This window comes from Artemia sp. Qi Xiang Cuo, chromosome 21 (assembly GCF_049724085.1).
Source record: "Artemia sp. Qi Xiang Cuo chromosome 21, ASM4972408v1, whole genome shotgun sequence".
Taxonomy (NCBI): Eukaryota; Metazoa; Arthropoda; class Branchiopoda; order Anostraca; family Artemiidae; genus Artemia; species Artemia sp. Qi Xiang Cuo.
Genome location: NC_142814.1, coordinates 26,388,546 through 26,449,493, shown reverse-complemented (window position 1 = coordinate 26,449,493; position 60,948 = coordinate 26,388,546). Strand labels below are relative to the sequence as shown.

The 60,948-nt window shown below is 36.4% G+C and overlaps 2 protein-coding genes across 2 annotated transcripts in view; both read right to left on the bottom strand.

The window, feature by feature from the left end:
• Window positions 1–883: 883 nt before the first annotated feature.
• Pdhb (Pyruvate dehydrogenase E1 beta subunit) lies at window positions 884–30,901 on the bottom strand. The gene is made up of 6 exons (XM_089107254.1): window positions 30,801–30,901; window positions 15,822–16,088; window positions 5,845–6,060; window positions 4,726–4,906; window positions 4,240–4,473; window positions 884–1,078 (listed from the first exon to the last, which is right to left on the bottom strand). Exons 1-6 carry the CDS (start codon window positions 30,834–30,836, stop codon window positions 930–932), a joined length of 1,083 nt encoding a protein of 360 aa, XP_088963380.1. The 5' UTR covers window positions 30,837–30,901; the 3' UTR covers window positions 884–929.
• A 10,262-nt stretch (window positions 30,902–41,163) lies between these two features.
• LOC148939383 (uncharacterized) overlaps window positions 41,164–60,948 on the bottom strand; it is a 20,898-nt gene continuing 1,113 nt past the window's right edge. The window contains exons 2-4 of the mRNA XM_089106623.1: window positions 52,372–52,517; window positions 46,005–46,161; window positions 41,164–41,403 (exon numbers count right to left, since the gene is read on the bottom strand). Of these exons, the coding sequence (XP_088962749.1) occupies window positions 41,277–41,403; window positions 46,005–46,161; window positions 52,372–52,517 (430 nt within the window). The 3' untranslated portion in view covers window positions 41,164–41,276. The remainder of the gene's footprint in view (window positions 41,404–46,004; window positions 46,162–52,371; window positions 52,518–60,948) is intronic.

Below are 60,948 nucleotides of genomic sequence, written 5' to 3'. Positions count from 1 at the left end.
CCCAATAGACAAATTTCTTCGCCCCCTCCCCTGCCTATCCTATCTTTTATTTTCTTTTTAGCACAACGCATCTATGCAAACGAACTTGACAAACCACAGTGACTTTGGTACTGACAGTGCTTGGAGAACTGAACACAACATTCCTCTCGCTCTTTCCTGCATTTATACTTTTAGTTCTTAGACTACAGAGGCGGATCAAGAGGGGCCAGAATCCACCCCCCCCCAGATTTGTTCTGGCCCTCTCATTTGTTTTTTCCTCTTTAAAAAAACTTTAAAAAAAAACTTTGTCAATTTTAAAAAAACTTTGTTAATTATTTGGCGCCCTTGTCACATTGCCCCCCCCTCCCTCCAATATTTTGCTCTAGATCCGCCTTTGGTAGACTACGTTGTGGATTTTCTGAAACATGACAGCAAATCCCTTGCAATTTTGAATTTTTAATTGAGAGAGAAGACAGCAAACTGGACTTTTGAGATCCTTACTTACTGCAAATACAGATCCTGTCATACAAAAGAAATGTATTTCCTTCTTGGACATGGCTTTTGTGACTATGATTTCAATCAAATGCCTCGGCTGGCTTTTCAAGAATCTATTTCTGGATACAGTAAAAATTCTTTAAAACAACTTAAAAATAAAAAATGAAATTATTCACAGTTAGAGCTTTTATTTTTCACAAATCTGTTACAATGCTCAACAAAATGATACAATCACATATTTCGTCAAGTTTGATTCCGTACTACACCGGAAATAACTTTTATTTTTGCATGCTATAGAAATTAAATACCGACGTTCAATTTCAATTAAAATGGACAAAATCCTAATTGTATTTGATCCAGAATAATAAATAAAACATGTGACATAACCATTTCCTTTGCTTAGAATAAAGTCTTTTGAACAACAATTAAATATACAACGATTTAACAAAAACCTTTTACTGAACGTTCATTAATTTTTTAGCAACTCTAACAAAGTCTTGTGCACGGGGTAATGCAACCTCTTCTAAGCTTTTAGTATATGGCATGGGGATATCTGCACCTGTGATGCGGACAGGAGGAGCATCCAGGAAGAAAAACGCCTGACCTAAAAGAAGAATAAATTATAAGCGATAGTTCACACAGCGTTGTTAAGCTTAAAAGACATGTCTCAATTTCTATGCCCAAAAGATGTTGAAAATACAATCCATTTTGATCCTAAATCAGAAAAGCTGCAACACTTCTGATCAAAACACAATCAAACTTGTGATGTGCTAGTTTATAAAGCATAAATGTTAGCTGTAAATGTCAAGGAGAAAAGAGGAAAAGAAACAATCTGGAAATTTGAGGTTTTGTCCATATTAGAAGTTGGAGGGGTTTTCTTCTCCAGGTTCAAGTTCCACTCGGTTATGCCTACCTCCACCCCCCCTCCTTTCCAATAGAGTGTCTAGTGGGGCACCTTAGTTCCAACAGCAAGAAAAAGCAAATAAGACTTTTGAACATTAAACAACTGCAACCAGTTCGGCCTTGAATTTGTAATAGTGAATGTCGAGTTCACACCACTTCAATGGGATCCTGTGGGGCACCTTCACTCGCCTATTTTTGATCGCTACGATCCGCAGCTCGGGACTTTCACTTGCAGTGCTTCCATGATAGTTGCATTTTTGGGGATTTTCCCGGCAGAAAATCGGTCTCCCCGAAAATCAAATTTGCAAAAATCAGAAATTTTCATGAAATTTCATCAGAACTTGATAGGTTGGTTACGACAATTGCGTCTATTGGCACAATTTCGACCAATTGCACTGTAAATATTTGACAATAATAGATAATCACTGTTCGTTTGATGTTAATTTTCGCCATTTTCGGAATTGGACTAAAAAAAATATTAAAAGCCAGCGCTTGACCCAAGTCATAACATATAAAGACTTGATAGGGGGAGTGACTCCCGTTCAAGGCCGTATCCACGGGGGGGAGGGGTAGGGGGCCCTCTCCGAAATGTTTGTCTGATTCGTAAAAACGTAACAAAAACGGAAGCGTTTTTGTTACGCGTTTGTTATGGATACGGCCCTGCTCCCGTTAATGCAAAATTAACAGACAAAGATTGGAATATTGTTTTCCTTGGCTCACTCTTGTTTGGGTTACAGAATAAAACTTCCTCTTCTAAAAACCAATACATGTAGTCCAGATCAGATTTATTTCAGGGGTAAATTCTTTGCTGTTCAACTTCTTTTTGCCCGACACAATCAACCAGGGTGAAGCGGCCTAAGGATTGGGTTAACCAAATTAAGCCGTATTATTATACCCCAGTAAGTGAATAATCTCCTAGAATAGCATTAATATATTTTTTTATATCCGGGCAGCTTGATATTTGGTGAAAAAAAAAAAAGAAACAGTAACAAACTGGATTGGTTTCTGTTCCGATAATACAAAATCAATGAGGGAGTGCAGCAACTCCCCGATAAAACTTTACTTAATTCTCCGGCCGACTTGGGACCAGTGTCAAGAAAGCAGACGTCATCCTCCTTCAGGACGCCCGGCATCAGTTAAGAACTGATGTAGGCTATCAGACCATCTCATCCTTGGACGGCCACGCCGTCGTTTCCACCACTCAACCACAGGGTTAAAATCAGAGACGATGTGACAGGGGATTTCTTCTGGAATTAGAAGATGGCCGAACCATCTCAGCGTATGCTGCACTGCTTGCAGGGAAAATAGAATCTTCACTGTACGGGTCTTAAGGCTGTTGTTGATAAATTCGTACCAGCTGATCAGAGTACTTTAGTTTGAGTCACATCATGTTTCCTCAGAACCGTGGTGGTTGTTGTCCAAGTTTCTGCGCCAAATGTAGCACTACCTACATGTATTGATTGCATTTTATTGAATTAAACTAGATGCATTAAATGTTTTTGTGAGGCTGCTGACAACAGGACTGCGCCAGACTTGTGAAGCAGTTAGATAATTCGAGAGCTTCGGCACATCCATGCTAAACTTCTGCACAAATATCGAATGGCTGGCTAGGCTTCCCGGTGACTTGGACAAAACTTGTCGTTTGTTCACACAGTTTCTCGAAGAAAGAGTAGAACTTCTGGGGCAGACCAGTTGTTCTGAGTATGAGCCACAGCAAGTTCCTTACGACAGATCGAACCGAAGAAGGCAATGAACACCTTCTGCCGAAGCTCCTGAAACTTTACTATTATCCGCCGCAAGGTGAATATTTGCTCGCTTTGAGGACAACCAGGCATGAATCCTGTTTGCTCAATTCTTCGATTTCTTCGAAGTATGCTAGAGCATCTGCTGAAGAGGGTCAATGCAAAGAGTTAACAGGTACGGAGAGTAACGATATTCCTCTTTGGTTGGAATATTGGCTACTGAGTGCTTTCCGTTTCCACAGTGGCAGGATTATTCTAGCCCATCAATCCTTCGGAATGATCTCCGTGGGCCACAATATACCGAACAATGTTTGTAGCCACAAAAATAGAACCAGGCCCCCATACTCTAGGAGCTCGGTGGTAAAACTGATCAGCAAAAAATTATCCATGGATGGTAGTTTTCCCAAGTAGTTACCACGCCATTTATCTTGGTACCTGGTAGGCTAGTGAAAAGCTGACAAAAACTCTAGAGGACTTGTATCACTGGCGAAAAGAATCAGCTTAGTAGCAGTAGTTTACATCTTCAATTTTAACATAAAAATCCTGTCTCATTTACCAGAAGCTGAAACTATTTACTGAAAATAAAATTTAGATTTTTTATGACACATGCTCAGCTTTTATCGGGATATAAAAGAAAAGATTTATTTTTTTACAAGTTGCCAAGAGAAAAATCTGCTCTCTTCGCGTATCCCTAACCGCATCTTCTAATTATTGAAAAATTTCGTCAGAAACCACTCAAGATATTACGTATGATTATTTTTTACAGTTTCTAAGACGATACTGATTAGATAATAAAATGAAAAACAAAAATGAAGCACAAAAGTATTTTTATATAATATTAAATCAGTCAATCAGGCTAAAATGGACATCTGGAAATCTACACAGGAGCTATGGGGTGTTGCAGTGAATTTTTCCTTTTTTCCATTGCTTAGCACTCAAGATTTTCAGATCTCAACTATTCGCTCTAATCAAAGCGCTTTTGATATCATTGGCTAAGATTATCTCTATTTCTCACCCCTGATTTTATTTTAGTTCCACCAGAATTCCAATTTAATGTTCCCAAAAAGCACTGGTACTAACGAGTAATGAAAACATTTAAAAATGACAGAAAGATTCTTACTTTCAGCTATTTGGGACAAAACTTCTGCACCAATTCCAGAGTGCGGCCAACCACCCTCGACAGTTATCAGTCTATTCGTTTTCATGACAGACTTAACAACAGTTTCTATATCTAAAGGTCGTAGTGATCTAAGATTGATAACTTCAACATCAATTCCTGCAGCACTTAATTCTTGTGCAGCCTCTAAACAGGTTCCTACAGATCTTGAAAATGATACAGCGGTTATGTGCTTGCCTAGAAAGAAATTAGACTAGATATTAGTTCATTAGATGGGTAATAATAAGACTAGAAGAAGAAATTAGGTGACAGCAGAACTAGAAAGTACAGTATGATGATTTAGATATTCGATTATTGGTTTTAAGAACAGAAAGGAAATGAATTTCTGAATTCTAACAGAAATCAAAATTAAATAAAGTATGGGATGATAAAGGTAAGACTTTCTGCTTGAATCCATGTAGAAAAAAAAGATAAGAAAAAACAAAATACCATGTCTTTCAATTTTGGCCTTTCCAATAGGGATTAGAAAATCTTTTGACATCGTTTCTTCAGATACATCGAATGGTGTGCCATATACAATTTCATTTTCTAGAAAGACAACTGGGTCAGGATCTCGGATCGCTGATTTGAGGAGTCCTCTAGCATCTTCGGAGTTGTAAGGAGTCAAAACCTGAAAAATTATCCCATTTTTAAATGTAATAAATTTATTATATTCCAACAGAGATACTTTAAACTGAAACAGGTTTAAGGAAAGGATGGTAAGTAAGACCATATATGAAGATTAATGACCCTTCTGCGGGCCCCTCTTTCATCAGTAGTTTTAATGTTACTGTGATTGAAGATTTTTTTGGCAAATAGGCACACAGAATAGAAAAAAACTATACAGAAAGAAAAAGAATCAAACAATGTAAAATGGGACAGAAAACGCAATTCTTTTTTTAGTACTATAAATAATAATGATTGGAATTGAATGAAGCCGACCATGCAGCAACTTTTAGACGCATATTACCTGCTTAGAAGATTTGAGTAGAACAATATTAAATGTCTCATCTTAAGGCAAACTTAATTAGAACTTTATAAATAACATAATAACATGTTATTCTTACAAACTTTGACACCGAAGTAACTTTGCTTCAAAATATCTATTTCACCGAGCAAATTTCCAATCAAATTTCCATTGGAAAAAATCTACGAATCCATTACAGGAAAACTTCAATTTTGTAAATTTCAAGAAGTTTTTCAAAGAAAAGTGAAGATCGATCTTAAATCTTAATAGGGGCAGAAATATAAAAAGCAAAACTAACAAGTCAAAAGCATAAAAAGTAAAACTGAAATATTAGGAAATCCACGCCTAAATTGAACATTTAGAACGCCAATTGGTATTTTTTTTTTAATAATCTGTTTAGTTTGCAAAAGCAGTCTTTTAGAATGACCAACAACTAAATAGCCTGCCATTTGAACAGAATGGCTTAAAAAGGAAGAATATATTGATCAAAATTGGATGGAAAATCAAACTACAAGTTACTAGATGGCGGTGGTGGCTTTCCGGTCATGAACGAGTTTCCGTCTGAAGTCTTATTAGAATACTGTAATTTTTAACTATCTTACTTTTAAACCGGGACAATGACTATACCAAGCACCAAAGCACTGAGAATGCTGCGCAGCAACACCAGCAGCAGCTCCATTTGGACCTCTGAACACAATGGGAACATTGACAAAGCCAGCTGACATGTAGAACGTTTTTGCTGCTGAGTTGATAATTTGATCTATAGCTTGCATGGAGAAGTTAAACGTCATAAACTCACAAATTGGTCGTAGTCCTGCCTACAAATAGGAAAAAAAATGAGCTACTTTATCGCCTCATTTAAAATCAGATTTTGAACAACCTAAAAACTTTATGTTACAAGAAGACGTTTAAAAAAGTCGAATTATACGACCTTTACTACCTTTCTGCATTATAAAAGGCACTCTTTATAATCTGAACTCATACTGTCAAGTATAAATCGTGTTTAAATCAAGTATAAATCTGAAGTATAAATCGAGCATTAGTTGAACAAAACATTTTTCGTTTATGAACATGACCGATAGGATCTATGAATTATATTTGGCTTAAGAATCTAAAAGAAAAGTATTTCAAGGCATTATATTATTCCTTGCCACTAGAGTTACATTACTCTGAAGTGTAGACTCAAAATGAATGATTGCATTATTTGCTGGCTCCTTAGTAGTTGGTCAGTGAATAAGGGGTTTTTTAAAATGGGCGTCAACTTCCATAGATCAATACTTCATAGCTAAACTTCGCCAATGATATTCCACGTGCATCCGGATTGATATTAATATTTCAACATAATTATGAGCAACTAGTAGAAGCCTGCAATGCCACTAAACTTTGATTTAACAAATCAAAGACTGAAATCCTTGCCAATGGTCCCGAAAATAAGTTACCAAGTAACATCACTATTAAAATCGGCGATACCAAGATGAAGTCACGTGAGTCACTCTTATTGGTGGTGTAAAGGGCAGTTCCTCACCTCTCATTCGCCCCTTCTGTTTCCGCGTTCAGGCATCATATGGATTACTTGTTGCTAGAAACAATCGTTTCTTGCTCGCGCGGTTTTATAAGCTACTGTAGCTCCTCATCGATTAGCTCTACATCCCTTCTGGGAAATTTTCACGACAATGGAAGGTCATACAAAGCGCGTTACACACAAATGCCTAAGTTCTTTTAGCAGTTCTCCTTGCGGTACAAAAATAGCACAAGAACTCCATATTACAGCCCCTTCCCAGATGTCAAAAGAAGAACTATATGCTTCAGAGCTAACGTGATTAGATCTGACCATTTCTGAACTAATACATTTGTTTCGAATGCATTTGATCTTTCGCTTTTTATCCTATTTTCTTTCTTTTATATATTTTTTTCTTGACATGTAATAAATCAACAGTAATAACAATAACATACTAAAATCCAGCAGAAGGCTTGCACGAGCCTGTTCCATTGACATATAAGGTTTTTATTTAAAGTGTTATCGTAGAAGCTTCAAAAAGAGCCCATTCAATAGGGAATTGAGAGGGCTGGTGCCCTTATTAACAATCCAAAGTGAACAGAGGACAAATGCCCCCACCATGCCCATCATTTCCCCAAACACTTCCGATCAGCATTTTGATATAGCCATTTTGTTGAACGTAGTTGAAGGGTCTTTGAGTAAGACAACCCCCCCCCCCCCAGCCCTCAGGGCTAAAGTTATAAGTTATACCCTGGGGGTATATAAGGTTTTATAGAAAGCATTGTCGTAAAAACTTCAAAAAGGGCTCATTAGATTGGAAATTGAGGACTAGTGCCTTTTTTATTAGTCGAAAGTGATTAGAGGGCAAATGACACCCCCCCCTCTGCGCCCATCATTTCCCCAAACACTTCCAATCAAAATTTTGAGATAGCCATTTTGTTCAAGGTATTTGAAAGGTCCGGAAATTATGTCTGAGGACAACAAATCCCCCCTGCCCATAAGGAAAGGGTTGCAAGTTATGCCCTGGGGGCAAATAAGGTTCTTTATAGAAAGCATGGCCATATAAACTTCGGGGGAGGGCTCATTGGATTGATAATCAGAGGCTCTAGTGCTCTTTTTAAGAGTCGAAGTGACCGGAGGGCAGCCGTCCCCCCCCCCCACACACACACAGGTAGTATTGTCCCGTAATGCATCTAATTGAAATTTTGAGATAGCTATTCTGTCCAAAATAGTCTAAATATCATATAACAAGGCCTTTGGACTTGAAAATTATGCCCAGGTGCTATTTAATGTTTTTATGGAAGGGATGGTTGTTTAACTTTAAAAGAGGCGCATTTAATTGAAAATCGGAAAATTCTAGTTTCTTTTTAAGCGTCAAAAGTGACCCCCCTTCCCTAAAGCTCCTCCTTTCACCAAACGCATCTGATTGAAATTATGAGATAGCAAATTTTTTCAAAATAGTCCAAAGAACATATAATAATGTCTCTAGGGATCACAGAACCCCTTAGTGCCGTGGGGACATAGTTTTAAGTTATTTTATGAGGGTATATAAGGTTTTTATTGAATGGACGGTCGTATAAACATTTGACAGGGAATTAAATGCAATCAATTTTATTTTAATCAACTCCTCAACTGAAACAGTCAACCAGAGAATCAAAAGAGAACTTCTGGATTTTAAAACTAATCTATAATAAATTCCTTTTATTGCTTTTGTAAATAACCAGAGTTCACATTGGGCCAAGTAATCGTGGCCACCTCATCGGTGTATCTGACACAACATCGGGGCATATATTCTGAACTTAACCTGATCACCACAAATCTAAAGCTTAAACTAATGGATTCTATAGAACATTTCTGTGGAAATTGACATCTAAGCTACTACGTTCTCCTACTACTCATACTTTAATAGCGAATAGCGAGTACGTTCAACCTGCAAAAAAAGAAAAAGGAATTGTGTTATCATAACATGAAAACTTCATCCCACATCAGGTAAAAATCCAGAAACATCATCAACTTTTCATTCACTTGTTATCAACATATTTAACTAAATAAGAACAAAAACAAACTCGCTCATAAAAAGCAAACTTAGAAGTTGAAACGTGCACAATCTAGTTTGCATAAGATGCCAAACGTAACGAGCAGAAATGACTATGAATGAATAACCGATACGCAAAAACAGCAGAAATTAAAGTAAACGCAAAGCCAAATACAAAAGAAATAAAAATTAACAGAAATAAGTGTAATGCCGTAACCCCTCAATCTCCGAAGATACTAGTCTCATTTTGCTCAAATGAACAGTAAGATAATATAATGAATTCAAAGTTTTGTTCTGTCATACTTGAATCAAATTTATAGGCTATAAAAGGAATGAAACTGTAGCGAAAATAAGGCCTTTCAAAACAATATAACCACAATCGAGTGCGGGTACTGCCGCCCCTTAAACTACAACATAGGTCATATGAAGACCCCTTAAGGTAAATGTTCCCTCTGAAGCTAACAATCTCGAGACAAGCCTGCATCTGTAACTTGCACCAAAAGGACACGATACTCATACCACCAAATTCCATATTTTTAGACCATCAATTCACCAAGCCAGAATTACGGTATCACATAGATATTATCCTAGAGAAGGATTTAAACTTGCTTAGAAAATAGGAAAAATATACTTTTTTCGGCAATTTTCTACAGACTTTAAACTTATTTTTACTCTAAAAGATCCTGTACACCAAACTTCAAAATAGGATTCTGTAGGTGTATAGACCCGAATCTCATATGGTTTGATAGCAAAATTTCATGTTTCGTTGAGACATTAAAACGGCAGGAGAGCAGAAAAATCATACACAAAATCTTTCAAAGATAACATAACCTTAAACCCAAAGAAAGGTCATTTGAAAGTTTAACTAAACCAATTGAGTGTTTATATATGTTTAAAGGAATCGACTTAAAACAAAGAAACTATTGCTGGAAATTTATTAAATACTAGTATAATGAATAAACTGATCAATTTTCATGGGAAAAAAATAACTTTTTATTCAATTTAATTTCTGTTCGTTAATTACTAAGAACAGTACAGTGATAGGATAAGTCGTGATACGAGTAGCCCCGATGCCATTTCATGCTCCTTTTTTTGCAATATTAGTCGGCAATTGTAATTAATAATCCAAAAAATCTTTAAATACCAACTTTGGTGAAAATCAAACACCTACTACTACTACCAACAACTCACTACAGCACCAAGCCAGCTGAAGCCAACACAGCTACGCACGATCCTTCTCTTTACGCCCTCCCAGGAAGTTCACATTTCCCTTAAATCATTCTTTATGACATCCTCCCACCCCAACCTCGGACGACCTGCTTTCCGTTTAGACCTTGACGGTTGGCCCAAAAGCACAATCTTTGGCAATATGTCATCTTTCATTTGCAGAATGTGCCCTACCCATCTCAACCTTTCTCTCATTATAGCCCTGGAAAGCGGGATTGAACCGCACTTTTCTTACAGCCTACTGTTTGAAATACGGTCACTCAGCCGGGTGCCCAGAACAATCCGTGAACAATTTCTCTGAAAACATCTAGCAAATCTTCATCCGCTTTTCGGAGCGACCATGCTTCAGAGATATATTTGGCCACTGTCATCACTGTAGCTTCCAATATTCTAATCTTGGTTCGTAGACTTATCTTCCTATTCTTCCAAACTTTCTTCAACTGTGAAAAATACACCCGGAGCCTTGGCTCTTCTACTTTTAACATCTTCAGTGCAGCCACCATCTTTACTAATAATACTACCAAGGTAAGTAAAGCTGTTCATCTGATCAATCTTTTCGTTACCCAACCTTACCTTCTTATCTTCACTTATTCCTAGCCTTGGAATTCTATGTTGCAATATGAGTCTCAGATTTAAAATGAACAAGCTCAGAAATCCTAAATACCGATTTTGATACATTTTAATTTGGAATATTCATACAACATTCTTAAAAACACTTAATGATTGATATCTAATCATTTAGGACCTCTCCCTGAATGATCCCTTGTTGATAAGGAGTCAAAAGCAGGGGCTCCAATTGGGGCATTTCGATTTTTTTTTTTTTGGAAGACAATAGAAAATACAAAAATACCCCCTCCCCCATAAATTTAGAAAAATACCCTTTTTCCATCTTCTATAAAAAAAAAATCCTTGTCCCCTATACATTCGTGAATTAGCGCTTCTGGTCAAAATTGCTACAACATGTCTATTATAAGCAAATTTATGAATGATGGGAGTTGGTTCTGGAGTGGATACAGTGTTAAAGGTCCTATTTTGGTTCCTCAAATCATACATATTCAAATTCCTTGCAGAACTCTGATTTTCAAAACGGCAGAATTTGTAACTATTTGCAAAATATGTACTTAATGTGTTTTGTATCTGGATGTCGCAATCTTAGGCTCAGATTTGTGATCAGCAAGTTCATAAATCCTTGAATACCAAATTTGTTAGAAATAAAAACAAACTTTTTTGAAAGGTTTTGATTCAGAATGTTCATTCATGAATCTTAACTAATTTTTAATGATTAATATCTAACAATTTAGGGTCTTTCCATAAAAAAAAATTCTGGTTCCTCAAGAGTCAAAAAAGTACATTTTTGAGATAAGGAGGAATTTTGTTTAAGCAGACACTTGTATTGGACTCGCGTTGTTCTAATGGTTCTAACGTTGTTCTAATTGTTCTAATGGGTCTGATCACAGGCTTCTTCTTGCAAAACTCCTGCTGCGTTTGCAGCTCGGAGGAAGAACAGACCAAATGCCGGAATTGACATTGGCAAGCTGCAAGATAGTGAAGTTCAGCAAACTTTAATCATGGAGCTGACGAAGCGTTTTGAAGCCCTTAACAAGAATAAGGAGAAAAACCGCGACCCCGAACAAAGAGATACTAGGCCGAACGAAAGTAAAACGACAGAATTGGCTTACCACCAGAACTTTGTCAATAGTCGGAGAGCAAAGAAAAAAGATGAGCGGCCCTAAGAATTCTACGAAAGAGTTGCGTAGACAGGTGAAGCGCCCTGATCGTCTGGGCCGCCACGAAATTTGGGAAGAGATTGCTTTGTCGTTAGAAAAAGCAGCATGCGCTCATGACACCTGCAAGCTTTACCAGATTCTCAAAGAATCAACTGGTAAAAAAGTCGCAGTGTCCGAACTTGTCAAAGACGGATCAGGCAAAAGTCATTCCTGTGATTTATTTTGACCTAAGAAAAAGAGGCACAAGAACCCAGATGAGGACCTTGGGTTTTAGGGTCCTTAGAAGTAGGTATCTGGGGCCCTTACTTCTATGGCCAGATTTATTGTGTCGCCTCCAAAGGCAAAATTATGGATAATTCAAAATTTTGACTAAAACGGTCATCTTGAAAATTTGTTCTGGTGCCATGTGAGGCTCAAAGGACACACGGGACATTGAAGGGGTGTTGGCTGTCCTTTGATAAGTTTTGGCACTTAAAAAGGACATATGTACTTAATGAGGATTGAGTTTGGACTCATATTACAATATTAGTCTCATAACATTAGTTTCAGGGTGAAACATTTACTTAAAAGGTCATACTGAGATAAGAGAACCATCCAAGCCTATACTGAAAGTCTTACTTGACGTTGGTTTAAACAAGGTGGGGCATGTCTGCCTTTAGTGAAATACTCATTTTAAGTGTTTTGATTTTAGACATCTGTCTTGCAATACTACCCTCAGATATGTAATAAGCAGTAGCAGGCTAAGAAATCCACGTACGCCAATTTTGGAAGAAATCAGTCTCCTTTTGTAAAGTATAAATTTAGTGTGGTTTGATTAAAAGAGATAGATAACACATGTCTTTACAAGCAAATTTGGAGCGGGAGGTGGTTTATGATGGGATGGATCCCTGAAATGTGTACTTAAAGTGCTTGATTCTGGACACATATGTCACAAAACTAGCCTGGAATTTGTAATCAGCAAGGTTAGGAAACCTTAAATAGCATTTTTTTGGGGGGGAGGGGGGAGGAGGGGTTGTATTAGTTTGCCCTCCAATTGGTCTTTGCCCCTAAACAGGGGAACTATAACTCATCGTTTACAATCGAGATAGGTCCAAACAATAATTTTTTTTAAATCAACCATTCTATATGACATGTGGGCGAAAACAGAATGAAAACTTAAATACAAGCGACACATTTCTCTTTACTGTCAACACTTCTGCATTGACTATGTAAGATTTTATTAGACAGTTCTTTATAATATGACGTATTTGTTGGGATTCCCCAGTTTTTTTCATAAAAAAAGAGAGAAATATATGCCATTAAACGCAAGAAAACAGATTAATAGCTTAAGCAGGGGCGTCATTTGGGAGGGGCTGGGGCTATAGCCCCCCTCTGATTTTAGGAGGGGCCCCAAATCAGCAGTCACAATTATATTGATTTGATATTGAGTGTGAAAAAACTGTGTTTTCGATTAAAACAAATCCGTTTCTGATACAGCTGCATGTCACAATAATTTATTGCGATCTTATTCCAAAGACATATTCATTTGGCAGTCTTATTCATATTTCATGACACATTTTTATTGTCTTGTTGTAAAAGCCACGGTGCCTGACTTTCATTACAATAAGACAAGGCGACCCAGAATCTGTAACAAAATAATACATCTCGGTTACGCGATTCTGGGGCAGTGATCCCCTCTATATATACGTATTATGTACTCTTTATTTCTTTGGGTATGTTCTTATCAATGGGGGAGGGGGAGGGGAGGGGGTATTGGATTAAACCAACTTATAAAAAGACGAGAAAAACATGAAAAAACAAAACAAATAAGAGACCTACCAATTGGTGTTAATTCAAGAAAATCTTGGATAGGGGAGGGGGGTTGAATTTTCTGTTTGATATCCAAAAAGGAGAGGGGCAAATTTGGTGTTTTTTTTTCGATTTTTCTATGAAAATATAAAGCCAGTGTCATGAGCAGCCACATTCAGGGATGCAAGCTGGTATTAAAGTAGTTGCACCGCATGCAATTTATATTCACTGCCGTGCTCATAGACCCAACCTTGTATTGGGTGATCGTATTTAGAACTTGAGACGAATGGCATCTGTCTCCTCCATTCTTCAAAAGCTGTATTGTTTTATCGCAAATAGGAATATACACTACCAACTGCTTGTTAATGCTCAGAAAGCCGCTGGCATAACTGTTCCTCAGTTGGAGAAATCATCTACTACAAGATTGGTATATTGATATATATTGGTGAACAGAGTACTGAATAGATACAACTGTATCTTGTTTGTTCCATCAATTACAAAACCATTCTTCAGACGTAGGATCAGGCCCACGGACTCGCAGCCAGTCTTCAGACATTTGAATTTTCACTCCATCTAGCGGAATTTGTTTTGCCACAATATCTCTGTTTGAGCAGTTGCATATGGTAGACCTAGTTTTCTCTAGAGCTACTGGTCTTACTGCAGCTTCACGTAATAAAATTATTATACATACAAACTGAAAAAACTTTTGTTGTAATGTGTCATAAAGCAAAAGGATTTTCCGGTGAGTATGGCCTCACTGAAGACCTTTTGCAAAATTTTTAAAATTCGGGGTCCTCATGAAAAAGACAAAAGCGTGTACAGTAAGTAGTTGCCAGATTACCTGATTTTGTAACCGTGTCGACTTTGGGAAAAAGTGACCATGCTGAAGTGAAATAATCAACTAAAGATACTTTCAGAAGGGATTATTATTTTTGGGATAGACAGATTGTACTGTGAGTTTGAAAGGCACTTCACGAATACTCTTTCACTGTTAGAGTCAATCTCTGCATTAGATCTTGATCCACCGCACTTTCTCAATATGAGCTGACTAGCTAGCATGTCAGCGCATTGCAAAGAATTTTGCATTGACACAACCCTGTTTGCCTTGCAAACAGACCTTGTGAGGAGAAATATCAAATCTTTAGGCAATAGGCCAAAAGATCTCTTAGAACTTCACAATTTAGTAAAGCATATTCCGAAATTTTGAAATTATACAAATCTTCATTACTGTGCCTATATCAACGGCTTCTAATGAGATTCTTTCGTAAATTAAGCCTGATTAAAACCTATTTAAGATGAACAATGGGTGACGAAAGACTCAGTGATTTGATGTTGGTGTTTAGTGAAAAAAAAATTGTGTGAAATCATTGGATTTCGAGGCTATGGTTGGTATTTTTGGAAAAACGAGACCTCGTTGGTTCCCAATTTTGCAATAAAACTGTGAATTACTTTCCAACTTAAGTTTTCTGTGTTTATTAAAAACTTTTGAATTGCTTCTTACTATTATTAGTTGATCTTGGGAGAGGCCTCTGCTAAAGGAACGTTGCTCTTAAACAACTGTGAGCTGGCCACTTTGGGGGGCCCACAGAGGTTGCTTAGTCCCCCTTTAGTTCAGAATGAAATGACGCCACTGAGCTTAAGCTCCAGACCTGACAGCCTAATTAGGGCAGATTCATTGTTTTTGAATATTGAAATATCCTCTCCAGTCTAAATCTCCATAACTTACCAGGAAACCTTTTAAATAAATTAAAAGTGGTAGGAATTGACACTGAATACTTCTCCCATGAAAACAATCCACTTTTTCGAACTTTTATTTAGATTCTGCAAGGGATAGCATTGTCAGTTTGTGAAAGTGACTGACCATTTTGGTTAAGTGAAATATATTTATTTATGTGTCAAATCTAGTAATCTTTGAATCAAAAGAATTGAACTATTCTACAAAATAAATTTTTTATTAATACACAATAGTGTTAAGTCGCAAAATGTAAGGGGGAGGGGGGTGGGGGCAAAACGTGTTTCTAAAAATCTATGGGGGGTGGCATTTTTTTTTTGAAAAAAAATTCTTTCACAAAAGATAAGGCATTTTCAACAAAAATACCTAAAAAATAATGCGTTCCAAAATCTAGGGGGAGGGGCAAAAAAAATCCTGGGAACATTTAATTGACACCACTGTTAATATGCTTAAGGCTTATGACTCTTTATTACAGGCAATGGTGGAGCGTTACCTCTGACACTTATACAATAATTGTTGGTTTACATAACTATCAATACAGCACCCTAGTTGTAAAGGTAAAGTCAACTTACAAAAGCTGCACCAACAGCAATTCCAGCAAATCCCATTTCAGTGATGGGTGTGTCAATTACTCTCTGGTCACCATATTTCTTCCAGAGTCCTCTAGAAACCTTGTATGCACCATCATACTGAGCCACTTCTTCACCCATCAGAAATACTCTCTCATCTCTTTCCATTTCTTCGTCCATGGCAGAATTGAGAGCATCTCTCACATTCAACTGAAGAAAGACTGGAGACGACGTTGATAATTGACGAGGGATTACACATTTTGTAAGAGCCTGCATAAAAATCATTGAGTAAGCATGACATAATTATAGATAGCTTCCATAAATTTGACAAAAAAAACTCTTAAGGACAGACAAAGCTGTGCAAGCCAACTAAAAAAAATGTGTTGGGTTGTTTAGTATGAGTAGCCTAGTTTGGTAGAACATAAGATGTCGAAACAATCCCTGAGGAACAGAAACAACACTAAACACAAATATAAAAGGTATATCTATGGGGGAGAGGGGTCTTCAATTTGTATTGAAAGATTTATCATTGAAAAAAAGTGTTTGTCATACAAAAAAGAGTAATAGTCTAAAAAAAAGCATTAAATAGGTGCACTGTTATAGAATGATGAGAAAATAATACAAGACAAGTTCACTTTCATACCCACGAATGATCCTATAGACAAATATTACTTTCTAGTAATCCTTTAATAATGAAAAATTGTATGTCCAGGACACTGTAGAGAAATTTAATCAGTACAATCATCCTCAAAAATATTTTTATACTGCAGTCTCAGCACGTAATGCCACAAAACGTTTTATCACAAGGGGGCAACCTAATAGTTTTAGCACAGATTCACTATTAGGTTTCACAATAACCTGTGGTTTTAGATAGTAATATTGCGCCAAGGAGCGTCAAAACCTTTTTCTGCTTGGTAAGAAAAAATATTTCCTTGATTTTTTCGTCTTTTATACTCTTTTTGAGCCATAAAAATGTCCTTCAAAATTTGATGTAGGAGCTCTGTTTTTCTTCTAATAGCTGGTGGAATAGCCCTATCCAAGAAAATACCAAGCATCTGTTAAGAACTGTTTCTTATAAAATTCTTAGTGAGTTTTCAGAAAATTGAAGGACATCAAAAGAATTGTATCATAGGCAGCGCAATAGCGCTGCCTAAGTAAAGAATCAATGTTGGCACAATGTATTATTTATATTTTTTTTTCATACCCGGGCACTTTGTATCAAAGGAGTTGTCGTAGAAACTTATAAAAGGGCTCATTCGATTGGAAATTGGAGTGGCTAGTTTCGTTTCTAACAGTCGAAAGGGAATGGAGGTTAACTAGCCCCCCCCCACGCCCATCATTCCTCCAAACACATCCAATCAAAATTTTGAGATAGCCATTTTGTTCAGCATAGTTGATTTCCAGATGGAAAATATGTTTTTGAGGACACTCCCCCAAAACCCTCAGGGCAAGGGTTTCAAGTTATGCCCTGGGGACATACAATAACGATGTTGACAGAATATATTATTTTTTTCCCTTTAGAGCTGGGCACTTCGTATCAAAGAAGTTGTCGTAGAAACTTCGAAAAGAACTCATTCAATTGGAAATTGGAGTGGCTTGTGCCCTTTTTAATAGTCAAAAGTGATTGGAGGGCAACCAGGCCCCCAACGCCCATCATTTCCCCAAACAAATTCGATCAAAACATTTGAGATAGCCATTTTGTTCAGCATAGTTGATTTCCAGATATAGATAAAATTATGTTTTTGAGGAGGACACTCCCCCACAGCCTTCAGGGCAAGGGTTGAGAGTTATGCCCTGGGGGGCACATAAGGTTTTTATAGAAGGCGTTGTTGTAGAAACTTCAAAAAAGGCTCATCCGATTGGAAATTCAAAGGGATAGTGCCCTTTTTAATAGTCAAAAGTGGTTGGAGGGCAATTAGCCCTCTCCCCACGCCCATCATTCCATCATCACAGCCCTCAGGGCAAGGGTTATGCCTTGCCCTGAGGCCTAAGGCAAGGGTTATGCCTTGCCCTGAGGCCTAAGGCAAGGTTCTTATAGACCGTGTTGTCGTAGAAACTTCAAAAAGCACTCAATTGATTGGAAATTGAAATGGCTAGTGCTCTTTTTTAAAGTCGAAAGTGATTGGAAAGCAACTAACACCCCTTCCATACCCACCATTTCCCCAAACATATCCAATCAAAATTTGGAGATAGCCATTTTGTTCCAATCAAAGTTCAGGAAATTGCACCTTTGAGCAAGACAAATGCCGCCCAGTTGCCAGGACAGGGATTATGAACCATGTTTAGGTGCTGCTCTAGGTTTTTTCTGAAATCTTCTTCGTAGAAGATGGAAAAAGCGCTATTTCGATTGGACGTTGAAAGAAGCTCTTCCTCGTTTAATAGTCGAAAGTGATTTGAGGGCAACTAACCCCCTCTCACGCCCATCTTTTTCCCAAACACATCCGATAAAAATTTTAGATAGCTATTTTGTTTCACACAGTTTAAGGTTCTTGAAATTATACCTTTGAGCAGGAGACTCCCCCCACAGTCTTCAGGGCAAGGGTTAAAAGTTATGCCCTAAGGGGGCATACAAGTTTTTATTGAAATCTTTGTTGTAGAAACTTGAAAAAGAGATCTTTCGATTGGAAATTCAAAGGGCTAGTGCCCTTTTTAATAGTCGAAAGTGATTTGAGGGCAACTAACCCCCCTCTCACGCAGTGGCGTACATTCAGAAAAATTCTGGGGGGGGGGGGGCAAACTTCAAAAATTTTTGCCACCTCACGGAAGAAAATTTGCAAATTTCCAATTTTACTTTGTGAGGAAAGTAAAAAACTATTCTGATTATATTATGTTAAAAAAAAAAAAAAGAAAAAAAGTTTGAATTGGTGAAAGTTTCTAATTCAGAGCGAGTGAATGGCTTGGAAAGAGCATTTCCTGCCGCTAAGTAGCGGATATTTTTGAAATATTATCAAAAACTGTATTATCCCTTATATTGGACCTCTTAGACTCCTTTTTAGGGAAGCAAATTACTTAAAAACATATATTGTGATGTGAAGGATCTAAGCCAAAAAAGAAAATTTATAATTAGGAAATGTCATTTTGTTTTGTTAAGAATTGAATTGAGTGAAGGCCTAGAACAGGGTTTTCTGGCGCGAAGCGCACTGGCGGAAATGAAAAAAAAAAATAAAACCTGGGGAGGGGCAAATTCCATGTCTCAATAGGCAGCCTCAAGTGGGTTGAATTAGCAAAAATCCAAGGGAGGAATCAAGCCAAATTAAGCAGTAGCCAACTTAAAATTCTTTGGATAACAAAGTTTAGAACACAATTAGATATACAAAAATTCAAGTACATAAACACAATTAAGCAAATGAATCATAAATTTGTTTGCATCACGACTGAAGTATCCAGAGAGAGCCACTATTCTAATGGGAAACGTCGTTGCTTCAGGGAAGCAAACTTGTCGATGGCAATGTTATAATCTATCTTTTTCGCTTTTCCGGCTGAGTTGCTATAACTAACAAATCACTAAGTCGCTCATCAGTCACTGTTGTTCTGAGATATGTCTTAACCCTCTTAAGCGTTGAAAAAAATCTCTCGTTAGAGGCAGTTGAAACGGGGAGCGTCAAAGCAATTTCGAAAGCTTCCGAGATGACAGCAAAGGCGTCTTTGTTCATGTAGAGGAAGGCAAGAGCTTTTGATGGGCATTCTGGTTTCATCCTTTGTAAATAAGATTTTGCCAAGGCTATCTCTGACTCAAACTTCAACTCGTTTACAAATAATGTAGGAAAGTCACGTACAAAGTCTTGTATTAGACGTGCGTCCAGGAACTTCGGTGAACTTGGCTCAAACGCTTCTAAGCCTTGGATTACTGAGGAATTTTCATCAAACCTTTGTCTCAGCTCCGAAGTTACTCGGTCGACTATGAAGCTTAAAATGTCCCACCTATAAGTTTGAAAAATGTCAAGATCTTCTTCTGTTTGATTTCTTGCTCTGGCACTAACAATGGTTTCGACATAAAAATCGAGAAGGCGTCTGCTAATAGCAACCGAGTGTCTAGGCTTCCCTATTTGGATTGAGTGCTGCTTGCATAAGCTTTTCGTTGCTTCGACCATCTTAAACCAACGCTCTTCAGATCGGAGCTCTAGAACCTGTTGTTGAACTGCTTGAAGCAGAGAATTTACGCCTGAAAGAACGAGGCTCTTGGACTGGAGTTGTCTGGATGCAATATCTATTGGACCAAGGATACTGCTCATTATTTCAAGAATGAGCAAGAATTTGGCATCAATTGTTGCCAGCAACCCAGAAGCTTCAGAACGGTCCTCTGTTGAATTGGCTTCATCCGAAATAACCTTTAGTGTTTCGAGAATAGCACCTAAACGTATCCGGATTTTCTGAATTGAGAAAAACCAATAGCACCATAGAGTGTTGGCTAGCCGCTCGAGCTCAATCTTCTTTTCTCCGCGTTCTTCTAATCCGCTTCTAATTAGCTTTTCTGCTACCGTTTAGTGTTACGTATTGGCATTTTGCCCTTAATAGTTTTCGTTTTTGTTATTTCATGATTAATAACAGGGTGGTCTATTAAATAGGGTGCTTTTTCTCTCATTTATAATAATAGCTTTATTTCCGCCAAAATTGACGATAGCATACAAATATCTTTCGACTGATCATTTAATATGCTCTAGCATCTTCTGCATGTTTAAGCGCCTCCAAATGCTCAAATTCTCAGATTTTAGAATTCGGTAAAATAGTCTAAGCCAGTCAACTGAAATTTAAAAGGGTTAAAACATATATATCGTTTTTTGTCAGTTTAACTACGAGTAGAATTTCGTAAATTAAACAATAACATAATCCGAAAAAGAAACTTAGCAACTCAATACAACAAAATTCTTGTACTTATCTAGCTTATCAGCAAAATCTAGAAGGGCAAGTAGTAAGTTTTGTTTTGGATGAAGCACACTGACGTGAAGCGAATGCCTCGCAATAACAGCCGATTTAACTTTAAAAAGTAGAATTTTGTCACGAAGCAGCAATTTTTATTTATACTAAAACTGTCAATTCAAATATATTTTAGGTCTTTTTCATTCCCTTTTTGCGCCATACCCAGTTTCTAGGGTGAGAATATAACAAGAGGTATAAATAATGGTGAGCGGCCGCCTAGCAAAAGTGGCAGGGCCTTAGGAAAGCATTTAATGCTCTTTCGTTCTCTTAAGCTCTTCCAAAACTCTTTGCCATAAATCATGTCTGATAAATCAGGCTGTAGTCCCTGTAGTCATCTCTGAAGTCCTATCCTGCCCCCCCCCCTCCTTGAATGACACCTCTATATCTATAATTGTTTGTTATATGCTCGGTTATATGATTTTCCCCACAAAATTTGCGATTTATACATTAATCCAAAGTTGTAGCGCGATATTAAGATCTTACTTCTGTAGGCTAAACTTTAGGAATTTATTGTATGGACCAAAGGCTATAAGTTTATATTAGTCAAACCATAAATGGCAAAATTACACACCTCACTTGGGCCAGCTTCTGTTGCTGCCTTGGTTACTGCTACACTATCCACCAACTTAGGTTTTTTAGCCAGTTGACTTGGTTTAAAAATATCAATTATTTTTCTCTGACTCATTGCACACTCTTATTCAACAAATGAATTCATTCAATACTATCTTTACTTGACAATGTTAGAGAAAACACGAGGCTCCGGGTTACTATCTCTACTTGACAATGCTAGAGAAAACACGAGGCTCGGGGATACGCGTCATTTTGTATAAGATTTTGTATTTGATAAAATTTGTATTTTTATTTGGATGAAGGATGAATAAGGGTATAATCTAAAAAAATCTGGGGGGGGGGGGGCAAAATCAGGTCTGGGGGGGGGGGGCAAAACGAGGTCTGGGGGGGCAACTGCCCCCCTGCCCCATAGCAATTTACGCCCCTGCTCTCACGCCCATCTTTTCCCCAAACATATCCAATCAAAATTTTTAGATAGCCATATTATTCAACATAGTTGAAAGTTTTGGAAATTAGGTCTTTAAGGATGACGACCCCTCCCCCCACAACCCTAAGGGCAAGGGTTGTAGGTTATGCCCTGGGGGCATGTAAGGTTTTTATAGAAAGCGATGTTGTAAAAACATCAAAAAGGGCTCATTCAATTGGAAATTGAAGGGGCTAGTGCCCTTTTAATAGTTGAAAGTGATAAAAGGGCAACTAACCCCCTCTCACGCCCACCATTTCCCCAAACACATCCAATCAAAATTTTGAGATATCCATTTTGTTCAATGTAGACAAAAGTTCTGGGAATTAGGTCTTTTAAGATGATAACCCCCTCAGAGCCCTCAGTGCAAGGGTTGTCAGTTATGCCCTGGGGGCATATAAGGTTTATATAGAAAGTTGTTGTAGAAATTTCGAAAGGCGCTCATTTGTTTGGAAATTGAAATTACAGTTTATATTAGTCGAAAGTGAGTAGAGAGTAGTTAGCCCCCCTCCCACCCCCACCATTTCCTCAAACACATTCAATCAAAGTTTAGAGATAGCCATTTTGTTCAATGTCAGCTGAAAGTTCTGGAAAGTATGTATTTAAGGATGACAAACCCTCCAGAGCCCCCAGGGCAAAGGTTGTAAGTTATGCCCTGGGGGCATATAAGGTTTTTATAGTTAAGAGTTGTTGTAAAAACTTCAAAAGGGGCTCATTCAATTGGAAATTGAGAGGGCTAGTGCCCTTTTTAATAGTCGAAAGTGATTGGAGGGTAACTAACCACCCTCTCACACACACCATTCCCCTAAACACATGCAATGAAAATTTTGAAATAGCCATTATGTTCAACATAGTAGAAAGTTCTGGAAATTAGGTCTTTGAGGGTGACAACTCCCACCAGCCCTCAGGGCAAGGGTTGTAAGTTATGCCCTAGGGACAAATAAGGTTTTTATTGAAGATGTTGTCGTAGAAACTCCAAAAGGACTCATTTGATTGGAATTTGAAAGGGCTAGTGCCTTTCTTAATAGTTGAAAGTGATGGGAGAGCGACTAACCATTTTCCCAAACACATCCAATCAAATTTTGAGATAGCTATTTTGTTTAACGTAGTTAAAAGTTCTGGAAATTATGTCTTAGAGGATGACAATCACCCTCACAGCTCTTAGGGTAAAGGTTATAATTTATGCCCTGGGGGCATATAAGGTGTGTATAGAAAGCGTTGTTGTAGAAAATCAAAAAGGGCTCATTCAATTGGAAATCAAAAGGCCTAGTGCCCTTTTTAATAGTCAAAAGTTATTGGAAGGCTTGAAATTTTTATAGTAAAGATCAATGTGGGTATAATCTATGATTTTTTTTTTTGTTGTTGTTGTTGTTTAGACCAGGGCACTTTGTATTAAAGGAGTTGTCATAGGAACTTCGACAAGGGCTCATTTGATTGAAAATAGAAAGGGCTGATTCCCTTTTTAATAGTCAAAAGTGATTGGAGGAAAATCAGTTCTACTCCCAAGCCCACTGTCTCCTTTGCCTTTATGATTAAAACTAAACGTTGCATAGAGATTAAGCTATAATGCGGAATGCGAATGTTAAGCCTCAACATAACAGAAGAACAGTATCCGGAGCACGACCGTGGTCATAATAATCTAACTTCCGGGGCTGACCCTGTTATTAAAATTTAATCACATCAATAAAGTGTAAGTGTATCCAACTTATCAAAGAAAGTAAGCAGATTTTTTTTGCAAATGGTATCAAGTTTTCCATTTCAGGTCAACTAGAGGAGGTATGAAACGAAATTAAACACTACTATTTGTGTCCAGATTTTTAAAAGGGTGTATGTTGTTAAAAATTGTCTGAAAATTTTTCTCCAGCATACAAATGGCAGACCAAACTATAAAGTCTTATAAAACCGTGCTTTATTATTGCTGCTTGCTTTTGCTTTATTAGGTGTTTTTGTTGCAGGTTGGTTGGCTTAATAAATAAACCTCACAGAAAATAATACAGTTAGCATTGGTTTTGAAATGCTCTATATGATGGTTTGAAGGGTATTCTAATCTTATCTTGGAAAGCCATTTTTTTTTCATTTTAGGTTTTAAAAGTGAGAGGCTTATCTATGGTTTTTTTGGGTGCAAGTTCTTTCTGGTGTAAAGTTTATAAGAACAAAAAATAGCCAACTTTTCATTTAATACCTTATAAAGCACATTTAATGCATTATTTCTATCATCCTCTTTAATAGCACTGCACTAGTCTATATCACTAAAATTTGATTTTAACCTTATTATGCTTATTTCTGATTTCCATAGAATTAATTTTAGTGACTACTGTTTGTAGTTTGAAATCAACCATTATAATAAAGTGGTCTGACAAATCTTCCATAGCCACAATCAGATCCTTAAATGGATCAATCAGATACTTGAGACACAATAAGACACACTGGGTTTATTTTGTAAAATAAAAAAACAAGTCTTTTTAACTGGAAGGAAGGAGGAACATTAAAACTTAAACCAAACATATATTATTCCATATATGAAAGGGGCTGTCCCTCCTCATTGCCTTGCTCTTTAAGCTATAAAGTTTTAATTGTTTTCAAAAATAGAGTTGTGAGAAAAAGTCAAACTTTAGCGTAAAGAGCAAGGCATTGAGGAGGGGACAGCCCCTTTCATATATGGAATAATTTCTGTTTTTGTTTAAGTTTTAATGTTGCTCCTTACTTTCAGTTAAAAAAAAATGTTTTTTTTTATTTAATTTCTGAAAGTTTTTGAATCAATGCAGGTTTTGATTTTGGCTCATCGTACATAAATAATCAAAACAAAATTTGAATATTAATTTTACTTTTTTTGGTTAAATGGCTTCCTCAAAAGTTGTTTAATTTTATTTACAAACATTTTCATTAGTAATAAATATACATAACTTACGAATTAACTTACATAACGAACTTCTAGATTTGTATATTTTTATTATGTATGTTAGGGGGGTTTGCCCCCTAATCAATACCTTCCTCTTTATGCTAAAGTTCAAATTTTGTTAAAATTCTTTAAGAATGACCCCTTAATCACAAAGGCCATTAATTAGAATAAATAGCTCTTATGAAATGACTAAAAAATCTTTAGTATGGAGAGCAAGGTATTGACTAGGGGGCAAATCCAATCATATAAGTAATTCTGTTCATTTGAAGTTTTGATGCTGCTCCTTACTTTTAGTTGAAAAACTTGTTGTTTTTTTTATTGAATTTCTGATCGTTTTTTTTTAAATAATGCTGGGAAATCTGGTGCCCCCTTCATAGCAATGTCCCTTCCACCATGGAAAGATCCTCCCACATAACCACTGACCCACACGCCCCCCCTACCAGCAAAAATCCTCCCTGAAAACGTCTGTATACTTCCCAATAACCAATACTATATGTAAACATTGGGCAAAGTTCATAACTTGCAGCCCTTCCCCGGGGGACTGTGGCGGATTAAATCACCCTCAAAGAGATAGTTATTATATTTTCAACCATGCTGAACAAAATCTCAAAATTTTGATCAGATGACTTTGGGAAAAAATGAGCAAGGGAGGGGGCCTAGTTGCCCTCCATTATTTTGGTCACTTAAAAGGGCACTAGAACTTTTAATTTTCTGTTCAAATGATCCCTCCTGAAATATCCTTGGACCACTGGGTTGATACAATCACCCCTGGGGAAAAAAAATAAACATGCATCTGTGATCTTTCTTCTGGCAAAAAATACAAAATTCCACATTTTTGCAGAAAGGAGCTTGAAACTACTACAGTAGGTTCTCTGATATTTGGAAAGAGCAAGCAAAAAAGGCATTGAATGGTATGTTTACTTTATTTATAAGTCAATAATATGAACTGCAAAAATTTACCTAAAATTCTGTAGTAGACCTAGCAGCTGAGTTTATGTGTAAATTTGGAATTTTGGGGTTTTTGTATTTAGTGATTGGCCACTTCTAAAAGCAGAAAGGGGTTATAGACAAGATTAATAGGCATGAATGAATCCACCATGCCAAACCCCTTGGCAATAAGCTGTATATTTATGTTGATAAAGTTGTGGCTAAGAAATTTTGTAATGAAGTCCCAAATTTAGGCCTACTTACAAACTGCACGGCAAAAGTCAGGGAAACATAATTTATTAGGATTATCAAAAGTGTTACTGATCATCACAACCCTATTATTCTTACTGGCTTTGATGAAATTGCCACAGCTCTGCCTAACAGACAATTGTATACCAATAAAATCATTTTTAGTGATTCTATCTCTCTTGCATAATACAATACATCTTAGAAAATAAATTAGATTACATCTGACAACTTCCTTCATCAAATGGTTGACAAGCCAATAAGGCATTATAGCAACCAGAATCCTTCCTGGTTGGATCTTGTAATTTTGAGCAATCCAGATTTCCTTGTCAGAAATGAATTTCTTCTTCCAGTTGGCAACAGTGACCACTCAGTCATCCTCTCTGTGTTATCCTTGAACATACATCTGCAACAAAATGTTCATCCTCAAACTTTATTGTCTATCAAGCAATACAGAACAAACTAGCCTCAATAAATTGGTCAAAACTAATTATTTCTGATATCAGCATATCATGGACAAATGTTAAAAGAAGCCCTCCTATCAACTGAAAAAAAGCACTCCTGTGTCATCTACCAAAAACACTTCCATTCTGCACAAACGATGTAAAAAGAATAATCAGCAGGAAAGCCAGAGCCTGGAAAAGGTACAACAAGGAGAAAACACAGGAAAATTGGATAAGGTGTTCAAAGGCTTGGAATCTTGCCTCCAATGTAGTAGAGAAATTGAATTTTCAACATTTGGAAAGACTTGTCACAGACATAAAGGGAAATCCCAAAATCTTTCTGGAAACATATTTCTGCCAAAAATACTAACCGTCACACCATTCCTGGCCTTAAACATAATGAAATAACATACCCACCACTAGTAGATAAGGCTAATGAACTGAATACACAGTTTATCTCTGCCTTCATCACCCAATCTTTTTCAAATATCCCTGCAGCACCATCAAACTTAATATGTCATCCAATGCCAAAATTATCAGTTACCAAAGATATGGTCTTAAATAGCCTAGAAAAAACTTGATGTTAATAAATCCATAGGATCAGATGGAATACACCCAAGGTTTATCAAGGAATGCCAAATTGTTCTCAGCTCTCCCTTGTGTAGACTATTCCAGCTGTCCCTACAAAATGGAGAACTACTGTAAGATTATCCTACATAACACCAATCCACAGAAAAAGCCCCAAAGATTATGCAGAAAATTACCATCCTATCAGCATCACTTCTGCAGTTGTAAAGGTGCTTGAGAGATTCGTCAACAGAACTCTAATTCAACACTTGGAACAACATCCTCACTTCCAATCAACATGGCTTCAGATCTTTAAGATCTGTTGATACTATTCTAATACACATACGAGCATGTTACATCATTGTTGGATAATTACCTTAAATTTACCTTAAATCGCACTTGCTAGCGATAGGACGAATCCTGTGTCCGCCAGCTTCAGTGATGATAGTTAATCATCATTTGTGGCGTCCCAAATGGTGCACCACGGTTTGTTGAGCCACTCTCTATCCACTGATGACTTAAACGCATCCACGCTGGTAGAGGTTACTGTTTTTTCACTAAGGGAGTTCCACAAGCTGACAACTCTATTTGAGAAGAACTTGTTCCTTAGTCTGGTGTTGGCTCGTTTTCGGAATTGCTTTTGAGAATGACCACGAGTTCTATTTGAATTGTCCGGTTGAAAAAGGCCAGGAATGGTATCCTCAGCATTTAGGAGCTTGTATGCTGTTATCACATCGCCTCGTTTGTGACGATATGTTAGAAATGGTATTCTTAGCTTAGGGAGACGGGATGGATAAGGGACATCATAGAGGTCTCTAATACATTTCATTGCCCTCCTCTGGACTGATTCTAGAGCTGCTTGGTCTGTCTTATTGATTGGGCATGCAATACACATTCCAAACTCTAGCCTTGGTCGAACTAGACTCTTGTATAGCTTGGTCATAACAGTTGGAGATCTGCTAGTGAACGTTCTTTTGATTAAGCTAAGAGTCTGGTTAGCCTTTGCAATAGTTGCTTGTGCATGAATATGAAATTTCAATTTATCGTCTACCAGGACACCAAGATCTCTCTCCGCGTGGCTGCTGGAAATGGCATTTTAGGACCCATCCCTACAATCCATATGGTACTGAGTGTGTGGGTTTTTCTTCCCACGGTGGAGGAGAGTCTTGCATTTTGATGCGTTGAATTCAGGCCTCCAAATATTAGTCCAGTGAGTGAATGTATCGAGGTCCAGTTGGATCGACTTAATATTCTCTGCTGCGTCTGCACGACCGATAAGTTTCGAGTCATCAGCGTAGAGGCTTACTTTGTTGTTTAGGATTTTTGGCACGTCATTTATATATATATTAAATAAAGTCGGACCCAAAACTGTGCCCTGGGGGACACCACTTCCAACAGCGACCACCTCGGAGAAAAACGTCCTTCCATCCTGCTTCAAATACTTTAACCGTCTGTTTCCTATCTGTTAAGAACTGCATCACCCACTCAACCACACCGCCACTCACCCCAAGAGCTTGGAGCTTGATTCGAAGTCTTTTATGGCAGACTTTGTCAAACGCCTTTGCCAAATCGAGTAGTATGATATCGACTGGGAACCCCTGGTCTAGAAGATCGGTGATATAATTATAAGAATCAATCAAGTTTGTTTCAACCAGACCAGACCTAAAGCCATGCTGACATGATGAGAATAGTTTATTGGTCGTCAAGTGTTTCAGGATTACAGTATTAACAATCGCTTCTAGTAGCTTCCCGACTGCTAGAGGTGACACTGATTGGCCGGTAATTGCTTGCGTCCTCTTTGCTGCCACCCTTGTGTATGGGGGTTGTGTGGGCCATGCGCCAATCCTGCGAGATACACTTTTCATAATGATTTACCTGTTGAAAGATTTGGGGTTTGCCTTGATATTTATAGCAAGCTTCTTCTCATGTTGAGACTTCAGTTTCCTTGCTACATTGGAGGCAAGATTCCAAGCCTTTGCACACCTTTTCCAATTTTCCTGTGTTTTCTCCTTGTTGTACCTTTTCCAGGCTCTGGCTTTCCTGCTGATTATTCTTTGTGCAGAATGGAAGTGTTTTTGGTAGATGACACAGGAGTGCTTTTTTTCAGTTGATAGGAGGGCTTCTTTAACATTTGTCCATGATATGCTGATATCAGAAATAATTAGTTTTGATCAATTTATTGAGGCTCGTTTGTTCTGTATTGCTTGATAGACAATAAAAGTTTGAGGATGAACATTTTGATGCAGACATGTTCAAGGATAACACAGAGAGGATGACTGAGTGGTCACTGTTGCCAACTGGAGGAAGAAATTCATTTCTGACAAGGAAATCTGGATTGCTCAAAATTACAAGATCCAACAAGGAAGGATTCTGGTTACTATACTGCCTTGTTGGCTTGTCAACCATTTGATGAAGGAAGTTGTCAGATGTAATCTAATTTATTTTCTAAGATGTATTGCATTATGCAAGAGAGATAGAATCACTAAAAATGATTTTATTGGTATACAATTGTCTGTTAGGCAGAGCTGTGGCAATTTCATCAAAGCCAGTAAGAATAATAGGGTTGTGATGATCAGTAACACTCTTGATAATTCTAATAAATTATGTTTCCCTGACTTTTGCTGTGCAGTTTGTAAGTAGGCCTAAATTTGGAACTTGATTACAAAATTTCTTAGCCACAACTTTATCAACATAAATATACAGCTTATTGCCAAGGGGTTTGGCAGGGTGGATTCATGCATGCCTATCAATCTTGTCTATAACCACTTTCTGCTTTTAGAAGTGGCCAATCACTAAATAAAAACCCAAAAAATCCAAATTTACACATAAACGCAGCTGCTAGGTCTACTACAGAATTTTAGGTAAGTTTTTTGCAGTTCATATTATTGACTTATAAATAAAGTAAACATACCATTTAATGCCTTTTTTGCTTGCTCTTTCTAAATATAATAATCATTTTTGTTGGAAATGAATTTTACCCTCACCCCTATATATACCAATTCAGGGTATATATTTGCACACAGGGGCATTGTTTGGGGGTGGCAAGGGGTGGGGGCAGTTGCCCCCCCAATAATGTGGAGAAAAATATATTATAAATACCATGCCATTTGACTATCCAGATATAGACCTCTCTTGCCCCCCCCCCTTCGATAAAATTGCTGGAGATTTGCCCCTGTTTGTACATTAGGGGATGGGGATAAAGTTTAAACTTACCTCTCATTTACATCAGAAATAGAATTTACCCTCACCCCCACCACTAATGTGCAAATCTATACCCTGAATTGGTATATAGGCTATAGGGGTGGGGGTAAAATTCATTTCAGACAAAAATGATTATTATTTTTGGAAAAAGCATAAAAAAAGCATTGAGTGATATGTTTACTTTAGTTGTAAGTCAATAATGTGAACTGCAAAATATTTACCAAATTTTCTCATTAACTCACTAATAAAATAGTTAAGAAATAGACATAGCCTAAATTACTTTTAGAATTCAAATTCCATCCTGAATCCAATGTTCATTTAACTTAACAAGTTAATTTTCAACACAAATGAATCAGATTCAGGATGACATTTTGATTCTACAGGTATAACATCTATATCTTAGCTAACTCATTAGGCTAGTGAGTTTATGAGAAAGTTAATCATATTTTAGCAATTTTTTTCTTTGTGTTAGGTGACTAATGTAGATAAGCATCCTATTCCCTAGATCTAGCTTTATAAATAGCCAAGGGAAGGATTATATTTTAGTACTTGTAAATACAGTTCTCACATCTCTGGCAGCACTTGTAAATTAGGCCCTAGGCTAGGTCAATTTGGGCCAAATAGGTAGCCTATAGAAGCCCAAATGTTTCTTTCACCTAGGCTAAGTCTAGCTGAACAACTTTTCCAGGTGGACAAGAACCAAACATCGAGAATATAAGCACAAATAAAAAGCATAAATGAATACTAGCATTCAAAAGTGCAGTTTTGCAAGTGATTCCAGCCATTTAGAAACTCGCACAGTTAAATTTTCGAAAAATAGTGAGTAATCGAAAAATGGTTTTACAATGCCAACAATAGTAGGGTCGTATCAAAAGACGAGCCCGAAGATTCTATAGCTATTTTTAGGTGGTGATCGGCGGAAAAGCCTAAAGCATAAATACGTCAACCATCTAGAGGGTCTAAATAGGTTTCACTTGTTGGCCACCTATAAGTCCAACCAAATTCAGTCCCAGATTTTACATACAAGTCCAGTGGACATTGTCCGTCACGCGACAACCCAAAATCAATCAAATCTTTCATCCCTTAGTTCTATGACTATCTACTTTAGTTCTACCTTAGGAATGATTTATGGAGGGATGATAGATAGATAGGCTTATCTAAATGGGCGTAGGGAAGGGGGCATGGGAGGGCAGCTGCCCTCCCTAGAACTTCAAATTTACGCTAGACAATAACAAGAACTTTTCGTATGTTGGAATTTTTTGTTGGATGTTACCTGGTAGATGGTTAAAAAAGCTGGAAACAAACAAAATTTCCAAATATTGTTTGCGATATCAACATTTACGTTTCGGTCTTCAATATTGATTTTCGGTCCGATATATAGATAGAAGACTGGCCCATGATCGGCTGATTTTGACTTGTTTAATTCTCTATGAGTTGATTCAAGCTATAAGAAGTTGCTGAGCATACCAAAGAAAAAGTAACTCATTTATTACCATCCTTGGAAAAGACAATTAGAAATACTCCGCCATTTTTCCACCTGGATGCCTCTCTATCCAAGTGGTCAAGATTGCCAAACCTGGGCCACCCCGGCACTGGTTCGGCCGTCTCTGGCTCATGTTTGGCCACCGGACAAAAGAAAAAGAAAAGTGACCAGGGGAACATTAAAGCTTGTTTTTCAGCTATAAAATTAAGAAAGAATATAGTCAGCATAAAAAATTACAAAATGAATTTCATTAAGGTTTAAAAAAAAACTAAAGAGTATTAATTTCTAATTATACATTGACTGATCAACACCAAAAGTAAGCCGCTCCGCTAATCTTGGTGCTCTACCTGTCAGTGGTGGCAGTTTTATTTCAACTTCTGTCTTTAAGACAATATTCCCACTCGTCAGTTAGCGCAAAGTCTCTTGCTCCAGTCTCTTTCCGAAAGAAAAGTGGACCTTAAGTTCTTCAGTTGCTACTTTTTCAAATGTCTTGTTTCAAACGTCTTGTGGTCTGAACATGTGTTTATGTAGGCCTCGCTCCAAGTGGTTAAAGAAAGCTCCTACACTGTGACGGTTGAAAGCAGTTGGCCGTCATAGGCTTGTACTTTCTGGCGTTTTTACTGATAGAGTTTTAAGGCAATCCATAAAACAACGGTACCCATCTTTATCTGTAATTCCTCCACTGTCTACACTGCCTTTGAGTTTCCGTTATCCGGTAGGCCTACTTTTATACTCTTAATAATGGCATAAGTGTATACAAATTTACACGCTTCTATGGGAATACAGTCGAAAGCATATCAGCTATCGTTTTCAAGTAAGTTTTTAGTCCTTTTTCTTGTTCCTCTGTAAATTTTTATCATGTGTTGTAACAGGGTGTAAGGAAACTTATGTCCAGAGTTTTTAGAGGGATATTCAGCCTCTCAACTTTTTTTTATGTAGTCTTGCAGCATTCCTGTAAGGACTGCCATAGCACTTCTAGAGAATCCAACTGACTTCTTGTAGAATAAGGCAGAAAAAATTGCTGTTTTATTTTCTTCTGGATCACAGCCACCTATCATTCTTTACTCTTCTGTGTTCCTTTTAAGCATTTTATCTTGAATAAAATTTAACAGGAAAAAATCGAACTTCAGTTCGCTTACTGTTCTGACAGGATTAAACAGCGCCAGAATTAACACAGTTTTGGGTTTTAACCTTGCCTTCAACCTTTAAATATGATGGTTACACAGCCTTTACAAGCATAGCCCACTTTGGGACACCTTGGTATGGCATGCGGAATTTACCCTAGGTATTGTGGCCGAACATGGGAGTTCGCTATCCCGCAGGATGAAAAAATACTAACAACAAATTGGTGAAGATGGCACGTCTCGGAAGCTGCCAAAAACAGGCAAATAATAAGAGAATACAGTGTGAGTTTACAACACGAGTTTTCTAGTATTCGTAATTAGGCGTAGGCTTTCAGACAAAATTGAACAAAACTTTAAAATCGATCACCTAATCCAATGCGATATTTTTGGGGGAAGTATTAATTAAGGCCAGACATTTTGAAAACATACACTACCATCTGTCAGAGCTTTTATAATCAACCAAAAGCCCCCTAGGTTCTTATATTGAAACTATTTGCTTTGGCTAAACGTGGGCCGGTCTCCCCTATACCAATTTTGATATTTAATGTTGCCCAACTGTAAACTTTTAAATTGAATTCTTAGAAGAAGCTGTTATCTAACCATAATGTAATTTGTGTCAAATCGCTTTTGTGGTGTTTATGTTTTCTGGAAATTGGAAGTTGGATAGTGGGTCTCTTATATTATACTGTTGCAGGAAAAGTAGAACATGGAAGATGTTAAAGGCCAAGTTTTCGCAAAGTCTAGAATGACTAGTTTCTAAAGACCTACATTCAAAGGACCTCGGGAAGTATTAGTGAGACCCCTCCCCCTACATCACATAAGTGGCTGCCCCCTCTACACAAGATGCTGCCTACGCCCATACTTATCTATCAACAAATGAAAGGAAATATTTTTTATACAATCCTAAAAAGGGCTTAAACCTAGGTTTGCCTCTCAATTACTCATACTATCTGTCTTGGCTTTTTCTACAATTGGCAATGTCTTGATGCCTACTGCAAAATACTTGATTTGAATCAAGTAAAATTTAATTGTGTACCATTAATTTTAATAATAATTTGTTACTGAAAGAAGAATAGATTAAAGATGCAAATTAAAGAAACTTCGCAGTTTTGATGCAACATATATCTGCAATATTGGTTCAAATTAACTAACTCGTAATATTTCTCTATATTTGAAGAGTTCTGAAAAACTAGCACTTTACTCAAAGCACAAAATCAACGCAACGAAACACGATTAGGAGCAGAACTACCCTTAAGTGCCCTGTAGAAAATAAAGAATAATTATTAGGCTCTAATTAGTCCTTCACTAGTTATGAAACCTGTAAATTTTAGTATATATTTTAATTCTTTCAACACATCAAGCAAGATCAGTTTTCAGTAAAGCGCTAGTTTTTTAGAATTCAACAAATTATATTTGAAGCAATATTGTAGATATATGTTGCGTTAAAACTGTACAGCAATGATTTTTCTTCGTTTTAAGTCTCACCTTTGCTCTTTACTTCTATCGGAAAAAAATAGTTTTTCTTAATTTAATTTTGTTTTTAGGTTTTAAAAATAAGCTATATAGAATAAACCTTGCACAAAGATTTTGTTTCAAGACGATGAAATTAAAAAAGTCATATTTAACTTTACCTTAAAAAATCTGAAATATTGTCAAACAAAGATTTCAAAAGGCATATTGTCCTCGGTATCTTTGAGAAGTCGAAGATAAAAAATACCGTTGTTTACTAGGCTGCTAAAGGGGCTGAGAAGGGAACAATAAAAACGTGGGATTATAAACCACTGCCAATTGGTTTCCAGACATAAGGATTTGTATGGTATCCTTTGTATGCTTCTCAGCATCTCTACTCCAGAAATAACAAAAAAAAGTCATTTTTGGTGTCACAGGTTGCTTAACAATGGAGCTACCGAGATGAAATTACAAAGAGTACATAAATATCAATAGCTTTAAAATGAGCCCTTAAACATCTCTCTACGATGTTGCAGTAGCCTGCTACTTCTGCTGGTCAGCCCATGATTTATAAGGCTTTCTAGAGGGTGTGAGGGAGAGTATACAGGGAGGATTGTAAAACTCAGGTTAAAGATTTTCGACCGTAGAGATTATATGGTACCCTTTACATACTTTCAAGCCTTTTCATTCCAGATACGACAATAAAAAGTGCCATTTTTGGTGGCATATTGCGCTTTATGACTGTTTAACCAAGATGAATTGTAAAAGCACGTAGGTACTAAATCTAAATATCAAATGATTTCTCAAACAGCTCTCTATGATGTTCTAGTACCCCGCTAGTGGTGACAAGAAAAAAATATAAAACATATCAGTGATACCCATGCAAAAATATGATTCTGCGTAGTGTCCAAGGTAGGGGGAAGGAGCTTTAGTTTGTCTGTACAGGGTTCTCGACCATGATGGTTCCAACGGTGTACTTTTCATGTTGACCCAACGCCATTTTAAAAGAGCTTTAGGTTCTTTTTTTGAAAACCACATAAATTTGTTTCAAAATAACGTTTTGCCATTAAAATGAATCGAAATAATAGTTACCTCTCCCGAATCAACAACAAATGGTGATTTTTCTCTTCAAAACAGTTTTTTTTCAAAACACGTTTCTAGACTTTTGGTTACTATGGGACGTGGTTTAATCTTTACTAGGTTGCAGCTATGGCGGCAGCCATGACCGTATCTGTCATAAATTTGATTTTGGTTAGCTTAAGTTTGAATGAACCCAAAAATCTAATTAAAGGCCGTTGGATTTTTGTTTTATTCAAAGTAAAGAAATCCAAAATCTGATTCTTGGCAGATCCGTTAGTAAACAAGATGGTCATTCTTGGGTTAAGTAGCTTACGTTACGGGATAGGAATGTGAAACTTACAAGGCCATATCCATGTGGAGGCAGGGGATCCTGTGTTTACCCCTCCCCGAAGTTTTTCCCCGACACATGAAAAGGTAACAAATATGCCTATTCACAATTTTTTGATAAATTTTTTTAAGTTTTTGCCCTTGTGACTGGTTCTCTGGTGAAAAAAAAGTATCACATACTTTTCTGCAGAAGAGTTGATGATGGGAGGTAATATTGTGGGGTCCACTTTGTGCCTCCTCTTACGCAGATACAAAATTCTTACGATTAGAGGGGTAAGTATCTTTTAGGTGCCAATGTGTCATTTGGTACCTGAAATCGTACAGATTGAAAATCCCTGTATGCTTTAGATTGAAACAAGGAGCAACATGCCAACTCTCCGCTTCAAAGCTAGTGGTGGGAGGGGTTCAGTGTTTTGAAGGGGCAGCTGGCCAACTTCTGATCTTGGCGTCAATTACCGAAAATTTAGGGGGAGGGGATAAAATGTAATTTACAAAATCTAGGGTGGGAAAATTATCTTTTTTATTCAATTTTACCAATAAAAATTCCAAAAAAGGTGTTTTCGGAAGGAAATCCCCCTAAATGTTTTTCAAATGTATGGGGATGGAAATTGCTACAGCCCTTCAAATTGCGCCACTTTCTCCAATACCACAGACTGAAAATCCTTACATGATCCTTAGAAAAATTAAAGTGCAACGTGGCTACCATTTGGCTAAAGTGTTGGATTTACAAACGGCAAAGAAACTTTGGACACTGCTAGGAATTTTCATTTTTCCTTCCAGCACTTATTCAGGTGTTCCAAGTCCCTGTCTTCCGCTGCTGATTTACTCTTTGAAGCCAATGCTTCTGGTTCTCCCTTATTTCTTGCAGGTCTTGATTTCCGTCGAGTTTTTGATTCTCTTAATCATGGGGCAATATTTCATCCTGTTGCAAAAAGGGGTAAAAATTCTTGCATCATTACGGATTTTCACAAAATATGTTCTTGCCTTCAAATCCGTCTGAAGATCCGTTTCCTAAAATCTAAGGATTTTGTACCCCAAGATAGAAGAATTACTATGTTTCAAGGACCCAGTGATGGCACAGCTTTATTTTGTTCTGTTTGACAACTATTTTGTCGATCCCCGTGAACATTCCCCGTCTTCTTGGATTTCGAATGGGATCAATAGCTCTCTCAATGTCTCAGATGGGGATCTTTCCGGTTCCAAAGACCAGCATTTCAGTATTGCTTATAGCTTCTACAGAAGTATTGAAGATATTTCAAGTTATTATTTCGGAGAATATTATTTTAAGTTAAAATTACCAGTCAAGTACATTAGAATTTGAATTAAGGTGCGTGCCAACTTTCTATCACTAGTATGTAATCGAAGGCATTCCAATTTTTACAAATAGATGCGAACATGTCTGCTATGCGGTTTTTTGGGGGATGTATTGGACGTTTTCTTTTTAGACGCAATGAACTGGGGAATTAAAGAGGAAATTTGTTTACTAGTGAAAATGATGAGCTGTCACTGGCGATCCTTAAATCAACCTCTCCTAGACACAAAGTAATAAGTAATTTTATCCTAAGGGGTTTAGAGGCCCTTGAATAGAAAATTTTTGGTTTAATTTTTTCAGTTTGTTTTTTTTGCTCAACGACTTCAATTTTTTTTTCTCGGGCCACTCCTGACGGGATGTTCGTAAAAATTTGGGAGGGGCTCATTTGGTTGGAAATTAAAAGTTCCAGCGCTTTTGGTTCATAGATAGTTCTTCTGGGTTTTGTTGTTTTGATGTGCTTTTTCCGGACTGAATAACCTCTTCCTAGCTACATTATCTATTATGGACTGTCTAAGTTATTTGTTATTCTGCAGGACGCTAACTCTCCTTGTTAGAAGAGCATCACCAAGTGTGGAAAACCATACTATGACACAGATGGACCCAGGATTGCACAAAGCGTCCATTAAAATGAAGATGCTGGGGACTTCTTGCTATCTGGTTCTAAGCCTCTTTGTGCTGATTTGAGAAGAAGTATTAATCTGTAACCTGCACTGATTAGACCCAAAACTTTCCTTGAGGCTGTAACAATTTAAATCATTTGAATAGTGTAAAAATTGCGACTCGAAACGTTATAACGTTGAAAAACAACTATCTGTATGACTGTTTCGACTGGCAAATTCAGGCATTTTGAACTGGACGTGTTAAGAGTTTCAGAAACCCATCTCCAAGGGCTAGGAAACATGAGATTAGGTAATATAAAATTTATTTATTCAGGTAGGAATGATGGGGTACACAGACAGGGATTAGGGTTATGATGAATAAGGAAGCTTCTAAATCTTGCTTAGGTTGGGAAGAAATGATAAAAATCTTGTTGCCCATTTTATGACCAAAACATTGAAGGTATTAGTCGTAGTGGTATATCCCCTTGCAGAACCGACTTACAGAGATAGTAATGACTCAGATGGATTTTACATAGGTTGCAGGAACAAATAGACAGGATCCCAGATAGAGCTATTGTATTTTTAGGGATTTTTAAAGCCCAGATTGGTGGAAACAGGTAAAGAAGGTATTCTAGTCTAGGTAAATTTTATGTTGGAAAGAAAAATGGCACCGATTACAGAGTCCTGCAATTTTGTAGGCATAACAGTCTAGTTAAAAAATACGGTACTAGGTCACAAAATGGCCTATAAGTTAACATGGTACTGAGATAAGGATAGGACGACCAACCTTAATGATTGCGTTATTTTAAATAAAAGACTGGCAGGATCGATACAAGACACTAGGATATATAGGAGTGCTGTTATAGATGTCAAAGTAAATATCACCATTTAATACAGTGCAGAGTTAATCTGAAGCTGAAATTTAGAAACTGCCTTTCGGGAAGTTATGATGCAGTTGGACTCCAGGATGAGAATTTGAGAGGAATTTTCCAGGAGGGCTTTTAAGCTTTATTTCATGCTTGAGGGAAATTGTCGATGCAAAAGTTAGCGGTTTTAAGAACACTAAAAAGTCTCTCCACAACGATGTTTGAGCAGAAAAGTCTGAAAATAAACCAAAACGAACTTTGGCTCTCGATTTGACGTCTTGATGGACGCCACCCAGTTCCAAGGATCAATGGGATATCTACCACTAATCAGACTATCGTCCAGACTAAGCATCATCAATGCTTATTACTCTTTTTCAGACCGTCAAAATCCTGCGAAAAGTGTCCAGACTTTTGACAAAAAGGCCATAATGAAGGGATGTTCCCGTCTGATGCAACTTTTTGAGTCTACTGTATCCAGAAAGCTATAAGTGTCATGAACAAGAGGGAGGAAATCAGTAGACTTGATTGGAGATTTCTTTAACGTAAAGTTTTTAAATCACATTGTGTGCATTCCCTTACTAGTGGCGAATCCTCTTATTTGACTAATTCTGCTCTATTGCTGTGTTGTGGTCTGAACATATTCTGAAAAACACAGTAGAGTTCCCGACAGCTCAATTCTTATTGACTGGGATAGTTGATAGTAGGGAAATAAAATGTTTGTTAAAACGCTATTGTGTCCAAATACCCACCAAAGGACACAAGTATCAAAGTCAGTAAGAAAGTGTCTTTTCGTAGGCACTAATGGCACCAAAAATTATCATAGAGTTCTCCATTGAAAAAAAAAAATTCCAAGATCATGTTCTGAGGTGCTATCACTCAGTTTTAGTTGCTTTTCAAAGACACTGTCAAAATTAAACCCGACAATTTGAATTATTCACTACATTAGCGTGTCTTTCCACGCTGGTTATTCTGTTTCAAAATTAACGTGGAAACCTGCCTTGCATCCGAAATCTCTCTTTCTGTAACGAAAATCCCTAAGTTCTGCAAGAAAAAAGATGGTAAAAATGTAGCAAATATCTAAATTTGAAGCAGAAACAAAGTATTAAAGCAGGCCTAATAATTTAGTGGAATAACGTTAAAAGCGAAGTGGTCTACTTTGAAATATTGCAGAGGTTGAAGGACTGCTCATTAATTACCCTTTGGCATAAAAATCTTGTCTGATTCTGTTGTTGATCGTGCGTCTGTTAAACTTCTTAGAATGGAGACGTGTTGTCTTTGATTGACAAGCTGTGTCAAAAGCTTATTCTTGGTTTGGCAAACATATTTTTATGGTAATCATGTCACTGCACTTGCATCTGAAAATAAGAGATGTTAGGTTGGGTGTCCAATTTTTTCCTGTATGATGTCTCACTAAGTCCAAACCTGCATTTTTTGGCCTTCCTCGGTGCACTTTCAAACAGCTATATATTATTTTTATAAGAAACATTGGCAAGGCAGGTTATAGAAGTAAGAGAAGTTAAAGGCTCGACTTTGCCTTGAAGACGATAATATAGAATGTTCCTGTACTTTAGGACGTTATCCAAGATGATTTCTAGATATATATTCCTGGTGCATTATTCCGTTCAAGTGGTTACTTCTAGAATGAATTCTAGAATAAAAAAAATTGGATATAAATCTTTCACTTGTAGGGGAAAAAACAAAAAAATAACACGGAGGAGCTTAAAGCTGCAATACCACACTTTTCCTAAACTTTAAAGGAAAGCTAAAAGGCGAAATTCCATGGCAATTTCAAATGAATTACTTTTTTTATGAACATCTAAATAAACAAATACTTAATTTAAAAATCATTTGGCTGAAATCCTATCTCCAATGCTGGTCTCTCTCTTGATGTAAAACAAGGTTTTAACATCATAGACTGTGGTATTCCAGAGTGTTATGTTTTTGGTCCTCTGCTATAGCTTAGGTATATATAGTATATGTCAGCGATTTGTATGTGGCTAGAGGTGAAGCACCGTAGTCTATTTGCAGCAGCATAATTATGCAACCCAGGCAAGATGGAAAATCTGAAGTCAGATTTGGTACACATAGTAGGCTAGTACATGAGAAGGGGTTTTTTTAATTTGTAGATCTAATCGCGCTTGTCCGCAGTCCGCACAGTAAATGTTTGAGTTTAAAGTCAATAAGTTTTTTTATTAGCGTTTTTTTCAACTGTTTCTTTTCTACGGACTCTAAAATTTTCAAATTTCTTCAGTTTTCCGGTTTTTTTTAATTAGAGTTTAAAAAATGTGTTTAGAAGCCCTCTTTAAACGCCGTTGAACTAATGTTTCCCGTTTTAATCACGTATTTGTGAATAAAAACGTTCATAAATAATATAAAAGGATGATTTTTTTTTGTTCATAAATGCCATATATTTACATTTTTGGTTAAAACCAAAAGGTAAAAATACCCAAAGTAAATCTGAAGACCCTTTTGGTTCTTCTCTGGAAGACCAAACAAAATGAAATGCAATATTTAAAAATGTGATATTTTCTAGTCAAAAAGCACCTCCCGCCAAAAAATGACTGTAGAAATGCCCATTTATGCCCACTTAAAGTCAGGACTAAATCTAATAGAACCTTGGGCGGCCAGTATCACATAACACCAAGCATGTCTGCCATAGGAGGGTTTTGAGACATGGACCTCTAAAAATCTAAAATCAATTTACGATTTTGTCATAATTTATATTTTTTCTGTAGATACCTTTTTCTTGCCGTTTTTGAGATTTACTCCCACCCCATCCCTTTTGAAAATAGCCCGTGTACGCATTTACATGGCAAAGCCAATGTTTGTATCTGTAGTCTTACTTCTGAAGACGAAAAATTAAAATAATATGTTAAACAAAAGAAATATTTATTAATTATAAATAGACAGAATAATATTATCAACAAAAACTTCGCACATATTCACACATGAAACTTCACTCTCACTGCGAATGAGCAATTCAAACTATATTCCGATTGCTTTGCACTTGAGGCGTGTTCGGCAATGATCAACTTCGTCTTCGCGTTCAGAGGCAGCGGACAAGCGGTTCAAGTACTTCCTGTATGAATCAGATGCAAACACACTGGCAACCCTGGAACAATAAATTTTAACGTCATTTCATGGGAAAACAAAATAATAGAGTCGCTCTGAACCTAAACTTTTAACTTAAGAAAAATTTTAAACTCTTGTGACAGACCATTTCATTGACTGTTCACTTTGTAAATTCAAATGGACATTCCCTAAAAATAAGGATTGTAGCCAAAGAGTGCCTAAAACAATTTTGCCGTCAAAAACCTAATAAAATCATATCAAATTTAAAGCGGAGTAAATAATATGAATTACCCCGATGTAAATCCATTTTTGCCGCCATTTTTGATAATTTAGTTTGCCGTTTTTGTAAAAAATTGCTTGTATACCTTGTACACTGAAAAAGAGAAATTGTGAAGAAGACGTAAAACTGATTTATTTATACACAGTTTACTTATGGTTTTTTTCATCATTTAAGGGCTAGGCACACGTAGCAGATTCCGGGAACTGATTTCAGCATAGTGGACAAACGATAGCGGTAAGAAAAATTTTGTTGAAACAAAAATTTATTGCGCAAAATTTTCAAAACAGAAAATCATGGACGCACATAGTCAACTGGAGTCTATTAATAATTACTTGATTAATCTTAGCTTAGTTCTCTCAAGCTCAGTTGTCGGGTCTTTCACCAGAGATACCTCTGGTTGGCTGTTTGTTTGTATCCCTATTTTTTGGTGATGATCATGTTGAAAATCAGTGCTGATTTTGAAAATCTGTTGAAAATTTTTCAATCTCAAATCAACGCCGATTTCCTTTAAAATCGGCACTGATTTGGAAATCAGTTCCTGAAATCAGCAACATGTGCCCAGCCCTTTAGAGATGGAAATATCGATGTTGGTACTGTTCATTGCAACTAGAAGAACGGAGCAAAAACGTACTTTGGATGCACATACTCAAGTCATTTTTGTTACAAATCAACTTTACAAGTAGCGCACTAAAAGCTACGACTAACTGCTGACTAAATAAGGACAAGATTTTGAAGTCATACTCGTTTCTGTAGATGGTACCCTATTACACAATTGATAAGGTTGAAAAGTCGGCTAGAAAACGCAAGAAAAAAAAAATGAAAAGTCAACAAACAACCTGTGCGTCGCCTCAATGACCGAGTAGGCAAAGTGCCGATATTTGAGTCCGTTATTTTTAACATGAAACCAGTTTTTTATAGTTGTTAGTCAATTTGTTAAGATGTGCTTCTTTTTCTTGACCGCAAGGAATCGCTTAATTTGTGTGTCATAAGAAAATTAGGCCTTATGTGGGCTTGTAATGAAATAACAAATTCAAAGTTCAAGGGCGGGTTTTGGCAAAAAAAGCTAGGCAAGTTGCCCCTCGAAACATGACGGAAAAGACAAGTTTGTAAGCAAATACCCAGTTGTTATGTTTTTGAACTAGTTAAAAAACAAAACAAAAACGGGTGGATTCTAAAAATATTTTTTATATTAACAAAAAAAATGGTTTCCATATCTATTAGTTTAATTGGGACATGGTTTTATACAAACTTAACCCGTCCCATTCAAAACTCGACTAAGCAAAATCTCAGCGCAAGGTTCAACCCCTTGCAAAATTGAGCCCAACAAAATTCGAGGGAATGCCAGATTTTGAAGAGGTTAGAAGAAGACGATGGGGAAAATAATTCACTGATATTTAAGGCAGTGAGTTTTCTTATTATCATGAAGTTTACGTCAAAGACGTCGGTGGCAATAAAAATTGATCATGATAATAACGAAGACTGTGAGAATGACGTTTGAGTCTTGATGGATCTAGGACCGTGTGAGTAGTATCCCTCAGCCCTTTTTTCCTAGTAAAATGAAAAATCTATCGGTACTTGGGCATTATATGGGCATTTCTAAAAAGTCAAGTTTGGTTAATGCTAATGAAATAAAATAAAATAAGATGAATATATAATAGTTTATATACAAATTGGGTCTATATATTTGCAAATTATGGGGGGGGGGGGTAAAGCATTGCATATATTAAATACGTAACCTAACCTAGGTACCTTTCCCTCCCCCCTAAACCCCAAAAAACAACAGTTTAAATATCGTATACGCAATGAAAACCACGCTAAGCATTCCATTACTTTATAACGATGTCTTGAATTAACCCATCAAAACGGGCTTTTCATGACTGGTTTCCTTGTAACTGCCCATATAATGCCCAAGTACCAATTTATCATTGCCAGTTTTCCACTTCTGACGACATTAGCTTTTTACACTCTAGAAAACAAGGTGCAATTTGGACTTTCGACTCGCGGTAATTTTAAATTAAACACACAGGAAGAAGGTGAGGTTGGGCAAGTCCTCCAATGAAATTGCACAATACACCCCAAATTTTATAAAATAGGCGTAAATTTCGTATTTCACCTCCTTCCTTTTGGAATACTTCGGTATTCAGGCCTGAGAATAAGCTAGGCATTTGTCTCAGAAGACTTTTCAAAGGAAAGCGGTCAAAAATGTAAAAAAACAGTTTTTTGGCTAAGATTTTTCAGGTTTTCTCAGGGAAAGAGAATCCCTCTAGTTTTCCTTGTTTGTCGACATTCGTTATAATCAGCCAGATTCAAACCCTAAGTTGCATCTTTGTTTTCTCAACTGTAGGCCGTGATCTCATGTACACCAAGTTTTATTCTCCTAGGTTCATGGGTCTGAGGAGATAAGGATGCTGTCATGGTCGTCACCATTATCGTCGTCATAACTGTCGATATTATTGCCTGTAACATTGCTGACACTCTCGTTGTATCCTTGTCAGCTCCATCAGCATCTAAATCGCTCAAAAATGCCCCTACAAAACTGTGCCTGACAAAATCTTTTCCTTGCTCGGCACTTCCTCCATTAGTCTCTAATGGTTAGCTGCTTCCCTGCCGCGATATTTAGCTCTAATTTGGTGTTTTTTTGGTGGGTCGATTTCGGGGGGGGGGGTCGAATTTTTCTTGGAATGAGTTTTGCTGCGTTGAACTTTATAAGATTCGAGATTTTCTGGGTAGAATCTTGTGAGGATTGTGTTTTTTTTCTGAGTAGAATTTACAAAATAAGTTACCCGGTTGGAGTTCTGCATAGAATGAATTTTCAACTGCAATAGCAAATAGAAATTTATTGTGTTTTTTTTTCAATTCGAAAGAATCGACTTTTTTCGAAGTCAGTGACTTACACAAAAGGACTTAGCTCTGGGTTATCATCACATTCAAGTACTTTTATTTATTAAATAATCTGGGGGTTGGTTTATGGCAGAACTAATCAAATTTAACAAGAAGTTCACACGCTTAATTACTACAACCTAAAACTAGACAGAGTTTAACTTTGGGAACATAAAGGAACGACTTGATTGAGATGTTTCGTGTCATTTTCTTATCTCCACATATAGTTGAGATCTAATTCTAAAGCAGTACATGGGCGCCCATAAGCTGAATTCTTGGGGGGGGGGCAAACCTCGTCTAATTGGCACGTTTAATGCTATATACGAAAACAATAAGAATTCCAAATAGGGATAGGTCCTTTTATTAGACAGTGAAACGAAAATATAAAACAAAGACTCTAAATATTTCGATGACACAGTCGGTCATCATCTTCAGTAGAGTTACTGAACCGACTGTGTCATCGAAATATTTAGAGTCTTTGTTTTATATTTTCGTTTCACTGTCTAATAAAAGGACCTATCCCTATTTGGAATTCTTATTGTTTTCGTCTTAGAAAAGGCAGTGTGGTCATGGAGAATAATATTAATGCTATATAATAGAAATCTCAGAACAAAATATAAAAATAAGGCAACATCATTGAGCCAAGGGGGAGGGGCGCCCCCCGTCCCCCCCCTTATGGGCGCCCATGAAGCAGTATCTTTAAAGCAGATAACAGGTCAAGAAACACGGCATTATGAACCTATACTTTCTCTTGTTCAGCTCTTTTGACAGGGCAATGATAACGGATTTAGCAAGGGTCAACTTCTTCGTAAAATGATGTTTTTTTTTGTCATTTTTATAACAAAAGACATTTTGTTGATTTTCCCGACAGGAGATTCAGGATATTAAAAAATTTTCGGAAACAAATAAATCTGATCAAGGGCTCCATCCAAAACTGTTTATAGGAAGGTATGACCTGCAAACAATTCCTCTCGGAGCGGTGGGGACGGAGATTTGAGAGAAAAAAGTTTTGTTCTCACCAGAGAAGCGTTACTTTTTTTCCTCAAATATTACAGCATTCCATATTTTGTACGTTCAGTGAGGGACGAGGGCTGAAACCCTTCCCTTTCTGAAACCACTTTACTCCAAGGACTAGCAGTATTTCTTTTTCTCTTACAATTCTAAATAGCAATCATTGTATTCACTGACGTTTCAGCTATTTTGGGCTATGTACTACTAATAAGCTATGTAGTACTAGGGATAAAGAATCTTCCTTCTTAATATAAAAAAGGCACATACCTTTTATAACATCTGAGAGGTTAGGAGGTTAAAATTATTCATTAAAAACGAAACTGAGGGGGGGCACATTGGAAATGGGCTAAGTTGAAAGAAAAACGACCCCATTACCTCCTCAGATTGATGCCAAAGTTTGCAATGCTTTTGAGCTAAATTATTTATTTTTTTTGCAAATTTTTGAATAATTGGAAAAAATATGCGCTTACCTGAATAATGAATCTTTGTAAGAAAAGCCTTTAGAATAAGCACCAAGCTCACAGGCAATACGCTCAATACAGTCATCAGATTGTTTTACTTCTGCGTAAATCTCCTGAGCTCTCTGGGCGAGCATTCCCATGGGACTGACAGAAGCTTCGATTTCTTCTGTAAAGAAAAAAAATAATAAAAAGTAATACATTAAGTAAATACTGACTTTAAAAAGTAAATAAGAATTTGTTATCATTGAGTATCATTGAAACCGTTAGCGATTCATATAAAATTTACGTCTTATTTTTGCATTCAAAATTCCTCGTATCCTTTAAGAATACTATCGTTTTTCCGGAAAAATTTTTGTAGCCTAGTTTTCAAACTAAACCAAGTTATTTCTTCACAATCCAAGCAGTAGAGAGGGAGGGTGACAATTTTCATTTTTGTTTTCAGCAAATAATCTCTTCATTTTCAGTTCTAACTGGAAACTTTCGCTACATTAAAACATATCTTTTCATGAATAATCAGCTTAAAAACTTGAGAAAATACCTGAGAATCATGCATTGTAGACTATTAAATTTTTCAGAAGCAAATTTAACCACGCTTTTTGAGGTTTTACGGTTTTTACGTTTGTAGATATTACATTTTTTTAGGTTTTACGTTAAAGCACTTATATGACTCTTAACTATAGCCTTTACCGCGATAAGGATTTCCCTTAAGAATTGGTACCGAAAACGTTTTTACTGCCAAAACCTAACTATATATATTATTTTGCAATTAATCGTGTCAAATGCACTTAAGAACTTTCTCTGTTCCTGAACACAATAGCCAACTTCAAGAAGTTCTGATAGTTTTCCATCCTATGTATTGTGCTTTGAAGTTGAACCAGAATTCAACTTATTTTTGATAAACTTGCATTAATTTTTATAACATCGACTTGGTTAAATAACTTAAATTGGCTTCTGAACAGACCCCTTGCTGAAAACATGGCCCCGAGAGCATTTTCAGTTGACATAAATACAAATTTCAGCACGTGTCGTATATTTCAGGAACTAAAAGTAAGACGAAACAATAATCTACTTGTTTACTTTTACAGTCACTGTTGGTAATCTATATATGTATAATATTAGCCGCAATCCATTGAACTTCCCAAAAACAAAATTGCTAGGCGCCCCAAGAAGTTGTAATTGTTTTTGTCGTTTTACTAGGATGGAAAAGTGAATATAAGGCAAAAAAGTGTGTAGCCTATAGGTATTTTTTTGTAATCAAACAAAACGTTATAGTAATGTTTTTTCTTGATATTTTATATATCCTATAAAAATTAAATGACCAATATTTTTTTTAGGCAACATCTATGTGAGACATGTGACTTTAATCAAATAGCAGCGAAAGAGCAACAATTTTGAAAATATGACAACGGAGATCAGTCGTCATTATACCGCTATATTTCCTAATGACTAGTGGCCTATCTGTGTAGTCTTTTTACTGTTTTTATATTGTCTAGATTTTAACCATTGTATTTTGGCAAAAATAGCCATCACAGTCAGGCACGTACGCAGGAATTTGTTTCGGGGGGGGGCTAAATCCTTCAAACCCATTGTTCTGTGAGAAAAATCAGAAAATTATGGGAAAAAGAAAAAAATCGTGAGATTTCGGGGGGGGGGGGCGGGCCCGGAGCCCCCCCCCTGCGTACGTCCCTGATCACAGTACCAATATATAAGCAGTAACGCAAGCTCTAATCTTGTCCATTGAAAGATTTTGAGACAAACTGGGACCGAGAACTTATCCTTGGCTCAACCTTCATGTGTGGTTCCGCCAATCCAATTCTTCCAAAAAAAAAAAAATCCAATGCATGAAATATATTTACATTACTGCATATATATTTATACTGTGATAGCCAGGCTACATAGGCTTCTAGTTCAGACGTGCATTTACCCTCTCCTCTACCCAAAAATAGTAAACGTATACAAAGTTAAAATACTATAACAAGGAAAAAGATACATTCTTGGCAAGTCTCTTAGTCCTCCCTTTCGGCAAGTTTCATTGGTTCGTCACTCTCCCTCACAGGAAAAATGAATACCTGCAGCTGCCGGCGTGCCACACCTCTGTACTATCTAATTTGATATTCAATACCTTCAACATTCTGCACAATTATTTTACAAATCAAGTTTTGAGCGTTTCAGATAAAGTGAAAGCACCAATAGACAAGCCCATGCCCTGGAGGGGTAAACTTAAGACGCATCCTCACCGTCTCCAAAATAAATTTCTGAAAACACCAAAAGACCTATTGAGTTATTTTCGCCTTTTACGGTCTTCCAAAGGATAAAGTTCAAACAAAACAGGAATTATATCGTTATCTTTTGCCGTCACCTTGCTATCCAACATTTCTAAATACAAACATCTCTTGTACTTTGATCACCCCATTGGCTAGCGCTTCTCTGCTTTTTTTTATATTTATTTAATTGATGCTAAACAAAAATAGCTTTTGAAATTACGCATATGTTAAAAGTACCAACTGACAAAGAAATAAAACATGTTTCCGAAATCTGTTGTGAGTTAATGCAGAGAGAAAGTGTTATAAGTTCTGCACCTGATGTTATTATCAGCATTCTTTCTTAATATCCGGGTTTTCGACTTTTCACTCTGCTAAGATGCTCGTCACCAAAACAAATGTGAAATTATGCATTATGGTGTAAACTGTTGGTCTGGGGTCTCACGAGTTAAAGAATTTACACAAGACCGACCTGAATCCTTGACTCGAGTTCAATATTTTGAAAGAGCAAACCAAAACGATGAATCCCAAATTTTGCCTATTCTCAGAATTTAGTCTCTTGTTTACTTATGTTACACTAATCCGTTGAGGTTTACAATAAAATTTCTTAATAATATCCTAAAAAGAAAAAAGAGCTTTTAGGATCGGACCAAAATAATTTATGTTGAAGCTTGATTGAGAAGTCTAAAAGCTCAAATGAATCGCCACATATTCTTGACGTGGTCAAAACCACTGCACCTTGTTCAATGCTCAGTAGGGAACCTTCCACTTCTGAAGGGACCTTCCTCAACTGGGAAATTTGCAGTCGTGCCATCAAGGAATAGTGTAAACAAGTATAGCATACAAGTTTTTATCAATAGCATGAAAAACTCAATGAAGTATTTCCTACTCAACCAGACAAGGTTCTATCCAGGATTTTTGTTCAGAGGGGGGTAAAAAATTAACAAAACGCATCAAAAATTTGTTAATATATATTTTTGTCACTTTCTCACGACTCGGACAAAAATTCGGAGAGAGGGAGGGTAAAACCGGTATCCCCCCTGGATACGGCTTTGCAACCAGGAGTCGGGCCAGCAAGAATGTTCTCATTCATTAACTATGAGGATCTTTGGTTCATATTGGCTGAAAAGACAGCACACACACTGAAGCGCGGCCGCGGACTGATATATGGAAGTGATAGAGATCTTTGGCGAGCGACTGGTCCTGAGTTATTTTAACGCGCCACATGTTTTGTTTCTGATACAAGTTCCGTAAAAGACAACACATCTATAAGATACCTTAAATAGACAATATAATATCATGCAAGCAAGTGCAAAAAAACTTCGTATTTTTATTGCAGTGTTCAGTGGTGTCAATTCACAGAAATTAGGGGGGGGATGTGTTTTACAAAACCGAGGAGGTGGCACTTTAATTTTTTCAATGATAATACCAAAATAAAGATATTTTTAACACCTAAGGGGCAAAAAATCTCGGTGCGCAAGTACCCTCCCGACCACCGGCAGATTCAGGGTGCTAGGGAGGGGGGGGGGCAGTCCCCCAGGAGTTTATCTGGCACCCTCATTCTTTGTTGTTTTTTCCGTTTTTCACTCTTTTCTAAAAATAGGTTTGTCAATTTGGTCAATTATTGTCACACTTGTCACATTGCCCTCCCCAAAAAGTTTGCTCTAGATCCTGCTCCCGACTAACGCTACTAGCTGGATTACAAAAACACTTGATTTGTATATGTTGTAACTCAGATCCGTTAATTGTTTCGTGAGTTAACCGATACGCGAGTAAGGAGCTCAATTAAGAAAAAAAGACTTTAATTTACCAAATGTAGTCAACACGTCTGATCTTGAAACGATTTTGATTACCGAGTCAGTTCATATTATGATTTTAATTTTGTTTGAACAATTTGTAAACTCTAGACCTAAAATTCAAGTTTTAATAAATTAGTCTACAAAAGTATGTATACCATGCTCAAAAGCGAAGAAAAGGAGGGAAATACTGACAGTATCTAATATGTTGAAAGACATTCTACAGGCTATAACCAAAAAGATTAAAATAATTCTGTTAACTTGCTTAAAAAAAGAAGGAAACTCAGATTTCATTTGGCTATAGTAATCCGAAAAATAGTGCCTTTTCTTGAGAAAGATATGAGCCTTGGAGCGACTCAAGAACCAAATTAAAATTTGAAGCCATTAATCAAACTGAGCCTCATTTTTGCACGTTAAAAAGAAAATGTTTATAAATAATAATTAAATTAGGCCTACCTCAAATTGGGGAATACTAAATTAGTCATGAATACCATTTAGATTTTTAAAAGCCATTTTGACTGACTATAGTAGGCTAATACACAAAATAAACAAAATATGTACATCTTTTCCGGAAGATATTGATACATTACAGTGAAAGGCAACACTCCAATTTGTTTCAATTTTCCCCGTCGTTTGTTTCATCAAGGGGGAACTGACCTAGTTGTATAATCAACTGTTACAGCTATATCGCAGTAAATAAATAAATGACCAAAAATGATTTCATGATGATAAGACAGGGGAGGGGTCGTATTATGTTAACTTTGAAATTGCGTCCAAATTTGAATTCTTGTTAATTTTGAAATTCGGTGGTATGCTGTCAAAGTTTATTGTTTCAAGGAAAATTGGCAAACATAGTCCATATTTCTGGATTTAATGATTTTAAAACAGTTGAAACGCTTATTGAAATACTATCATTTTCTTATTGAATATACTGAAAATTTATTGAATACTATTTTCAATAATTATTTTCAATGCTTTGAAAATAGTATTAAAAATACTACTTTCAATGCTTATTGAAAATACTCTTATTTAGTAAACACTATTATCAAGAATGCCACATAACTGAAATATTTTCTGCCTAACTTATTTTTTGTGATGGTATTACTTAATATTGCCGATCAATATTTTGTTGTTGCGGGATAACGATGACCAACAGTTATGGTCTCGTAACCCAAAAAGGTTTGCAAATAACATTTTTCAGTGAAAACACCCAACAAATTAATTTGTTTGGGAGTCCTAATCCTGGGTACTAAATTTCAAATTTGGAAATCTAAACCTGGAAGTTAAATACAAAATTCAATACTATTAAAACTTTAAAAAGTCATAGGAAGCCGATTCGGAGGTTAATTGTTTTATATTAGAAAATATTTAAATCCAGACGATAGTTTTTTTTTTGCCAAGTCGTTTACGACTTCGTTTAAGTCTTTTTACGATAGTTTCTTTTTGCAAAAACTTTTGGAGTCCTGACAGAACGTCTTAAACTTAACTGATTGGATTCCGGATAACATCGTCAATTAAGTGCATCTTTCAAAATAAGGTATGCTTCTTTTAAAACATTTTTGAAAGAAAATCCAAGTACACCTGTAAAGAAGTCAAATTCTTAAAATTAGAAGTCTACATAATTGGGAAGGTCCAGAAGACTAAGATACATAACAGGAACCTCATAACTGTCGTTTCTTATAATAAAAATCAATGAGACAACAAAGCAGTTGTGATGAAAACAAGCGTTTTTTAATTCGTTAGCGTTCGATCATTAAGAAGAGTGACAATTCACAAAAATGTAGGGGAGGACAAGCTTTTTTCGAATTACTTTAATGAAAATACAAAAAAGTTAATTTTCAAAACCGAGGGAGGGGCAGTTACCCCTTTTTCCCTGCCCGCCTCCTTGATCGTCAAACATTTCCAATTAAAAACAAAACTTAAAAGGGCTCTGAAACGAAGAAAACAATTCCAAACATTTTAATACAAGAACCATCAACGATAAAAAAAAAAGGTAAAACAATATTGGGTGATAGTGTACAATAGAGGAAATGATAAAATAAACTACCAGACTACAATAATAATAATAAAAAAATAAGAAAATGTTCGTGTGTTTATCGTTTTATTGTCATTACTTTTAATTTTTTTGTGCAATTATATTTTTAGATCATGCAGATGAGTAATGAAAAAACCGTAACTTTCATTTACTGTTCTGTATCCCTTAATTACGCATACTATGCAAAGTTGAACTTTTATGGAACGAAGGTATTTGCTTAAGAAATCTTTAGCGAAAATTGAACTTTCCTCTTTGTTATGGTGTACTTGGAATGGATTGCTTACCGTCAATTTCTTCACCGTCAATAGATCTCCTTCTCCTTCTTCTACCGGCAGCAAATGGGAAGACGGCTGCGATTGCGGCAACTGCGGCAACTGCTGAGGCAGCACTTGCAGCCACAGCACCTCGTGAAAAGCGAGCGCTACCTGGGCTATAAAAGAAAAAATACCCGATTAGAAACATAACTGACCAGAAAATAGGCAACGTCTTTTGAGGGAAAAAGGAGAAGCAACGGTGCTAGGATGTTTGAAAAGAAAAAAGTCGGGAGAATTAGCTATCATGGGTGAAAATTAAAAATTTAATACCTAAATGATAAGTCGTATATATTTCATTTTATCAATTTTTCCTAATTGACAAGAAAATGAAAAAGGATTCCCTAATAAATTTTTATGCAAAATGGCACCTGCAGAGCCAGATATACGCCACAGAAGAGAAGAGAGACAACCGAGGTTGGAAGGAAAAGTGTTTTGTTGTTTTAGGCCATAGTTTATAGCCAGAGGGAGTTGTCCTTCCCTGCAAAACGTGACATAAAAAAAAAAAAAAAAAAAAATTAAAATAGAAAAAATGAGAAATACTCCTGTTTAAAACTGTCGGTAGTAATTGCCTTCCGTTCTGGAAGATTTTCCAGTGGTACTCTTGCCTGCAAAGGCGCAAAAAATGGGATAAATAAAAAAAACAATTTTCTTCAGGAGCAAAAATAATTTGACATTTTTCTTCTCGAAGTCAGAACGTTCAGATCAAATGAGCGTCCTTCGGACCTAGTTAACTGAAGAACTGTCAGTCAAATCTATTTAACAAATCAATTTAGCGTGGAAATCTGATCCCAAAATAAGTACAAATAACTCAACCAATATTCAGTTGTTTGCCCTTTTGTATCACTTTGGATATAATTTTGCAAAGTAAATAAAAATGCAATGGTTTGGTTTTTGAGGCTTCGTTAAAATCAAAAATAGACTTTTCAGTTGAACATACTGAACTGACACAATTCTGCTAAGATAGCAAAACTATTGTCGAGGCACGTATGATTGAAAGCAATGACTTTTTCTTTCCACATCAAGGTCGTCATTTGTTCAGGATAAGGAAAATCTTCATGTATTCAATATATGGAAAAATAACAACTTTTGCTGAAGAGAAATTAATTTAGGACTAATCTACTGGTCATGTGAGCAAATAATACCACAAGAAATGACAATTTTTTATCACAAAAGAGGTAAATTTAAAGATCGGTAGAAAAAAGTAGATGATTTACAAGAAATTGTCGTAATAGGCACAGGCGTATCCAGGACTTTTGTTCGGGAGGTGGAGGCGTATTTTATCCAGAAGGTCTTACAAAAAAAACTTAAAAAAAGATCAAAAATGTGTTTATATGCAATTTTGCTACATTTTTACGAGTTATACGAAAATTTCGAGGGGAAGGGGGATTAAGCCTGGTTGCCTCTTCTTTCTGGATATGGCCTTGGTAATAGGAACTAATATTTCTGACATTTAAAATACAAAAGAAGATTATTTTCTTTGTAGATATCTTCTTAGGAAACCAGTTGAGATTTCTTGGTATTGTACATTTGAAGTTTCAGCCGTAAAGTATAAATTGCGATTCCTTTTTTGCAATGTTGTAAATAGTTGTGGCATATCCTAGGCTTTGCTCTTCTAGTGTGGATACTGTTCTCTCTTACTTGTCATGTAAAATAGGAGGTGATTTTACCGTTTTCTCTTAAGTGCTTAAAATTTGTTAAAGCACTTTTTCGAAGAAAAAAAACGCCAAATCAAATGGCTTATCCTGGCTTCGTAAGAGAGAGCCTTATATAAATAATATATATATATATATATATATATATATATATATATATATATATATATATATATATATATATATATATATATATATATATATATATATATATATATATATATATATATATATATATATATATATATATATATATATATATATATATATATATATATATATATAAAGACTTGTTTTACCTGATTGGCATGTAAAATGGATCTACCCTAGGCTCATCCGGCTGCATCCTCAATTAACAAAAATCACGTTGTACGATTTTTGCCACATCATCACCAGCCCAGTTGGTACACCAGCTGCGTTGCAATATGTCAGCCAATACAAAAATTTCAATATTACCCCTCCCCCCACCAAAAAAAGGAATCTTTTGAGCGTACATGTTCTCCAAGATCCCGTGTTTCCATTTATACCTTTTACATTTTAAAGGATATAATAGACTTTTGGGCATAACAGAATCTTTTTCAACCTGTGCTTAACGCATTAGCTGGTTTGCATAAGAAAAGACGCAGCTATGTAAAGAGAGCTTTGGTTTAGTGTATGCTTATTTACGTGTTTCAAAATAAAGCAAATGTTTTTATTGCCATTAGATCAAGGATCATTTAATCTTACATTTAGAAAACACTATTTCTGCCGTTTTAACAAACCTTTCCAATTAGTTCATTGAAATCGTTATAATCGATCATCTTTCGATTGACACGGACTAGACCAACCGAAAATATAGATACTATTCCTTCTTAGAAGGGCAGGACAGTAAACGTCAGGAAAAACCTCCACGAATATTCAGCATGTGCCTCAAAAACCAAGACGGCGAATAGGTTCTAACTCAGAAGTTAAGAAGTACTAAAGGAATTTAATAGAACATTCAAGATTTTACACAATCAATTAATTGGCATGATATATTACAAGTGAGACGTAACTGTCTTAGAGATAGAGTAATATTATAACTTTTTCCCTCAATTACGAGTCAGTATCCGCATGCCAGAATTTCCTATTTAATATTCCTGGCAACATGTTTTGCCAGGGTCAGCTTTACCTGAATTTCCGGATTGATTTCTAAAATATAGGTTACTTTCATTTTCTGATCTTGCAACAAGCAAAAACAATAAACTTATAAAATAAAACAATAAAGATTTCAACAATGATTCATGATCAAAACGCTAATTATTGTATTTTAGAAAGAATTAAAATTAATCATACCACTTCATAAGCTATTTAAGGAAAAGAATTGGACAAAATCTTGACTGTACTGTCCTTGTGGTGAAATAGAGGGCATCGAAATAAATTCTGGACAAAATATTAACTATTTTGATTTTGAAAAAAAATAACAGTACTAGTTCATAAGCTATTTGAGGAAAACAAGAATAAACAATATTGGATATACGTAATTTTTTTTTTTTTTTTTAGCGGATCTGTAAACAGGAAGTGCTTTCTTGGGAGTCATAATGACTCTTGAATACTTGAATTGAACATCAAGTATTTTGCAGTAGGCATCAAGACATGGCTAATTGTAGAAAGAGAAAAGCCGAGACAGATATTCCAGGTGATTGAGAGGCAAATGTTTAAATGGCTGCACGGATAAATGGGGGGAGTCAGTATGAATCTCTAAGAAATTGCGCCAGTTTCTTTTATTTTTGTACAGTTTTATCGGCTTTGGTATATAATATGCATATTTAAACTGTTAAATTCATGTGAATGATAAAAACCGGTAGAAGGGGATGAATAAAGAATACCCTCACCTTAATCCTCAATATTTAAAATAGAGATAACCATGCCTGCAAATAGGTGGGGTAATAGAAGGGAATCCGCCCTCTGGAGACTGGTCTTAAGACCTCACCTCATGAAAAATGCTTTCATCCTCCTCCCTCCAAGTCAGATTTGTTTGAATCTATGCAGTTAACCATTGTATTATGTCCTGATTCTAATGTTCGACACATGTCTGATTCCAACATTTGACGCATGTATACCGTTAGATGCATGAAACAGCAACAAAATCAACAAACCCTGCTTAAACAAGGGCCGTAGCCAGGTACTAGAGGAGAGAAGGGGGCCGTGGTTCAATTAAACTGACAGAATGAGATTCAGTTTGAATAAGAGGAGGGGACTGAAAGCGTATATATTAAAAAATAACTAACATGCACCCCAGAAACATAGTAGCATATATTTTGAATGATTTTCTGTCTAATATCTTTATATAATACCTGCTACTGTAGCAATTGCGTCCCCGTCCTCCCTGATGGGGTCGGATAAACCCATAGGCTGTATACAAAAGTTTGGTGGTCCTGTTCGTTTATATTAATGTTTGTATTGTTTTTCATCCGCGATTGGTTGATAGTTCAAAATAATACTAATTTGAAAAAAAAAATCACACAAGACAACAAAAACGACATACATTTTGTGTCTCTCGTTCTTTTATACAAACCTAGAGGGAGGAACAAGGATTAAAAATAAGGATGCTAAACCAAATAGGTAGGCCTAATCCAACTCTTCTTTTAAACAAATGTCGGTACTTCTGCATTATATGTTACACCCCGCTATATACCGTATAAAAAGTAAAAGTAAGAATGACTGCACTAGACCCTTAAGGTCCAAACCGGCGGTGCTGATCTCCGTTTCGTGGCCCTTCAGCCAGGAAGTGCAATGGGGGGTTGGGGGCCAGCCATCCTGCGCTTTCGCACACCCTTTCTGCTTACATTCCCCAGATTTCTCCAGGTACCCATTTAGAGCTGGGTCGACTCTGGCTGAGCTTACAGTGTCACAACACTGACACTCGTCCCAAACCAAATAACCGGCCACGCCAGGAATCGACCCCGTGCCCCTTGGACAAAGAGTTCTCAACCCAGCGCTTGTCCACTTAGCCAGGACGGCTAAGTGACGGGATATACTGTATAGGGAAATACTAAAGGAAACCAGTCAAACGGGTATTTGCAAGAGATAAATGGATCGCAAAGCGTGGTTTGTCATTGCGTTTACAATATTTAATCTATTGTTTTTTGGGGTTTGGGAGGGAGGTACCTAGTTTAGGCTAGGTTACGTATTTAATATATACTCTGCTTTACCCCCACCCCCCACCCTTAATGTGCAAATATATAGCCCAAATTTGTCTCTAAACTATTATATATTCATCCTATTTTATTTTATTTAATTAACATTAACCAAACTTGACTTCTTTCGTGTGTACCATATAATGCATAAGTACCCAAATTTCGTGTTTTGCTTGCATAAGATGAAATTTGTATTTGCAGCCAAGGGCGAGACACAAAAAAGTGTAGTTCCAAAATCATATTGTACCAAGGAAAACCTAATAGAAATACCATTAAGAAAGAAAACGAAAAAAAATAGGGTTTTTAAAGGCCAAACGAAAATACTGAAGAAACACACAAAGCTAATATTTCGAGAGAACAGCCGCCTCTCTTCTTCAGCGCGAAAAAAATAATATAAACTAGGAAAGTGCCAAAGAAAAAAAAAAAAAAACACGGAAAGTCAACAAAACCAATTAAAAACTAATAAAAAACAGCCAGAAATTAAAAGATAAATAAAATTCAATAAAAGACAAAATTACAAGGATTAAAGTCAAATACCTAACAACCATAAAGTGAGTCATTCGCCAATATCCGTGATTTGCACAGAATCCTAAAATTCTGACCTGCCATCGGCGGATGCAAGCGAACCATCTTTTATCATTTTCTTTCTTTATGTTATGGCAGGCCAATGTGGTTTAAGAAATTATCTTAATAGAAATACTCTCGTATATAAAGTTTGCCTTGCGTATTTAAGTTTGAACGGACCATAATAACACAGTACAAACAAATTTAAATAACCTGATACCTTTTCCGAAGTAAAATTAGGACCAACTAGTTTCGAAAATTGAACTGAGGGGTGAGACAATCGATGATGAATATATGCTGTCTACTGACGAGGAAGGCAAAAGAGCAGTATAGCATCCATATTTTTTCTTTACGAAAAAAACATCGTAATATCACGGCGACAAATTCAGAGAAAGTTAACACAAATACAGGCTGCGGTGTATTGATCAAACAGTTCGTGGCAACGAACTGTAAGTAAGGAGCGACCCGGCTCAATCGTAACCGAAACTCTAAAAAACGGAATTTTGATACATAAAAACATAAAAAGATACATAAAAAGAATCAGATTTTAATTCTGATTTCAAATATATAAGTTTCATCAAGTTTAGTCCTACCCATCAAAAGTTAAGCGCCTGAGAAAATTTGCCTGATTTTCGAAAAAAGGGGGAAACACCCCCTAAAAGTTATAGAACCTCAATAAAATCCTAACATCAGATTCAGCGCATCAGAGAACCCCACTGTTAGAGGTTTCAAGCTCCTATCTGCAAAAATGTGGAATTTTGTATTTTTTGCCAGAAGAAAGATCACGGATACAAGTTTATTTGTTTTTTTGTTGTTTTTTTCCCAGGGGTGATCGTATCGACCCAGTGTTCCTAGAATATCGTGGGAGGGCTCATTCAAACAGAAATTCTGGTGCCCTTTATAAGTGAAAAGTGAAAAGTTCTGGTGCCCTTTATAAGTGAAAAAAATGGAGGGAAACTAGGCCCCCTCCCACACTAATTGTTTTCCCAAAGTCACCCGATCAAAATTTTGAGATAGGCATTTTGTTCAACATAGTCGAAAACATAATAACTATGTCTTTTAGGACGACTTAATCTTCCAAAGTCCCCGGGGGAAGGGCTGAAAGTCATGAACTTTACCCAATGTTTACATATAGTTTGGGTTATTGGGAAGTATACGGACATTTTCCGGGGGGATTTTTTCTGGTTGTTGGAGGGGGGATGATTCAGGGGTGGTGGGAGGATCTTTCCACGGAGGAAGTTTTCATGGGGGAAGGGACATTTTTATGAATGGGGCGCCGGATTTCTGACTATTATTTAAAAAAAAAACATCAGAAATTAAATAAAAAAAAAGTTTTTTAACCGAGAGTAAGGAGCAATATTAAAATGTAAAACAAACCGAAATTTTTAGGCATATGATTGAGTTTGCTCCCTAGTCAATACCTCGTTCTTTAAGCCAAAGATTTTTTAGTAGTTTCATAAGAGCTATTTATTCTAATTAACGGCCTTTGTGATTAAGGGGTAATTTTTAAAGAATTGGAACAAAATTCGAACTTTATCGTAAAAAGCGAGGTATTTACTAGGCGGTGAACCCCCTAATATAGGTATTAAAAATATATGAATATAGAAGTTCGTTACGTAAGTTAATTCGTAAGTTACGTATATTTGTTACTAATAAAAACGTTCGTAAATAAAATTAAACAACTTTCGAGAAAGCCATTTAACCAAATAAAAGTAAAATGAATATGCAAATTTTGTATTAAATATTCTTGTACGGTGAGCTAAAATAAAAACCGGCATTGATTCAAAAACATTCAAAAATTAAAAACAAAAACAAGTTTTTTTTAACTGAAAGTAAGGAGAGACATTAAAACTTACGAACAGAAATTATTCCGTATATGAAAGGGGCTGTCCCCTCCTCAACGCCTCGCTCTTTACGCTAAAGTTTTATATTGTTTTAAAAATAAAGTTGTGAGACAGAGTCAAACTTTAGCGTAATGAGCGAGGCGTTGAGGAGGGGACAGCCCCTTTCATATACGGAATAGTTTGTTCGTTTTAAGTTTTAATGTCGCTCCTTACTTTCAGTTAAAAAAGCTGTTTTTTTTTACTTAATTATTGTAAAAAGGACTGCTGTATTGTTAGCATATTGCCATTTAATTTGCAAAGTGGGAGTGTCGTGTTAGAACTTGGGATAAAGACATTTTTTCGAGTCTTTTTGTATGTCTAATCAAAACAATAGTTTTCTACTGGGAAAGACATGGGAAGAAAAAATATCACATAAGAAAGAAAAAATATCAGTCAGTAATAAATGCTATATTTGAATATTCGATACTTAAAAGATGCTCTATGGATTTTTTATACTCTTTTTTTCAAGCAAAATACTTTTTTACTTCATAAAAAATTCCATACCATTCAGGTGAGGCCGTATCCAGGATATTTTTCGGGGAGGGAGGGTATTTTTTTTGGGTCGATCTTTTGCAAAAAAATAAAAAATATGTAAAAAAATTATTTATCTTGCGCGCCCCCTCCCCCAATTTTTTTGGAATTCGGGAAAATTTTCGCCGAAGGCGAAAATTTTGGCAGAAATTTTACAAAATCGGCCTAAAAGAACTAAAAGAAAAGAAATTTTATTTTACTAAAAGAAATTTTAGTAAAATGAATATGCGAATTTTGTATTAAATATTCTTGTACGGTGAGCTAAAATAAAAACTTGCATTGATTCAAAAACATTCAAAAATTAAAAACAAAAACAAGTTTTTTAACTGAAAGTAAGGAGAGACATTAAAACTTAAAACGAACAGAAATTATTCCGTATATGAAAGGGGCTGTCCCCTCCTCAACGCCTCGCTCTTTACGCTAAAGTTTTATATTGTGTTAAAAATAAAGTTGTGAGACAGAGTCAAACTTTAGCGTAATGAGCGAGGCGTTGAGGAGGGGACATCCCCTTTCATATACGGAATAGTTTGTTCGTTTTGAGTTTTAATGTCACTCCTTACTTTCAGTTAAAAATGCTTGTTTTTTTTATTTAATTAGTGTAAAAAGGACTGCTGTATTGTTAGCATATTGCCATTTAATTTGCAAAGTGGGAGTGTCGTGTTAGAACTTGGGATAGACATTTTTTCGAGTCTTTTTGTATGTCTAATCAAATCAATAGTTTTCAACTGGGAAAGACATAGGAAGAAAAATATCACATAA

Coding starts and splice junctions, on each gene's coding strand:
- Pdhb (XM_089107254.1), bottom strand. CDS start 30,836: ATGGCTGGAATCACTTGCAAAACTGCACTTTTGAAT. Junction 4,474..4,725: donor GGCCAAAATTGAAAGACATG/GTATTTTGTTTT, acceptor ATTTCTTTCTAG/GCAAGCACATAACCGCTGTA. Junction 1,079..4,239: donor TTTGTCCCAAATAGCTGAAA/GTAAGAATCTTT, acceptor TTCTTCTTTTAG/GTCAGGCGTTTTTCTTCCTG.